At 26.9% G+C, this 72089-nt stretch overlaps 4 protein-coding genes across 6 annotated transcripts in view; 1 reads left to right on the top strand and 3 right to left on the bottom strand.

The window, feature by feature from the left end:
* The window catches only part of LOC135925370 (uncharacterized), a 13673-nt gene extending 8258 nt beyond the window's left edge, over positions 1 to 5415 (bottom strand). The window contains exons 1-7 of one of the 2 annotated variants that reach the window (XM_065460647.1): positions 4970 to 5415; positions 4856 to 4929; positions 4707 to 4812; positions 4471 to 4662; positions 2235 to 2309; positions 1899 to 2191; positions 1671 to 1837 (exon numbers count right to left, since the gene is read on the bottom strand). In XM_065460647.1, the coding sequence (XP_065316719.1) occupies positions 1671 to 1837; positions 1899 to 2191; positions 2235 to 2309; positions 4471 to 4662; positions 4707 to 4812; positions 4856 to 4929; positions 4970 to 5055 (993 nt within the window). In that variant the 5' untranslated portion in view covers positions 5056 to 5415. The remainder of the gene's footprint in view (positions 1 to 1670; positions 1838 to 1898; positions 2192 to 2234; positions 2310 to 4470; positions 4663 to 4706; positions 4813 to 4855; positions 4930 to 4969) is intronic. The other variant, XM_065460650.1, reaches the window with a different exon arrangement.
* A 14721-nt stretch (positions 5416 to 20136) lies between these two features.
* Positions 20137 to 33690, top strand: LOC135924137 (secretagogin-like). The gene is made up of 11 exons (XM_065459184.1): positions 20137 to 20311; positions 24287 to 24360; positions 24838 to 24927; positions 24989 to 25075; positions 25817 to 25870; positions 25917 to 25997; positions 32621 to 32676; positions 32735 to 32774; positions 32848 to 32904; positions 32959 to 33027; positions 33349 to 33690. Exons 1-11 carry the CDS (start codon positions 20137 to 20139, stop codon positions 33481 to 33483), a joined length of 918 nt encoding a protein of 305 aa, XP_065315256.1. The 3' UTR covers positions 33484 to 33690.
* Positions 33691 to 46487: 12797 nt separating this feature from the next.
* LOC135924136 (aquaporin AQPAe.a-like) lies at positions 46488 to 47553 on the bottom strand. Its single transcript, XM_065459183.1, has 6 exons — positions 47329 to 47553; positions 47154 to 47280; positions 47048 to 47108; positions 46784 to 46988; positions 46663 to 46743; positions 46488 to 46598 (listed from the first exon to the last, which is right to left on the bottom strand). The coding sequence occupies exons 1-6, from the start codon at positions 47551 to 47553 to the stop codon at positions 46488 to 46490; spliced, it is 810 nt and encodes a 269-aa protein (XP_065315255.1).
* An 8082-nt stretch (positions 47554 to 55635) lies between these two features.
* On the bottom strand, positions 55636 to 64669 carry LOC135923397 (uncharacterized). 2 transcript variants are annotated; one of them, XM_065458118.1, is made up of 8 exons: positions 64227 to 64667; positions 64090 to 64183; positions 63814 to 64035; positions 63621 to 63769; positions 62553 to 63035; positions 61442 to 61520; positions 57881 to 58039; positions 55636 to 56023 (listed from the first exon to the last, which is right to left on the bottom strand). In XM_065458118.1, exons 1-8 carry the CDS (start codon positions 64650 to 64652, stop codon positions 55929 to 55931), a joined length of 1707 nt encoding a protein of 568 aa, XP_065314190.1. In that variant the 5' UTR covers positions 64653 to 64667; the 3' UTR covers positions 55636 to 55928. The 2 variants fall into 2 exon arrangements, with proteins under 2 accessions (XP_065314190.1, XP_065314191.1); XM_065458119.1 differs by lacking the exon at positions 61442 to 61520 and having other exon boundaries at positions 64227 to 64669.
* Positions 64670 to 72089: the final 7420 nt, after the last annotated feature.

Below are 72089 nucleotides of genomic sequence, written 5' to 3'. Positions count from 1 at the left end.
TTGCATATAATACAAATGACATAATTAAGCTTTTTTTTATTTTCATCATATATAAATGAAAATTTCTTCCATACATCGGATTTTCCATTAAGATTCTCCCTTACTTCATACTCTTTTGTCTTAATCTTTTCACCAATTCTTTTTAATTTTGCATCCATTGAGATAATTTTTTTAATATGGCTGTGTCTAAAATCTAAAAAAAATATTTAAAATGACTTTAATCAATTAGATTTAAATAAACAGAGTTGGGCAGTACTGCGAATACTTGTATCTAAGATACATGATACAAGATCCCTTTATATCTTGTACTCAGTATATTTTGACATTTTTAATAAGATACTAATATCTGTATCTAAGATCCTTAATTCGGAAAAGAATCTTGTATCTTTTTCATTTTCTTGACAAAAGATACAGATTCTTTTTAATATTCATGTTTTAAATTTTACATATCACAGTATACATCTTATTTTCTTTGAGAATCTTGTATTAATTTCCTAATTTTTTTCTGCCATATTTTAAAATATTGACAACCAAAATTAGCTGGAAAATTTACAACTCATATTAAGGTAGATAGATAAAAAAAATAATAATACCAAAACGAAATAAGTTAAGATTATATTTTATATATAAATGTAACTTAGAATATCATTACCAATTTTATATAATATTTTTTAATTTCTAGGATGATTAACATTTATGGTAGTGAAATTTAAATTATAGAAATAAATTCCCCTGAATCAAATCCCAATCTTAAATTTTATATGGAAATTTTTTAAAACAAATGTTAAAAAAGACAATTTATAAGCTAGATAAATAATGAATAAAACTTATCTTTAGTACATAAAATATGTCTTATCTTGTAATTCACGGGAAACACACAATTTAGTGATAAAATAGTTTGGTATCCGGTTGTTAGGTTTATAAAATAATAATTAATAATGACATGACATGTTAATATGATTGACATTTTAATCCTAAAATATGATAAATATTAAATAATATGATTTTATAATTAATATTATAAATTATACTGACTATTTAAGATATTAATATTATTATTTATTTTCGGGTCGGGTCGGGCTACGGACAGCCCGTGCAGTTCTCTAAATATTTGATATGGAAAATAATCGTTCTAAAACGGAACTGGTGAGGCTGGCAATATTAGCTACTTTTCAGAAAAAAAAGAAAGGATTTTAAAAAAATTGAAAAACATGTTCAGGCTATTATTTCAAATTTTAAAAAAATCCAACAATCTATTAAATTTTTTTTGCTAAATAGGTCAAATTTCTTTAATTTTATAAATAAACAAAATCAAGTTTTGGAAATAGTCTAGTCTCCTAAAGTAGTTTCTTGGAGTGAGGGGCTATTTTGCTTATAAAATTTATCAGGAAAGATAAGATGTTTTTTCAAAGATATTACTTTTCCTAAAATAATTTAATTTAATAAATATTTATTTATAGTTATTAAATTAAAAAATAATATTTCTAAAAATAAATCATTTTAAAAATTAAATTTTCTATGATTCATGCAAAATTTCCATTAAAATTCAATCAAGCATGTTTTTGTAATGTCTATCATGGTTCGAAATTCATTCCAACTTCCAATTGGGTGATGGGAATATTCACAGCCCAGGTCAACCTCTAGTCTAAATATATATTTCAAAAAGTAACTTGTGCTTGTAACAATGGATTTGTGTATGCTATATTGGCCAATATTTGGACTATCAGTGTTTTAATATTTGATAAAGGATGTTCATAATTAGAAAGATCTTTCAGTCTATCCAACTCTTTTATTGTTGAAATAGATGGGTCAGCATGATTTAAATCATTTAAAAAGTCTTGAGTTTATTTGTATAATATATTTTTGATGTAGTATAATCCTCAATATTATTTATTTACCTAGTATCCAAACAAATTCTTCAAAAGAATCCCATTTATTAAAATAGTGTTGTGAAGATAGTGAAGCAAAAAATACTAAGTAATTCTTAATATAACAGGATTTGTCTATTGCTGATAAATAATCTTGAATTACAAGTTGAGAATTTCTATTTTTCAATTCTTTAAATTTATTATATTCTTGAGGTAAATATTTCAAGATGCCCATAACAAAACTTGTAGTTAATTTGTCCATTAAATCTTTAGTCATTTCTTGAGAATTCAGCATAGAGATATATAGTTTTATAAAATGATTTCTAAAGAATTTAAATTTAAAATAATATTCAATAATTATATAACTTGATTATGGGTAATAACATTGGGTAAATGATATAAAATTTTGAGTGAGCTAGTATTTTTTGAGCAAAGTCCATTCTATTGTGAAAATAAACAGTCATTATTTTATTCATTTTTAAATGCCATTAATATTATTGATTATATAGTAAAATGAATCATTCTTTTTGCAAAAATTAAAAGGCCATATTTATTCTAAACCTAATTGGGGAAATAAAATATCTATTCTAAAATGAAATAATATAATAAAAATTTAAATATTAGGAGATCATTAGATTAGATATTAGCAAGGTTCAGCCCACGAAAATTTGTGAAGAAGTTTTTTTTAGCTCAGCCTGTGTATAAAATAATATTGCCAATAATAATTTTTTATGAAAGAAGTAGTGTTAATAAATGTCTTAATTTTTAAAAATTGCTATCACAATATTTTAGTCAAAAATGATTAAGCAAGCTTGGAGATTTTGCTAGATGGTAGATAGATTTGGGCATTTATAAACAAAATTTCAAAGTCTGTATTATTTTATTTTATCTAAAATCTTAATTCAAAATTAGACAATTTAACAATACTAGAATCTATTTTGCTTTATAAGATGAGTTAAAAAATGTTTTTTTTTAAATTAAATAAAAAAATGGTAACATACTAAAATTTTTAAAAAAATATTTTTTTTACATGACTAAACTATATGCCCACTATCAAAGAAGCTCAATTCATAAAAATTAACGCAAAATCATATATTTATTACAAGGAATCAAAAAATGTTAATATTATATTTTAATTTTATAACTTATTAAAATTTTGAAAAAACCTTTAATTTCCTTTTTTTTTGACTAAACTACGTGCCCCCTATGCACCATTGGTGAATATTATTTTTAAAAAATGAATACAGAATCAAGTTTAGTTTTTAAGTTTTTCAGAAAATAATATTATTCATTTTTTTGGGGGAAAAAACTAAACTACGGGCCCCCTATCAAAGAAGCTTAATTCATAAAAATGAATGCAGAATCATATATAGCTTATTAAAAGGAATCAAAAAATGTTAATATTATATTTTATAACTTATTAAAATTTTGAAAAAACACTTAATTTCTTTTTTTTTGGACTAAACTACACCACCCCTAAGCACTGTTGGTAAATATTATTTTTAAAAAATGAATATAGAATCAAGTTTAGCTTTTTCATTTTTTTAACGCCCACTATCAAAGAAGCTTAATTCTTAAAAAATTAAAGCTCATATTAGGCTCATTAAAAGGAATCAAAAAATGCTAATATTAAGTTTATAAATTATTTATAACTTATTGGTATTTTGAAAAAACACTTAATTTCTTCTTTTTACAAAATTTCAATAAGTTATAAAAATGTTAAAAATATAATATTAACATTTTTTGATTCCTTTTTATAAGCTATATATGATTCTGTGTTCTTTTTTATGAATTAAGATTCTTTAGTTTAGTCAAAAATATTTTTTTTGATAATTAAAATTTTTTTTAAAAAAAAATAGCATTTTCTCAATCTCCTTGAAAAGCTAAACATAATTCTGTATTATTTTTTTTTAAATAATGTATATTTACTGGGGGTATGTAGTTTGGTCAAAAAGAGAAGAAATTGAGTGTTTTTTTCCAAAATACCAATAATTTATAAACTTAATATTAACATTTTTTGATTCCTTTTAATGAGCCTAATATGACCATGCTTTAAATTTTTATGAATTAATTCTTTGATAGAGGGTGCAGCCAAAAAAAAGTTTTTCCAATAATTAAATTTAAAAAAAAAAATGAATAATACCATCTTCTGAATCTCCTTGAAAAACTAAACATGATTCTGTATTGATATTTTGAAAAATAATGTATATTATTCACTGAGGGCATGTATGGGCACACAGTTTAGTCAAAAAAAAAGTTTTTTCAAAAGCCCACTAGGTTATAAAAAGTTTTAAAATATAATATTAACATTTTATGATTCCTTATGTTTTCATATTTTATAAATTAAGCTTCTTTGATATGGGGCACTAGTCATATAAAAAAATATTTTTTTAAAAATTTTACTAAGTTACCATTTTTTTAAAAAAATTAAGAACATTTTTGAACTCATCTTATAAAGCTAATAAGATTCTATATTGATACGAGGGTGATTTTAGTTATGCCCCCTAAATTTTCTATAATAAATATAATCAATTTACTTAAAGTAAGTTTTTTTTATACTAATTCTTCTTATTTTAAAAGAGGTGAGGAATAAATTTTTTACTGGTAATAAATATCAAAAACTTGATCCTGAGTTTCAATTTGAGTGAAAATATAATTGACATATTCTATTTCACAAATATAATCTGAAGGTGTACTGTCATCTTCCATAAAATTAAAATAGTAATTAAACAAAGCAGCATTCACATATTTACATAGCTTTGAATTTATTTTATCACAATTAGTAATTATATTTCTAAAAACAAAATAATATATATTATAATTTGATAATCTAAATACTTTGATCTCCAGCAAAAATATGATGGAACATTGTTTTCAGTATTTACTATGCAGAAAATATTTGCAAAAAATTGATATAACCTTTGTAAAGCCAAAACATGTTCACCTATTATAAGTATATGAAATAATTTTAAAAAAATATTTAATACTAATTTTTTCATTATTTTCATAGTGATTTATTAATTTTAAATAAATGGACCATATTAATTTTTGATTATTTTTCCTATAATAAATATTTTATAAAATTAATTAAAATAACTTACCATATTCGAGAAGCTTTTTGCCCGTTTTCACAAGCATTTCTCCAAATCTCAACAATATCTGAAATTTCGTTGAAGTTAATATTCATTTTATAATAAAGAGGGTAAAGATTCAATTATTATTGATTCATATATTTTAATGTTTTCCCTATTAATATGTGTTAAAGCAAAGCAAAATAGAAGATCTTGCTTAAAATTAAATAATGTATGTAGCCTTCGATATAGCAAAGTAGAGAGCATTGTGTATTCAACATTATCATTTCCTGCTAGAATAATTGGATCTAAAACTTCTGAGTATTCCGTTGATTTTATTTTTATGATTGTATGTATTTTTGAAAATTCTGTTAATGTAATAATAATCGTATTGTCAAACACATTAATAAGCAAATCTAAAATGGTTTCATTAATATTGTAAGATTTTGTTATATTTTTAAAGGGAAGCATTTTAAACTGCGTAATATCGAAACTGTCAATTACTCTTTTTTTTTCTTTTTAGCTTTCACTTTTTTCTGGTGATAAGCTCCTTCAATATCTCTCCATTTTATGTTATTCATGCTATCTCTTTTATCCAATTTATATTTCTTCATATTGGCTCTAAATTTATGAACCTATTGAAATTTTGGCATACTCTTTTACATTTGATAATCACTTCCAATCTCTTACCTTATTGCTTATATACTTTATAGGCCTTCTCATTGTGTGCCCATACCACCTAAGTCTGTTCACCATTATCTTAGTCTTTATACGCACTACCTCTGAACTTCCTAGTATTCTTGTACTTCGCACCTTATACTTTCTTGATACCCCAGCAATCATCCTCAGCATTCTCATCTCCATAGACTTCTCTAGTCTGATTCTTTGGTTGCCCAGCCATGTTTCCGAACTATATCGAATAGTTGGTTATACTATGGAATTGTAAATTTTTCCCTTCTGGGATTCTTTTGTCAACGAGCACTCCAGATAAAGATCTCCACTTTAATCACCTTTAATTAATTTTACTCTTTATCTCTTTCTCTATTGTGCCATTTGTTTGTATAGAGGAGCACAAATATTTGCAGCTTTCAATTGCCGATATCTGTCATTCATTTATATAAATGTTCTCTGTATCATCTCCTCCTATCACCATATACTCCGTCTTTTCTCTGATTACTTTGAGTCTGTGCTTTTCTAGGATATTTATCCAACCTCACTAATCTTCATTTTATCCTTGGATTCGGCAAGTATCACAATATCTTAAGCAAATATCATATTCCACAGGACTGTTTGCGGTATTGACTGTGATAATACATCTATTACTGTTATAAAGAGAAGTTGGCTGAGAGCCGACCCTTGATGAACTCTCTCGGTTATTGTGAAGCCTACCGAAGTACCAGTTATGCTATGGACCATTGTTGTATAGACCTTATACATATTCTGTATTATTCTTATATATTTTTCGTACTTTATGGTAATTATAATTGATATCTTTGATAGTCTAACGCATTGGGGGGGGGGGGGCAGCAGGGTTGCCAGGTAAAAATTTTCAAATTGCGGGAGAAATTTGGTATTTGCGGGAAAAATATAAAAATTGCGGGAGAAATAAAAAATTTGCTAAAAAAGGCCCGCAAAATCCCGGCCGGATTTATTTAAATTATCCGCCTATTATTTTTTATAATTTTTCAAAATAAAATAACATCTTGATTTATTAAAATATATTAATTTATAAAAAAGAATGTAAACAAGATAAAATTTAATAAAAAAACAAACGATTTTAATTTTACAATGTAAAAATATATTTTATGCGAATGTTCCGCAAAACATCCGCAATTGGAAATCTACCTTGTATGTGTGTATAACATTATAGGGATAGGCGCTTAATTATCACGTTACTCATTTCAATGATAATTATTTTATTTATTATTGTTCAATCACATTATTATAATCATTGCAGGAGAGTGTATCTACATCCATTGCAAAACAAAAATATTCTCCAAAAATAAGAAATAATACAGATGCAACTACGGTTGCAGCAATTGTAATCACTTATCTTGTAGTACAACATTCATAGAGCTACTTATCATTACAATGTTGATAGAATCTTTCCCCATAATATTTAACGACTCCAAGATAAATGAAAACTTTATTTGTAGAACAAAAATGAGCAAGGATATCATCAATGTTTTAAAATCTGAATTTAGGAGGTCAATTCTTGACGATTTGAAAGATGGGTATACATATGCAATTCTAACCGATGCATCTAATAAGGGGAATATTAAAATATTTCTTTTGATCCTTCGCTATTTCAACAAAATTAAGGATTTTTCAAGAAAACTATTAATTTTTTTCCCCTCAAATAGTGAAAAATACAGAGACATAGCTAACCATATAATGGTAAATATAGCAGATTCTGGATTATCAATAAATTACATGTCAACTTTCTGATCTGATAATGCCTTAGTGAATTTGGGAAAAACCAGAGTGTATTTACAAAATTGAGTCAGAGCACAATGTTGGTTGCGATATGTTCCTAATACCCGCCATCTATATATTCTTAAAATTTTATAAACTTTTAAAAATATATTTCTTAAATAAAGATTATAAAAGCTGTCCTAACATTTCGAAAATTTTTTTCAATAATGAATGGCAGATGTGTATTTAGGATTGATTTCACATGTAGGAAATCTACTACATGCTGATAAGGTGCAGTTGCAATCAGAAGAATCTTAACAAAGATTCACAAAATTATGCTGCAGATGTGTTCTTCTTTACAGTTAAAAATTGACAATAAATTTTATGGCGTCATTGATAAAACTATATTAAAATATATTTTAAAAATACCGATAGACATTGATGTCTTGCCTGAGGAGATTGTAATGTTCTCTATTTTTGATTTGCAATGTAAAAAATATATTTATTTTATGCGAATGTATAAATAAGATTTTAAAAATATAAAAAAAATATGGTAAACTAAATAGTTATAATGTTAATTATATTGTATTTGAGATTTAAATAATGGAACTAAACGTTTACCGTCGTTAGTGAGATATTTATAAAATTCATGGCATGACATATTATAAATATGTTTAACCATTAGCTCGGCGTCTAATGTTGTTAAAGCAATCCGATTTCTCTCCTTTTTTCAGGCAGTCCTCATCAGGCTAAAAATGCGCTCGGATGAAGCATTAGAATGAGGTAAGGAGAAGACACTAGCATATTTTTTCCAAGCATAGGGATTTATTGTTATTACAAAAAAATTCAACCCATTTCTCCTCTACTTTTAGACCATCTAGCTTTAAGTATTCTGGCTAATCATAAAAAATAGAGAGAAAAACAATCTCCTCAAACAAGACATCAATGTTTTTCAGTATTTTTAATATATTTATTAAATTACAAAAATCATCAATTGATGGTTTCTGTTCCAAGGTCATATTTATACATTTGTAAATTGAGTAGTTAAAATTTTTGATTGTAAATTTTCTAAAATTGTCTTAATAAAAATATCTGCTTCATTCAAAAATATATTAATTAGAGTATTATTTGATCATTTTAATATAATATTTTTAGCAATAGGGCCATAACATTTATTATCAATTTTTAACTGTAGAGATGAACAGAGCTGTAGCATGATTTTGTGAATCTTTATTAATAAAGAATATTCTGATTACAACTGGATATTAACTGCATAAAATAGATTTCCTACATGTGAAACGAATCCCAAATATGCTTCTGCCATTTCATAATCCAAAAAATATTTCAAAATTTTAGGACAGCTTTTAAAATCTTTATTTAAAAGGTATTTTTTTAAGGGTTTGTAAAATTTTAAAATTCTATCGATGGCAAGTATTAATGATAACCACCTGATAGATACATATCGCAAAAACTCACAACATTCCAAGTCAGACCACTCCACCAACTCTTTTATTTCATTAACTCTTTTAGTTGATGAACTAAATTCGTTAAAACATTTCATCACAAGTATTTCGATATCCATAGATAGTACATTTATTGCCTTCTTGCAAGAATCATGTTGTATATGACATATACAGACAATTGTTATTAATTCATTATTGTGCTGCCTCAATTAGGTAAATACACATTAGTTTTTGCCAAATTTTACAGAGGCATTATCAGCGTAGATAGCTGACATACAATTCATTTATAACCCTGAATCAGCTAGATTTACATTATGTGGTTAGCTACATCGTTGGATTTTTCACTATCCGAGGTATATAATTTAACAGTTTTATTGAAATGTTCTTATTCTAGTTGAAATAGAAAAGGATCAAGGGAAATGTTTTAATATTTTCCTTATTAGATGCTGTTAGAATTGCATATGGATGCTCATCTTTCAAATCGTCTAGAATTGACCTCTAGGATTCAGGTACTAAAACCAAGTAAGGTTTGCACTTATATTAGAGTCATTATATATCATGGGAAAAAGATTCGACCAACATTGTGATGATATAGCTCTTTGAATGTTAAACTACATAATAAGTTTATACGATTTCCGCAGCTGTAGTTGCATCTGTATTATTTATTATTTTTGGAGAATATTTTTGTATTGCAATCGATATTGATATACGATATACTCCCCTATACTGACTTATATGAATGAAATGATGTTGATTTATTATTGGATAAAAATAAAACAGGATAAAAAGAAATTTACAAATTAGACATGTTTTTCGAAATATTAAAAATTTATTTTAAAAATATAAAAATAATCAATTACCGTCTCTCAAAATTATTATTTATATATTAAAAACGTTAAAATACTTTTTAAAAACATTGCGGGAGAAATTAAAAAATTGATTTTTGCGGGAGATTTCCAATTGCGGTAGTTTTGCGGGAGAGAGATGTCTGCGTGTAAACTAAAAAATTGCGGGAGTCTCCCGCTGATGAGGGTAGACATGGAAACCCTGTATATACCTATCAGGTGATTGTCATTATTACCTGCCATCGATAGAATTTTAAAATTTAACAAACCCTTAAAAAAATACTTTTCTAAAATAAAGATCTTAAAAGCTGTCCTAAAATTTTGAAATATTTTTTCGAGTATGAAATGGCAGAAGCATATTTGGGATTCGTTTCACATGTAGGAAATCTACTTCGTGCAGTTAATATTCAGTTGCAATCAGAATATTCTTTATAAAAAAGATTCACAAAATCATGTTACAGCTCTGTTCATCTCTACAGTTAATAATTGATAATAAATTTTATGACGCTATTGTTAAAAATATTATATTAAAATGTACAAATAATACTCTAATTAATACATTTTTAAATGAAGCAGATTTTTTTATTAAGACAATTTTAGAATATTTACCATCAAAATTTGATTTTAATAACTCTATTTACAAATGTATAAATATTATGACCTTAGAACAGAAACCATCAATTGATAGTTTTTATAATTAATAAAAATATTAAAAATACCGAAAGACATCGATTTCTTGTTTGAGGAGATTGTAATTCTCTCTATTTTTTATGATTCGCCAAAATACTTTAAGTTAGATGGTCTAAAAGCAGAGGAAAAATGGGTAGAATATTTTCGTAATAACGATAAATCCCCAATGCTTGGAAAAAATATACGAATATGTCTTCTCCTTACCCCATTCTAATGCCTCATCCGAGCGCATTTTTAGCCTGATGAGGATTGCTTGGAAAAAGGAGAGATTTAACAACATTAGAGGTCGAGCTAATGATTAAACAAATATATAATATGTCATGCCAGGAATTTTAAATATCTCAATAACGACAGTAAACATTTAGTTCTATTATTTAAATCTCACATAAAATATAATAAAGTTTTAGCAATGGCGCCATAAAATTTATTGTCAATTTTTAACTGTAAAGATGAACACATCTGCAGCATAATTTTGTGAATCTTTGTTAAGATTCTTCTGATTGCAACTACACATTAACAGCATGTAGTAGATTTCCTATATGTGAAATCTCTCCTACATATACCTCTGCCATTCATTATTGAAAAAAACTTTCAAAATATTAGGACAGCTTTTATAATCTTTATTTAAGAAATATTTTTTTAAAGGTTTATAAAAACTTAAAATTCCGATGGCGGGTATTAGGAACATATCGCAACCAACATTGTGCTGACTCAATTCTTTAAATACACTCTGTTTTTACCAGATTCACTGAGGCATTATCAGATCAGAAAGCTGACATGCAATTTATTGTTAATTTCGAATCTGCTATATTTACCATTATATGGTTAGCTATGTCTTTGGATTTTTCACTTGAGGTGAAAAAATTTAATAGTGTTTTTGAAACGACATTAATTTTGATGAAATAGCGCAGGAACAAGGGAAATTTTTTAATATTTCCCTTATTAGATATCTGTTAGAATTGCATATGTATGCCCATTTTTCAAATCGTCAAGAATTGACCACTTGGAATTAGGTCCTAAAACATTGATGATAGCCTTGCTCATTTTTGTTCTAAAAGTATAGTTTTCATTTATATTAGAGTCGTTGAATATTATTGGAAAAAGATTCTACCAACATTGTGATGATAAGTATCTCTGTGAATGTACTACAAGATAAGTGATTACAATTGCCGCAACTGTAGTTTCATCTGTATTATTTCTTATTTTTGGAGTACCTTATTATGTATTTAAAGTGATACGTGATAATTAAGCGCCTATCCCTATAATGTTATACAGACACACACACACACGGTAGATTTCCAATTGCGGATGTTTTGCGGGACATTCGCATAAAATATATTTTCAATTGTAAAATCAAAATCGTTTTCATTTTATAAAATTTTATCTTGTTTACATTCTTTTATATTTAAAAAAGATCATTGGTTTTTTTTATAAATTAATATATTATAAATCAAGATGTTATTTTATTTTGAAAAATAGTTACCGACCCGCAATTTTTTTTTTTAGCAATTCTTATATTTCTACCGCAATTTTTATATTTCTCCCGCAATTTGAAAATTTTGACCTGGCAACCCTGGTCACGAGTGCTATAAACATTTCTAAAAAAATCGAACGCATTCGAGTTCAACGTTCATTGACAAAAATCGAATGCGTTCGCGTTCATTTTCAAAAAAGAGGAACGCATTCACGTTCGTTTAAAATTTTAGATAAATTTTTTTTTAAAATATAATTTAATATGTCTTATATTTTTTTAACACATTATATTAGCAATGTTTAAAAAATAATATAGTTTTATTATAATATAATTATAAATGCAATATAATATAGCAAATAAAAGATACTTTTATTATAAAATTTTTTTATTATTAATTCTCAATGACAATTGTTTTTCAAAATTTTCATCTGATAGACAGAAACGCTTGGCAGTTAATACGACATTAACTATATTAAAAACAGGCTCTACAGGGGCAGATGAGGGGATTGTGGTATTATATTTAATAAACAACTCTTCCATAGGCGTAGCCAGGATTTTCCTAGGGGGGGAGGAATTAAAAAATTACTAGGGACTTCCCCCCACAGACCCCATTTTGGGGGTGGCCTTCGGCCCGCTTTTGCTCGGCTACTTTAGTCTATATTTAGTCATAAAATCTTTTTACAAGATAGGAGGGTAATTTTAATAAAAAAATAAGCCTGGAACAAATATGAAATATATTTTTATTAATTTATCTAAAATATAATAAATTACTTGTATATACATTTATATAAAAGCATGGTAATAATTTATTCCAAACAAGTATAAGAAATCATTCGCCCTCTAAACGTTGTAGGTACAACAGAGCTATGAAGGTGATTTTGAATATAAAAAAATACCTTGAGTCAACACGCTCCAACAATCCCAAAATGTTCAGGCAAGTGAAGATTCACTTGATGCATGACGCCGTGCCTAGAATCATACCCTCTAGGAAAGTGCCCTCTGCCAGGATTGATGCAATGACTCGTGAGTTGGACGTCTGAAAGGATAATATCATAGAGCCTCTATCTCATGACAGATGGGCAAGTCCATAGCGACGGCACCACGAGGTTGTGCGCTGATTATAAAGACATAAACCCTGCTCATACCCAATATAAACATTCTGATTGCAAAGTTAGTCAAGGGCAGGAAATTTACTAAAATAGACTTCTTTAGAAGATCATATCATGAACATTAATGGCATATTGTGTGGCAGCAAAACCAGTGGGCAAAGTACCAAATACAATAACCCAGGAAAATGGTCTTGGGAAAAACAGAAATTTTATCAAGGAACCAGTAAGAATAATGATTAAACGTTTTTAGTCCACTCAACATATCCATTAAAACCTAAGCGGGATTCCTTTGGAGGATGGAATGTTACTTTGTCGACTGATTCTTTATTATTTCTTTTATTTTACATTATATTATCTATTAACTTAGTTTCTTTTATTATTTTGTTAACACTTTGATTGATTAATTTAAAATTGATAACGTTGTTGTTATTATTGTTTTATTTATTATATTAAATAAATATCATATATAAAGGGTTGTAAAAAGAAACAAGGAGAGCAAAAAATATGATTCTCAATATGAAATATAACTTTTATTATTTCTTTGTTTAGAGTTGTTGTTTGATATATTCCTACTTGAATTAAATTGTCTCTCAAACAATGATATATCATTGCTATCAAATAAAACATTTATATATCCAGGTCTATTCGCATCTATACTTCATCACATAAATTATATTGAATAAAAATATGTTATTTTATTATAAATGTTTCTTAATATTTAACAAATATATATTTTATGTTTGCTATTGATAAAAAAAGCATTAAAAATCGGTTTTTTGAGAAAAATCACTTTTAATTCAGAGGTGTCGTTAGCCTTTACAATCTCAGGGGGCTCAATTAAAAAATTTTTATGGGGGGCTTAGCCCCCATACCCTCAATTTGTGGGCGGCCGGGTTTTATATTAATATATTATACTTTTTAAAATTTGCTAACTCTAAACAATTACTCCGAATTTCATATTTTGTCATTTATTATATTATGCATATAAAATAAACTAACATAAATAATTAAAACAATACAAGACAAATGCAGAAATAATATTTTTTATGTAGCACCATCTCTATAGTTGGTATATTATATCTTAAAATAATAGTAGTTTGTAATTATATCGAAAATATATTCGTATTAAAAATTTAACTCAAAACTGTTTTTCAAAAAGTAAAAAAAGAAAAGATATCTAATTTATTACATCCATTATGGAATGAATAATAAGATGCTTAATTATAATAATATTTTAAATAAATAGATGGTGTTAAATAGTTGAATGCAAATTGTTACTTATATTTATTATCAAAAGTATTGATTAGGAAAATTTTAAAAATATTAACTGTAATATATTATAAAACTGTCAAATACCTCTGCAAAAGTGGCATTTTACCTAATATTTTATAAATAATTATATATAATTGAGGATTATAAACTATATGTCTACTTACTTTTTATAAATAAATCTCTTATACTTATTTGGATTTGGACCTTGAAAATAATTTTAGAAAGAGACATGATAATTAAATTTAAAAATCATAGTTGATTAGTGATGTATTCGGCTAATTACAATTAAATTTGTTAATTCTCAATTATAAATGATTATATTAATTTAATTAGGGTTATATAATAATTTAAATAATAAAAGTCAATTAAGATTCAACTGTTAATACTAAATTAATATTTAGTGAGTGATATTGATATATTTTTAACACAGAATTTGATCGCAAGCTGACATAGTAAAAATATAATTTATATGTATTAATCTAATCATAATTAAAATAGTATTAATTTAATAAAAATTTAGATAGTCTTATTAATTATTAAATAATAAAATTAAATTAAATCTATATATAACTCAATAGAATTATAAAAGAAATTGTTCAGAGCAATTAAAAAAATTTATTTTTAGTTCAAGGGGATATTAAGGAGTCATTAAAAAAAAATTTTTGCTTCAGGGAGCTATTCCAATTTTTCAGGGGGCTCGAGCCCCTGCGCTTCCCCCCCCCCCCCAGCGACGCCACTGTTTTAATTACACTTGATAAAAAAAATTAACATAAAATATTTATTGAACTTGACAGGTAGTTGGTAATGAAAAATTAAAATATTTTTCAGGAATATCTAAATATATATTAAAATATATTGTCATAGATATCATAGAGAATAAAGTTGTTATTTGAGAAAGGCAAATAAAATGTGACAAGCTTCTTACTTACCTATTTTGATAATAGAAGAATATAAAAACTGCTTTCAAATAAAAATTCCACAAGAATTTTACATGACATAATGCTATTTTATATGTAATAATGATATAAGATTAAGATTAGATTATATATGAAATGCGTTTATAACTATTGAAACTGTACTATCTTAACTTTCTTTGAACAATCATTGATAATAAAAACAGACTTAAGTTATTTAAGATGTAAAAGGGATATTAATTGAAAGTAAATATTTAATATTTTAAAGAAAAATGATACAATCACCTTAAGCTTATATTTTATTTTATGATAATTATATAACTATATGTATTACTTTGTGCAATATATAATATTATTGATCCATAAACTTTATAGATTATAAAAATTTGAATTGCACAAAAGTATATTACATGACTTAGTTACTGCTTTCAAAAAATATATACCCCTTAATATAAATATAGGTAAAAATTAAGTTAAGGATTATAAAAGCATGATTATATATGACACCATGAAAAAATTATTAATATAAAAAGATTTATTTATTGTATTATTTGATAAATTAGGCATAAAGCGCTGATGTAAATTATTTGATATAAATCCTTATATGACATCCGAAACATTTTAATGTTAAAGGATTAACTAGAATTAATGTAATTTTCAAAAAATAAAGCTCAAAGAGTGTGCTATAAATGTAAATGAAGGTATGACATTTGCCCTTCTATTCTGTTGTTAGAAAGGTGTTTAATTTTTATACATTAATTAATAAAATATTACCCAAATGATTTTCTTAAACATTAATTACAAAAGTATAAAATAAAAATTCGTAAGATAAATTTGAGTTTGTTATATAATTCTGCGGTAATATAAATAACAATGAAAAATAAAAAACTACTTCAGTGGCGTAGATACGGGAAGGGGGGAGGTGGTTTGGACCCCCCCCACCCAGAACAAATTTTTTTTACCATGAATATTTATATTTTTCTGATTTTGATGTTTGTGGAAGGATAACTATTGAAATTATTCTGGATAGTATTATTCATGGATGTTACAAAGGTTTAGACATTATTCGTGAAATCTCTAGGCTTGATCAATATATTTTTGGCTAAAATATTGAGTTAGCTGTTTACAAAAATCGGCTCAAATCGAGCCGTTTAACAATACTAATTAAAATGATCAATAATTCTAGGACTTTTAAATTATAAGAAAAACAAATATGATTTTTAAGATAAACCCGGCCTTCGGCCAAAGGATCGAAGGCCCGTTAAAGAGGGGTCTGGGGGGGGCGAAGCCCCCTAGGATTTTATATGTATGGGCCCCCTCTGAGGAAAATTCTTAGCTACGCCACCGATTTTTACTTTTGCACCTTTTTTTTGATAATCATAATATTTAATGAAACTTTGGATAATTAGTAGTATTAAGGACATATTTTATATTATCTTTAATTACTGGCATATTCTATATTTATCTTTAATTATTGATATATTTTATATTGATCTTTATAAAGATATATTTTATTTTTATTTTTATCTTTAATTAATAATTTTATTGTTACAAATATAACAAATTATAAACCAAATACATCATTATGATTTTAATTTAATAGTAGTATTTTTACAAAATTATAAACATCAGAATGTTTTAGTTAAATATTTAATTTTTCAATATCAAGATTTGATATATTCGGAGATCAGGGTGAAATATAAGATATAGTATTTGTAAATTGGATAGAGTCATCACAAATCGGTCATTAAATTGAGTCAATAATCCATAAGTAAAATAAAAACGCTTATATTATAATGATCCTCAATTGAGTCCACGTTAATATCAGAACGATTTTGTCGGTAAAGTCGAGGCTTGTGAATCTCAAAATCATAATAATATAATTTCGCTTTCACCTCAACATTTACATAAATCTCGAGAAAATTCTGATCGATATTATCTTTTGGTCTTCAAAGTTGTAATATAATAATATTCGCGATTCTCATAAAAATATTGCATAAAATTGTTGTGAAATAATTTTTTAATACATTTCAATAAAAAAAATCGGCAATCATATTATATATAATAATGTATCTGCGTAAGATGAAATATGTGTTACGGGTGATACTAATATTTTTTCAAAGACATAAAGAATAGATTCTTCTAGATCCAAAAAATATTGTAACAGCTTGATGTTGAAGACTTCATTATGTCGTGCAGGCGTTTTGCAGTTTTTTTTCCTGCATCATAAGAAGTCTCAGAAAATAATTATATTCAGTAAATTTTGTCTATTTGATATATCTGAACATTTCAACACTCTTGAAATTTTCTATATTAGTAGAAATAAATAAAATAGAATTATTTTTGGTTGATAAAATTTTATTATATTCATCAATGTTAAACGTTTAAAAAATATAAGAAAATAATTTTAAATTTCGTGAGATAAAATATTAATATATATGAAATAAATATTTAAATTATTTACTAATATTTAAAATATAATATAACCTTTTATGTGTAATACTTTGTAAATAACAATTCATAAAGCTCTTTTATATTTCGAGATTTCTCCCTTTTTCCACGCGCCTGAGTCCTTTTATATTTTTTCAATGCTATGAGGGGGGGGGGTCTCTTCTTCTTTTCCCCTACCCCTCCCATTGGATATACCCCTGGCTATAAATATTAGTATATATTTTATTTTTAATAATTTTTTTCTTTTCTTAAAAAAAATCAATTAGCATTTATTAAATGTAATAATTTCAAGCGTATTTCATAAAAAATGATGTTATTGTGCCGGTTATTGCCGCCTTCGATGATGGCGACTCTCTTTATACACCCCCCCCCCCCTATTTAATTATAATTTTATATTCAAATATAAGATTTTCTTATAAAATTAGAATTTACTCTAAAATTAAAAATAAAAAAAGAATTTTTCATTAATAATTTGATCGGATCTCAATATATAAATAAATATAATAATTTCGCCGTATTCAAGAAATTACATCAACGAGATTCGAACCAATGACTTAACGTTCGTTAGTCAAAAGCTCTTTCCAGTCACCCCCCCCCCTCTATATTAAATTTTGTAATATAATTATTCTTATATATGAATATGATAAAGTAATTTAAATATATCAATATTTATCTATTATATTGGAACAGGCTTGAAAACAATTCCAAAATTATTATAGGTTGATCAGGAGAAAATTTTTTTAAAATTATAATGGGTCGGGTTGGGCTTGGAAAATATTTTTTATTGGAAGCTGAAAATTTTTTTTTATTATTATCGGTTGGCCAGGTTTGAGAAAAATTTTTTAAATTTATAATGCGTCGGGCTGGGCTTGGAAAATATTTTTATAAATTATATTGGGCTGGGCTTGGGGAAAATTTTTCAAATTATTATCAGCTTGGACGGTTGGGAATTTTTTTATTATTAACTATGGATCAGACATTGACCTAAAACAAATTTTTTTGCAGGCCTGGGCTCGGCCTGATCAAAAAACCAAAGCCCATATTTTATTCCAGTTCTCAATTACCAAAATTACTATGATATTTTTTTCAAAATTATTATGGACTTGGACCTTGCTTGTGAATTTTTTCAATATTAAATAATAGGCATAGATGATTAGTAATATTTTAACAAATAATATTGATATGGGTATCAAGTAAAAGCTTTAAATATATTTTGGCTCAAAACATAGCATTTACACTTAGTTTTAATGGATTGGACCTGGCCTGAAGGGGGGAGGGGATTATAAAGAATAAAAATTGGATATTATTTTCAAATAACAGGTAACAACTATCATAAGAGAAAGGAGAAAATTCTCATTCCCCGTCATTTTGACGGGTTCAATAATGCTGACTAGTGGGAGCTCTGGTACTCTTAGTCATATATTTTTCATTTTGCCTATCAAGAAGGACGGATCATCAATACATACTTTAAATTAGGAATATCTTTACCTCTTTTTCTCCTAAATTTTAATATTTTTTTAAAATATATTAATAAAATATATTTAGTACCATATAAACAAGCTAATTACCCCTCAAATCCGTCATTCTTGATGGGTTATTAGTTAGTTATTTTATAATCGTATCGAATATTTTTTATCAACGCATCGCAACATATGTTTTTCAAGTTTCATAGCGTCATCATTAAAATGCTTCATATTTATAAATTTACACCTATTTGATGGCTTAATTTTGTAATAAGACTGCGTTGAATAACGCAACGCTTGAACATAACGCGTTCACTATAAATGAGGCCTTATATTCTACTAATCGCTATTCCAATAGTTTTTTAAAAAAATAATTAAACCATAAAATCTAAGAAACATATCACTCCATTATATCGTTCAAAATAGACTATCAACGTCAGGGGCGTCACTAGCCTTTACAATCAGGAGGCTCAAAAAAAAGTTTCAAATTATTTTCAACATTTATTTTTTTATTTTAACTAACATAATCCAAAATTACCTTTTTTTTTAGCTCACATTATCCAAAATTACCTTCTTTTTTTAGTGGCATAAAAAAATTTTTTGACGGGGCTCTTCAAATATTTCAGGGGACTCAAGCCCCTGAGTAATCCCCTCCTAGTTACGCTACTGATCTACGTCATCAATCGATGACAAGCCACAATTAACATATAATATACATTAACCATTCTATAATTATAATCTATTAAAAAAAATTTTTTATATTTTTCTATATTTGGCATCCTTAAATTTTTGACACGTTTCACATTTTTACTATCGTAAAAAGAAACCATTAATAATGGATTTGTTCGTTTTAGGCATATATACGTATTCCCGTGCTAACACTTTTCCTTACTTTATTTTGTTTACAAATGTGAGACATATTACGTAAATAATAATTAAAATTCACTAGATATCACTTTTTTTTGGTATTGAAAATTACAAAAAATAATCAATACTCATTACAACTAGTAGATGAATTTTTTTTTGTGTTTTTATATCATCGAATTTTACCAAATATAATTTATTTTAAAATAGGATAAATCAATTTCGATTTTTTTTAAAATGGATCATATTTCAAAATCTAAATTCAACAAAAATTTTATATTTCGTCCTTTCAAAAAAACGTTTTATAAAAGATCAAATATAAACCCAATATTGATTGGTAAGCTCAGAAGTCTATGTAATTCTTTAACTGCGGCCGAATTTACGCAATGTTGGAAAAACTATGATAAAGATAGTAATAAATATATATTACAAATATCATTTATAAATTGATATAAAAAGATGTATAATTTACAAAATGATAGTTAAGAAAGGCAAGCGGGTTAGAATTTATAAAAGTGGAAAATAAATATTTTTAAAAAAATTCCACAATATTATGGAATATTAAATGTTTTAAAACAAAAGTATTGTAAAAATATCATTTTTTAAATTTGAATACCAGCAGATTCTTAAATTTAGCCCGCTTAGAAATTCTTCTGGTTTGAGAAAAGCGTTTTTTGAACAACTAAATATTGTAAAAAGGAAGAGTTTTTACAAGGGATCCAAACCAAACCTGAAACGAGCTGTTAAACTTATCTTAACCGTTATTCATCAAACTGATGAACCGGTAAAATTTTTGTCATCCGAACCTGAACTGAATTCCTTTAGTCGGTCTGTGAAGCGGTTTGAACCTATTGATATTTTAAATGTTTTGAAGTTATCAATCTAATTTTATTGATACATATCAATAAATTATAAGATTCTTTTTTATGTTGCTTGGCGGTGCTAGCTATTAAAGTTAGAGTATAGAAGTATTCTCACGTAGTGATGCACAATAGCTCCATTTGAGACGATTTTTAAAAATGGCTAACTCAAATATTTTACCCAGAAAAATATTGCCTAGGCTTCGAGATTTCGCTAATAGATGTACAAACCTTTGTGCCATCTATGACAAAAATCCTTAAACTTGCGAAATATTTTTTTTGATAAAATAATGAGTTAGCCGTTTTCAAAAATCGGCTCAAATGAAGCAATTTTGTATCACTATTCTTATGTATAAATCTTATTCGTTTTCATTATAAAAATAATTTGACTGATGAGAATCTTTAAAATATTTTAATTTTACAGTTCAATATTAATAGTTAAAATAATTTAATTTCTTATGATATATAATTAGCATTTTTATTTAAATTTTACCACTAATAAGACGGCTGGAGGAAATATTTCCCCTGGAAAAAAAATCCCAGAAAATAATTCCCCGAAAAAAAAATAAAATACCACCCCCGCCAAAAAATATCTGCATCGGGCGTATTTTCAAGCCCGGCTTACTACAAATTTTTTTAAAAAAATTTGTCCACCCTGATTCTGAATGAATTTATTTTATTTGTCTCGAAATTCCCGATCCGAATAAAAATTAGTCCGCCCGGCCTGAATTTATTTGAACAAAGTAAAATTTAATTTTTTTAATTCTAAAAATAAATACTATAAATGAAAAATATTAGCACCCTCAAGCGATTTTAAAAATATTTATTACTTTACAAAAATTAATGATATCATATCATATTTAAGAATATAGGCTCAGTCCGGCCAGAATTTTTTAAAGAAATATTATGCCCGATCCAACCCGAACCAAAATTATTTTTAAAAAATAGGGCTTGAGCCCGTTCGGGCCGGAGGCGGGATATTGAGGGCCTGAATTTACAGATCTTTAATGGATATTTTGGTCAAAAAATTATTTTGAAATTATAAAATATTTATTGTTTTAAATTTCAAAAATTTTTTGAGGGTAATCCTTGAAGATTTTTCTTAACCCTGGAATACTACATATTTGTAAATATTGATGGTGTGGTAAATGTCAAAATTTGTATATTTAGGCGCTCTTGCAAATAATAATTTTTTTTTACCTATTATTTATTTTTATTAAAAAAATATTTTCTCATGAAAATTTTTTTTTATCATCATTATCTGAATTAGGAATAGAGCACTTTGTTGGTAAAAATTAGGGAATGATAAGTCAAAACATAATTATTTTTTATATCACTTTGAGATCCTCTATAAGATTATATCAGAAATATCCAGGTAAAAATCTATCGGAGGAAAGGGAGAATCTTACCGAGTCTATTTTTACTATTTGCAAGTTTTGTTCATCAAAATTGAGGCGTATGATGACAGCAATCTACGTACACTGCAAAAAACGCATCTGTTAGATGCATCAAGCACCCTGGCATGAATGCTATTTTTATAATTAAATTTTATTCTACATGAACATATTTGTACTCAATGATGTTATATGATTATTTTACAATAAAAATTTGTCGAAGGCTCAATTGGTTCTAAAATTATTCAAAATTTTATATCGTCATAAATTTTACTATAGATTAGTAAAAAGTGACTCGTTCGTAGGATTAGTAGTGCAGAGTTAAAGAAGAAGGATTTCATCAAATTATCTAAAAATTAAATATATTTTTTAAAAGATCTTTTATATATAAGTAAATCTTTTGTAATTTTTATGCATAAAAAATCTTTCAAACTGAAATCACAATTCTTTTTTAAAAAATATTTGCACAAAGATTTTTAAAATTTTTTCAAATTCAATCTAGTTTTAAATTTAACAAATCATTTAAACACTTTTAAGAAAAACATTTTCGCAAAACTTTTATAGCGATATTATAGCGAATTGATTCTATATCGAAACAGTCGCGAATCCACATTAGCGAATACTACGTGAAAACTATATCGCAATTTTTTTACAGCAAAACTCACTGCGAACTCTTTAGAGCTAATATAACAGATAAACTTTTATCGTGAATAGGTAACAGCAAAGATTTTATAGCGAAGAACATAAACTATTTTACGAATCATATATAACGAATTTATTAACGTGACATCAATATCGGGAAGCAAAAGTAATACCGCGATTTGCTAATAGTGACTATTGTCTTAAAATCAATAGTACTAAGAATCTGAGTATTAGTTGTTTTATATCTGATCATCCAAAAATAATTCCGGACATTCAGTATTTTTTCTAAGAATTTATTCTCAAAGTCTAGTAATTTTGTCCATTTCAATTTTAATTCCGAGCTATTAAATAGGTCAATTTTAATATATAAGACTCGATAAATTAAGTGGTAGCTTTGATACTTCTATAATTTAGCAACGATAGCATAAAAAGTAGTCAAATAGATTTGTGACATTCTTGGAAAGATAATGTTATCATAATATGTGGAGTGATAACCACGAGAAAACGATTACAATAGATTATTTTTACAAAGCTCAGATAAATTTAAGGATAACTATTTTTTTTGAACGGGAATTGAGAATATGAGGAGTAAATTTATGTTAAATGAAATCATTAATATTTTTCAGCTGATTGAAAAAATGTTTGGCCTATCATTTTAGAAGGCAATTGTGAAAAACCTCATTTAAAATCTCCCAATTTGATATTTCATATATTTTCTAATATATTACTAAAAACTTCTTGGAAATTATTAATAATTTCAAAAATAAAATATCGACTTCGACATATTAATTTAAAAATAAAATACTCCGAATTCCTATCTAAAAATATCATTTATAAATTATATTTCCCAAAAATTCCAAGAAATAAATTAATTTGTTAAACAGGTTAATAAGAAAAACATAATATTTATATGATATAAAATTTTAGAGTATTTGATTATTTTTAATTTTTAGAAGGAAATTCTACCAGTGCATAAAGGAGGGGATGCCAGAAAAATAATTTAATGATATAATTATATATGTTTAGGATAGGAGCAAGTTATAAATTAATTAAAATTAGGAGTATTCGGCTTAAGCCGATCTGACCTGTCAAGTATATACTTTCGATCAATTATACTTTTGAATATGTTTTCGATCAATTATACTTTCGATCAAATATATTTTCGGTCAATTGACTGAATGGTTAATTGACAGGCTTTTTAACTCTAATTATATATAATTATAGAATTTTTTAAAAAAAGTGAGCCCCTCTTGAACCTGGTCAACTGAAAAGCCCAGTGAAGCCCTTGTTTTCCTGGGTTTAAGTTTTTAATTATATTAAGTATATAAACTAATAAATAAACTCTAAAATGCTTTTAATACTTATAAATATTCTATAACTATGTATTTCAAATTGTAAAAGCTATCTCCTGTCAAATAAATCATTTTTTTTTATTATTTAAAATAGTAATAAAATAAATCATTTGGATATTATTTTTGTATTTTGAAACAGATAATGGATTTTTGGAAGGTGAACAAATTAATAGTTTTTTGCTCAATATTTTGGACAGCGTCCTTAAGGAACAAGTATTTAGATGATAATAAATATATTTTTGCAAGCCACTTTTAGATTGATTGTTGTTTTTATTCTTATAGGATAGGAGAATCTAAAATAAAATAATTAATATTTTGACCTTTGCTGTGGACTCAAACTAGGGTTCAGAAATTTGAAACTGTTTGATTTTGATAACATAGGCCAAACAGAGACTGGTTGGACAATTTACTAAACCCGGGATATTTTCAGACCGAGCGGGTTCGGACCCCTTTCAGAAAATCAGTCATTATTAAATTTCTGTTATCAACATTTTGCTAAATAGAATCTAAAAGTCCTGAATCCTCTTTGGATTCACAGGTTTAGATTTAACCATACTGGCTTTCGCTAGGGGGTCAAAAGTGATTCAATATAAACGTGCCTAAAATATTCTCTATTTGATAAAGAAAAAAATTGACCACCTCCAAAACATGGTATTTTATCATTCAAAACTAATCTTTTCATTTTTAAAGAAAACTTCCAAGAGTGATTTTCAAAATTTAAGAGAAGAGTTTTTGCGACAATACGACTCTAACAATAACAGTAAAATTGAATTGTGCGAGGTATATTTTTGTAATCATATTAATATGTAAAATTTTCTTTATAAATTTCTTAAAATGATAGATGGCCGAAATTATAATATCCGAGGAAAATTTCTTATCGATATTTCGCAGAAACGAATCATCCCTCAACGGATACGATTTTATGAAAGTTTTATTTTAATAAATCAATACTATAAAAACAATGCAATAATAATTGATGGAATTTAATTTTTTTTAAAAAAAATTTGCAAAAATGATATGATACTCTAATGGTCAACTAATTATAGAGCAAATAAAATATTTGAATGATTAAGAGTTTTATTTGAGCAAGTAATTAGTTCAAACTGATATATAATTCCAATAATTTAGCAATTATATTAAGGTAATTTGCATCGGGCGGGTTTTAACTCGAACCCCGCCCCCTATGACTTTTTTAAATTCACCCACCCGCTCGCCTAATGTTTATATTTTAATGGTTGGTTAAGATTTATTTTATTTTTATATATTTTTATTACTTAAACTTATAAAAAATGCAATAGTGAAATAAATAATAATGATTTTTAATAAATAAAAGTCTGTTCTGCTCATTTTGCCAGAAAAATATTTAAAATCGCCCATTCATTATTTCAAAAATATTTTTTAACCTGCCCACTCAGCTGCCTAATATTTTTTAACCCGCCCTTTCAGCTGCCTAATGTTTAGAATTTAAAAAAACTAAAACTCACCCATTGCAGACCTCTAGTAATATTCACAACCCTGACGTTTAGGAAGGGATTAAGAGTTTATATTAAGATATTAACACACCGTTTTCGAAATCGAAGGCCATCTTTTATTTTATGTTTTATGTGGTTTTTTTTACCAAAAGTTCAAAATATTGTTTTGTTTGAATTATAACATTATACTAAATTAGATTTGGATAAAACATGCCGGTTATAAAAATACGATGTCATTAAACGAAATTCAGGTTGAATGTTTAAAATACTATTTTTACTAATTTATAAATATTTTAGGGATTTTTGTTAGATCTTTATCAGATAAATAACAATGACAACATTCTAATAGGAAAGATTGAAGAATATGCTAAGCTATTCGTAAAAATTCATTTAAAGAATTTTATACCTGAATTTATTTTTCTCACTTGTAAAATCTATAAGGAATCAACTAATTTTTATTACTATGCTAGTTAAATCCTTAAAACAAGAAGATTTTGATTTAACATGGAAAAAAGTTTTTTTCAAATTTGATTTTCTAGGTCATAACTCACAAACAGGGTTGCCAAGTCAAAATTTTCGAATTGCGGGAGAAATTTGGTATTTTGCGGGAGAAATATGAAAATTGCGGTAGAAATAAAAAATTTGCTAAAAAGGCCCGCAAAATTCCGGCCGTGCCGGGATTTTAAATTGACTTAATTATCTGCCTATTATTTTATATAATTATTTATGTAAATACAAATTCGGTAACTATTTTTCAAAATAAAATAACTCTTGATTTATTTTAATATATTAATTTATAAAAAAGAATTAAACAAGATAAAATTTTATAAAAAAACAAACGATTTTAATTTTGCAATGTAAAAAATATATTTTATACGAATGTCCCGCGAAACATCGCAATTGGAAGGGGCTAAATTATCACGTATCACGTTTAAATATATAATAAGGTAATATTGTACTCATTTCAATGATAATTATTTTATTTATTATTGTTCAATCACATTATCATAATCAGTGCAGGAGAGTGTATCTACATGCATTGCAAAACAAAAATATTCACCAAAAATAAGAAATAATACAGATGCAACTACGGTTGCAGCAATTGTATTACTTATCTTGTAGTACAACATTCACAGAGCTACTTATCATTACAATGTAGGTAGAATCTTTCCCCATAATATTTAACGACTTCAAGATAAATGAAAACTTTACTTGTAGAAAAAAAATGAGCAAGGATATCATCAATGTTTTAGAACCTGAATTCATGAGGTCAATTCTTGATGATTTGAAAGATGGAAATACATATGCAATTCTAACAGATGCATCTAATAAGGGTAATATTAAAATATTTTTTTTGATCCTTCGCTATTTCAACAAAATTAAGGACGTTTCAAGAAAACTATTAAATTTTTTCCCCCTCAAATAGTGAAAAATCTAAAGACATAGCTAACCATATAATGGTAAATATAGCAGATTCGAAATTATCAATAAATTACATGTCAACTTTATGATCTGATAATGCCTCAGTGAATTTGGAAAAAACCAGAGTGTTTTACAGAATTGAGTCAGCACAATGATGGTTGCGATATGTTCCTAATACCCGCCATCTATAGAATTTAAAATTTTATAAACCTTTAAAATTTTATAAACCTTTAAATATTTCTTAAATAAAGATTATAAAAGCTGTCCTAACATTTTGGAAATTTTTTTCAGTAATGAATGGCAGAGGTATATTTAGGAATGATTTCACATGTAAGAAATCTACTACATACTGTTAATGTGCAGTTGCAATCAGAATTAACAAAGATTCACAAAATTATGCTGCAGATGTGTTAATCTTTACAGTTAAAAATTTACAATAAATTTTATGGCGCCATTGCTAAAACTATATTAAAATGTTCAAATATTTTAAAAATACCGATCGACATTGATGTCTTGTTTGAGGATATTGTAAATTTTTGATTACAATGTAAAAAATATATTTATTTTATGCGAATGTATAAATAAAAAATATGGAAAATTAAATATAATATTAATTATATATTATTTGAGATTTAAATAATGGAACTACACGTTTACCGTCGTTATTGAGATATTTATAAAATTCCTGGCATCTAATGTTGTTAAAGCAATCCTTTTCCCAGGCAGTCCTCATCAGGCTAAAAATGCGCTCGGATGAGGCATTAGAATGAGGTAAAGAAGACATACTCGCAATTTTTTCCCAAGCATGGGGATTTATTGTTATTACGAAAAAATTCTACACGTTTCTCCTATGCTTTTAGACAATCTAACTTTAAGTATTCTGGCGAATCATAAAAAATAGAGAGAATTACAATCTCCTCAACAAGACATCAGTCTTTCGGTATTTTTAATATATTTATAAAATTACAAAAACCATCAATTGACGGTTTCTGTTCCAAGGTCATCATATTTATACATTTGTAAATAGAGTTATTAAAATCAAATTTTAATCGTAAATATTCTAAAATTGTCTTATTAAAAATATCTGCTTCATTTAAAAATGTAATAATTAGAGTATTATTTGAACATTTAATATTTTTAACAAAAGCGTCATAATATTTATTATCAATTTTTAACTGTAGAGATGAACAGAGCTGTAGCATGATTTTGTGAATCTTTATTAATAAAAAATATTCTGATTGCAACTGAATATTAACTTCATGAAGTAGATTTCCTACATGTGAAACTAATCCCAAATATGCTTCTGCTATTTCATACTTGAAAAAATTTTTCAAAATTTTAGGACAGCTTTTAAAATCTTTATTTAAAAAGTATTTTTATAAGGGTTTGTAAAATTTTAAAATTCTATCTATGGCAGGTATTAACGATAAGCACCTGATAGGTACATATCGCAACAACTCATACCATTCCAAGTCAGACCACTCTACCAACTCTTTTAATTCATAAACTATAATAGTTGATGAATTAAATTCGTTAAAACATCTCATCATAATTATGTCGACATCCACAGATAGTACATTCATTGCCTTCTTGCAAGAATCATGTAGTATATGGCATATACAGTCAATTGGTATTAATTCATTATTGTGCGGCCTCAATTCGGTTAATACACTTTGGTTTTTGCCAAAATTTACAGAGGCATTATCAGCGCAGAAAGCTGACATGCAATTCATTGATAACCCTGAATCAGCTTATTTACATTATGTGGTTAGCTACATCGTTGGATTTTTCACTATCCGAGGAAAAAAATTTAACAGTTTTATTGAAATGTTCTTATTCTTGTTGAAATAGCGAAAGATCATTCCCTTATTAGATGCATCTGTCTCTTTCAAATCGTCTAGAATTGACCTCTAGGATTCAGGTACTAAAACACTTGTGATAGCCTTGCTCATTTTTGTTAGGTTTGTACTTATATTTGAGTCGTTAAATATCATGGGAAAAAGATTCGACCCACATTGTGATGATATAGCTCTGTGAATGTTGAACTACATGATAGGTGTATACGATTTCCGCAACTGTAATTGCATATGTATTATTTATTATTTTTGAAGAATATTTTTGTATTGCAATCGATATTGATACACTCCTTTGTACTGATGAATGAAATGATGTTGATTTATTATTGGATAAAAATAAAACAGGATAGAAAGAAATTTGCAAACTAGACATGTTTTTCGAATAAATATTTAAAATTTATTTTAAAAATATAAAAATAATCAATTACTGTCTCTCAAATTTATTATTTTTTATTAAAAACGTTAAAAACATTTTAAAAAAATTGCGGGAGAAATTAAAAAATTGATTTTTGCGGGAGATTTCCAATTGCGGTAGTTTTGCGGGAGAGAGATGTCTGCGTGTAAACTAAAAAATTGCGGGAGTCTCCCGCTGATGGAGGGAGACATGGCTACTCTGCTCACAAATCGTGATTCTTGTTAAAGGGAATGTAATTTTTATTGTAATAGCATATATTTTTTGCATAGGAGTAATATATTGGACAAGCACATTTTATTTTTAAATGGCCATTACATTTTTTAAAATTACACTTTCAAAATTGCAATTTACAAAAAAACTATAAAAGATTGATATAATTTTGTAAAGTTTGTATTATATATATCATACCCAGCTTAGTCATGAAAGAACTGAACTTTAATTTTTATTAAGAAGAAAGAGAAGTGCATTACAAAAATAAGGTCGCTAGCCCCCCCCCCCTCCTGAAAAAGCAAATGGTGTTACTATTATGAAAAGTAATCAATTAAAGTAACGTGTTACTTTATATGTTTATCGTTACTTTATATTTTAATCATTATTAATTTGTAAGTGTTTATTAGATTTAATATTTATTTAAATAAATTATATAAATAAAAAAAACAAATATGAAACCGAATTTCGAAAACGAATTATAAGCTTATATCACATTTCATTCTTCTTTCATCTATTATTTTTATTGGTCCTGGATAATTTAAATTATATAAGAGAGTGGTGCTATGGGGACAATATTAATAGTAAATTATCATCTTAATAAATTAGGCCTTCAACCTCTCATTCAAATCTTTAATTACCCGGGCTTCAACCGGATTTCTTCTATGAAAAATTATGATTTGATATTATTGATTTTCACTTAGTTATTTATTTTTGGTGTATTAAAATACATTATCTTTATGATATCTCCGTTAAAGTTGGACAATTGGAAGCATTAATTCTAATATCTATACCAATGATTGATACTTTGTTTTGAATGCTTTAACCAGTGTAAAAATTATTTATAACAAAATCTTGGCTAACCTACGATTAAAAGCAACTGAAAATATTTAATAAAACTTTATCAATGTTTAGTGTTAGTATAACAAAATCTCTAACCTAAGATTAAAAAGCAACTGAAAATATTTATTCAAATTTTATAGAAATTTAGTGTTTGTGCATTATATTTTTTTAAACCTTTTGGTAAATAGTAAAAAAAGTTATTTAAAACAAGAAAAAAATGCTAAAATTGGCATCATACTAGATGGATATTATAGGAGAACATCTGGATTTCGCTAATATTTAGTAGTTCTAAATATCTTGTTTGTGAAAATATAAAATTTAATGTCTTATGTTGTAATTTTTAAACCAAATTACAAAGCCGAAGGATATTCAAATCTACTCAAGAAAAAATAATTAAATTTCGAATGCATATTCAAATTAAAGAAAGTTCAAGATTTTTTTCAGTTTGTTTGTAAAACATTATGTAAATGATTATAGAAAAGTATATATATTCGAGGATATTTGTATAGTGAGAGATCATGATTTTACGAACTTAATTATAATTTTTAATTTTAATTTTTTTATATTATTTTAATTTTTTTTAATTAATTTAGTTTGATTATATTTTTATCATATTATTTAATAAAGATTTAGTATACTTGTTAATTCTTTAATTTTGCCAGCCACAAAAGAAGGTAACCGAATTACAAGCCAGATAAAAATGATCATATGACACAGTGGCGTAGCTACGGGGGTGGTTTTCTGGTTTGGACCCCTCCCAGAGAAAAAATTTATTTTTAGATTATACGTTCAAAAGACTTAAGTGGTGACTTTATATCAAATAAATACCAATAATATTTATATTTTTCTTTTTGATGTTTGTGGAAGGATATTTTATTACTATTGAAATTATCTGGATAGTATTATTATAAAGTCATTGAGAATAATCTACTAAATTATAAAACAAATTATTGATGCATTTAAAAAATATATTTATTATATATTATCGAAGATATGGTTATGATTTGTAAGATAAACCCGGCCGAAGGCCGGGCAAAGGGCCGAAGGCCCGTTAAAGGGGGTCTGGGGACGGAGCCCCCCAAGCTTTTATATGTATGGACCTCCTCTAAGGAAAATTCCTAGCTACGCCACTGATATGACACCTTAAGCCGTCAAACTTCCGGAAGCATTAACTCTAAAATCTATTCAATAATTAGTGGGTTTTAAGTACATCATCGGGATTTACCACATTTGGTGGATAGTTTTCAAGGGATATAAGCCCTGAATATCTAGGTGAGTCAATATCTTCAATAGATTTTTCCGGTCGATAAACAAAAACCAGTTATAAGTGAGATAAAAAATAACGGTGCCGACTGACTTAAATTTCGTATTTTAGATTGCTATTCAAAAATCAATTACGTCTAAATACATCAAAGTTTCCTATTCCCCGATTCAAAAATATTTTTGAATCGAGCTTAGTTTTGAAAATATGCTATGGATCTGACTCATATTAATATGTAAAGCATAAATATAAAACTCTTAAAAGCGAAGTTTAAGCCAATTTGTAATGATTAAAGAATATACATTTTAATAATATTTAATCCATTTGGCAAACAGTATAAATAAATACAAAAGTTTAGCAAATTGAGAAAATTGCTCATATAATATCAAGATGGAATGAAGAATCTAAAAGCACCTAAGCAATTATAATTAATAAATAAAATATCTAAAAACAATTACTATCATCATTATAATAATCAAATTTTTACCATATTTCTAAATATGAGACTAGATGGCTGTAGCTTTGCTACTCTTATAATTTAGTACCGGTAGCATAAAAAATTAGTCCAATAGTGTGGCATCTTTAGAAAATGTGGTACCAAAATAAGATGGATTGGTTAAAGTAAAGAAATCAATTAAAATAACTGAAATTTATCCTCAAGCGCTAAGATTGAGATATGATTTAGTGAAAAATATTAATACGAAATGCGCTTTTACAATTCAAAATAGAAAAGGTTAAACACCAATCCCATATGAATCATAGCGTCTCTGGGAAGAGTCGCCTTTTTTTAAAAAAAATCTAATAATTTAATATAAAATTTTTTTAATCTGTATTATTCGTAGATTTTCTTTCTTTTTAAGATCTTTTTACGCACTTTTTTTAAATACAAGAAGAATTTTCCTATAATGTTTTATATAATTAGATAATTAAAGAGAAGGCTTTATCAATTTAAAGGAATTGTTATTTAAAATTTACCGCCTTTATAATGCATATTTAGATAATTTTACTTGACAAAGATCAAGATGGATCATTGAGCTTCGGGGAACTATCAAGGTACTTATTTATTAATTGCTAATCTTTTGACTTATTTTTATTTCTAATATATATACAGACTATTGTTAAAGGATGAGAACCATTTGATTAAAATAAAAGTTAGATTTAATACTTTAAAAAAAATAGTAACCAAACTTCTTTTTATAATACTTCTATTTATGAATACGTAAGAATACATCTATGCTCAGTTGCAGGGACTTCAATAATTTGTTTAACAATTACGATAAAGTATTTATTACCAAAAAATATATTATTTAATTAGTATTATATTGATTTAAATAGGATATGGATGGGACAATCTCTGGGAACGAATTATTAAATTTTACCCATGATATTCTACAAAATACCAATGTATATTCTATTATAATACTAAACTTAATGTTAACTGTGTGTGCTGTAAAAGTAAGAACTTAAAAGTATAGAATAGCATATCTAAGATTATTGATTTGAAAATAATATAATAACTCTTAGAGTCCTGCATCCCTATTTTTTTTTGAAAGTCCGGCTCTTATCCAGTCTGAACGATGTTTTTATTAGAAATAAGTTATATCCGATTTAAAATACAGCTTGAGTAAGTATGCATTGTTACTAAATATTATGCTTAAGTGCCATTAATAATATTTTTATAATAATTATAACTATTTATATCTAAAAATATATTTGTAATGCTAGGAAAATGAGGCTCTCGAGAACCCAAATGAATTTGAAAAATTTTATAGATTGTTGCTAAAATTATGCGACAAAAATAAAGATGGACAATTTCAGAAAGAAGAAGTGGCCCTATGGTTAGGTGTAGAAAACAAATGAAAATTATTTTATTACACTAACACATATCCAAGAAAAGTATATAATTCCGGTGGTAATATCTAAAATGCCCTTTATTGAGAACCCGAAGCTTATATTCACACATTTATTTGATATATTCTTGATTACATTTTAATTCAATAAATTTTTATTATAAATATGTATTTTATATTATATAGCACTCCACAGTTTACACTAGGCTTATTTAAAAGCGAATCGAATAAAAACGAATACATTTTAAAATAAATTTAACGATAAATTATACAATATCTAGTATAATTAGGGACAACGACTGATGAATTCATTAACCTTGATAATTGATTAAAAAAAATGCTCCCAAAAAAGGGGCCATTTTGAAACATTATGAATATAGATAATGATAAGGTTACTTGTACGTTGAAATCATTGCAAGAGCAATTTAAACTGTAAAGGAAGAGCACAATCTTATCAATCATTTAAATAAGTTTTAAAATTTTTTTTTAATAATTATTTTATTCATCCGAAATCATCAGCTTTTTGTTTGTTTTTAATTTGAACTTTAAATAAAACTTTTTATAAATATCATATACCATTTAGGACTATAAACTCTTAAATATTATGTAAATGATCTTGATTCATCAGTTAAGTTAATATCCTCCAGCATTCTTAAATTACATATGCATAATAAATATCGAAAAATATTTATAATATATTTTTTTTATCTGATATTTGGGCCAGCTCAACTCAGATTCCCTTTTTATGGCTAACAGCCTATTTTATTGATGAGAATTTTAAACAACATGATAATAAAATAAAAGTTTTAAAAGAAATTCTATTTTCGCATGAATTCTTTTTCCACAGAAAACAAATTATTTGAATAATTCAAATACAATACAAATACTAGATTTTATTATTACAAATATGGATAGTAAATTATTTGTTTCGTAGCGAATCGAATAGAAATAAGGCACTATTTTCGTATTCGTTTTTACATAGACCCCAAGGGAGACCAGGGCTAGTCGGGGCAATTTTTGTCAACATAACTCTGAAAATGAAGATCATATAAGATCTTGCAAGATACTACTGTTGTTAAACGGCTCGTTTTGAGCCGATTTTTAAAAACGGCTAACTCAATATTTTAGGCAGAAAAATATTGCCTAAGCCTAGAGATTTCGCTAATAGATGTCCAAACCATTGTTACTTCTACAAACAAAATCTTCAGGCTTGCGTAATATTATTCTAGATGAAATATTGAGTTAGCCGTTTTTAAAAATCGGCTCAAAACGAGCCATTTAACAACATTACAAGATACTAATAGATACCTTAGACACCTACCTATAAATATACACTGCTATAATTTTTAAATATTTAATAATTCTTTCTCCAAATAAGGTTTAGTATAAGTAATTTTTTGAACCTAGTAGCCCCAAACCCATGGTTAGTCGGATCGAGGTATTAGGCTTCCTATGAGACACAAAAATAATTTTCATTATATTTTCATATATGCTTTATTTATATAATATTATTTACAATTATAACAAATAAAATAGTAACCTTTTTTGGCACAGGACCCGTTAGTCGGATCGAGGTATTAGGCTTCCTATGAGACACAAAAATAATTTTCATTATATTTTCATATATGCTTTATTTATATAATATTATTTACAATTATAACAAATAAAATAGTAACCTTTTTTGGCACAGGACCCATGAGCCCAACCTTCACATACTCTGCATTGAATCCAAATAATAATAATCATGTTATATATTAAATTTATAAAATATTATATTTTTATAGATATTACTTTTCTTGTCATTTTCATACAATTTTATTGCTTCTCCGTAATCCTTTATGGTGAAAATTTTCCTATTTGGAATTTTTATATATAAAAGAATGCCATAATAATTTTATAAAAATTTAATGATCGAGCTCCGACAAGCTAAGATTCTATTAACTCCTATATTACTAATATGATCTTAACATATATTTAAGCCTTGTATAGCAATCTGAAACTTTCCTAAATATTAAAATATAGTTTTAAATTTCATATATTGTCTATTTTGCCATGTTTAAACTTTTATTTATTTTTAATACAACCCAATAATGTAAAGTAAAAAATATTGTAATTTTCACGTCCGTCAAAAACATGTCATAAAATTAAAATTTTAAATACTAAATATATATTATTTTCTTCCCAAATATGGATACAAATACAAAAATATAAATTATAAACATTACTGGTTTTAAAATAAAATAGGCTGAACCGACAAGCCCTTTGCGCTGAATAGCCCTGGTCTCTTCTACTTCGTACTACAACTTATATCATATACGATCATCATAAAATGAATATTATAAAATATTTTATAAAAACACAAATATCTTTGTTTAGAGAGCTTATAGTTTTTTTAATCATTTTTAAAAAAAATTCATTATACTTACCAAAGATATGATTTTTGAGCGCTGTTCTAATAAGGTTAGTAGGGACGTCACTAACCTTTGGACTCTAAGGGGGCTCAAAATTATTTTTAAAAATTATTTTAGCTATTATCCAACTTTTTTTATTATCAAAATTAGATTTGGTATAAATAAATTCAAAATTTTGAGGGGGCTCTTCAAATTTTTCAGGGGGGTTGGTTAGATAATTTTTCTGGAATAAACATTGTTATTATATTTAAGGTTATACTAAGTGCTGTCCTCCCTAATAAGGTTAGATTGAATAAACTTAAGAATATAATTTGGTTTATGTATACTCCCTTCAATATGTCTCACTACTCAATCAAGATTTGTTCATGAAAGATGGGGGAGTATTATTAGACGGCTTAGTTAAATTAAATATTGACCAATGAATATGATCGGTTGGATTATTAACAAATACTACAATTTTTTTAAATATTTGATATTAAAATTTCCAATACTTTATATTTGTCTTTAAAAATATCTTGAAAAAATTAAAAACGTGAGAAAAAGTATGATTATTTTAATATTTTCCCAATGTTTCCCAAAATCGTGAGAAAAGCGTGAAGTGTGAGAAAACGTGATTGAGTAGAAAATTTGGTATGAAATCGCGAGAATCATGGTTATATCGTGACATCTGGCAACCCTGCTTCCAATTAAATTGAGATTTCACATAAATGCCCTGTATGTATCAATGGCATCGCTAACTTTATCAATGCGGGGACTCAATTTTTGAATATTTTAAAAAATTTGCAAAATAAAGTAATTCCATTTTAAATTAGCAAATAAGAATTCAAAACATCTCATGATGGAGGAACTCCAAAGTTTATATTAGGCTTGAGCCCCCCTACCCCCCCTCTGACGACACAAATGCTTAAAAATAGAATATCATATAATTCACATGATTAAATATTAATACAATTCAAATGGCTTTAAATAGTTTGTTGAAATTTAAAGTTTAGAATGTCAGTATCTGTAAGGCTCACTTAGTTTAGTTTTAAAATATTTATTTGAACGAAATAATTTAAATGAATATATATTAAACATAGAATTCGCTCATTTAATATATTTTATTGCAATAATTCGCTAGATATTTGAACCAAGAGAGGAAAAAACAAAATGTAATTAATAGTTTTATATGACATTTATTATTGCAACAATTCTTTCAATATTTGATACAAGAGATATAACTATAGTTAATAGTTTTATTGCCATTCATAAACCTGTAAGCGTTGGGTTGTAGGGATCAAAAACAACATAAAAAAAGAGGGAAGCCATGAGTCGAAAAAAGGAACAACCAAATAAATCAATATTTTTAAATAGATATAATAAGAGATTTAAAAGTTATAATATCTAATGAATATAAAATACCTAATGATTTCTCAAATAAAATATAACTAAAGCTAGACTAGATGCAATGTTAGAACTACTTGCACCAGGAAGCTAAATTAATATATATTTTATGCAAATATTATATAAACTACAAAATGGAGGACACTATATAATAAACCATGTCTTCTAGATTTGAACCCAGAATTTTATTATCCCCTTACTTTCAAAGCCTTTAATTCAACTCGAAGTAGGCCTGTATTGAGCTAGCGCAAGGGCTTCGCAATTTATTTTCAAGATATAGGGCCAAGCTGGGGTATTGCTTAAAAAAATATATAAAACAGGGTGGATCCGAATTCGGGTTCAGAAATTTAAAATTGCTTGGATGGAAATTTTGAGAACACAGACCAAACAGAAACCGATTCATGGGCTACCTATCGAACCCAGGGTAATATCCACTCAGGGCAAATTCGGACCTTTCTGTTATTAAAATTCCGCTAAATAGAGTTTAAAATTATTTTTACTATTGACTGTTTATTTCTGAAATTGTTGAATTTCCCTTCCGATATTCTTTGGGATCACGGTCAAAGATACATAGTATTTATTAAATTCAACCAACTGGGATGGGGTTTGCATGGTAGCATGATATAAAGGACCTAATTTAATTAATTTACTTCATTTTACAAAAAAAAATAATCAATTTCTTTCAACAAATGTTATTTAACATCCGTAATTCACCAAAATACTATAAAAAGTGCCAAAATGCAAAATTGTAATTTTCTAATCAACGAACTTATAAAGTCAACATTACTATATAAAAATTTTTTTTTATAACTGGTATATTAAATGATGTCAAGTAACACATGGGTAAATCAACAAGATATCACCGATTTATATTAATTTAAATACCAAATCATATTACACTTTTAAATTCTCTGACTGAGAAAAAACATAATTTTATTATACTTTCAATAAATAATGTGTAATTACCACTGTGAATAAGCATTTTATGAAATAAGGCTATTTCAATAAATAATATGCGAATTCTATACATTCAGTAACTGTGAGTAATAATTTAAATTGACTAATCACATACGTTTACATTCATAGTCAAATTAATAAGTCAAACTCTTTTAAAGACCCCCTATGGTCACATAGATTTATACACTGATTTACGCAATAATTTTTGGATAAATTTAGTTGACACAAACCCATTCATCTACCAAATATCTATTATATATATTGCTTTTCATATTTAGTACTATTTACACACTTATTATTATTCTCGTCTCTTAATATGGTCATTGTAACGAATCCCAATGATTCCATCCTGGAACGCTATGTGATTCAATTTTGTACCCACATACTATTATATAACCCTTTTCCCATTTTTTCTTTATTGTCGAATAAACGGGCCCATATAATTTTGTCCCACTGGAAATTTTATATTTACTCTTCCACATGGTGATATAATAGCAATGCCTTTTTGTTTTAAAAAATCCATGGGCACTCTGGTCTTTCGACCCAAAAACAATTCAGCTGGCGTAAAACCTTCATAATTCCTGGAATTATAATATAAATGGGCCATCCAAACATCATTTTTTTCTTGGTCTTTTTAATCCAATATTTTACTATGGCTACCATTTTCTCAGCCTGGTCATTAGAGCTAGGATGATATGGTGGAGCCAGCATATTCTTTATTTGTAACGGAATACAGAATGTCAAAAATTTTCACCTATAAAAGTTGGACCCACATCAGCCGTCGATAATAGTGTATTTTTTAGCCCACCTATTCCTATGGAACATAATACAGATATTTTTTTCCCTTGGAGGGAGGTAACTTAACAGAATGCCTTTTTCCAATATGGAACATAATACAGATATTTTTTTCCCTTGGAGGGAGGTAACTTAACGGAATGCCTTTTTCCAATGTGTGCCCATCCATGGTGTGATATAATATAAGTATTAAACTCAGTCTAATCAATGAAATACCTAATTTCAAAAGAAATATTTTTCATTTTAATACCATATTCTTTGAGAATCTGAGGGGCGTTTCTTCTAACAGGCTCATTTTCAACCTTTTTCCGACTCCATCCTATTGATTTTATACATTTAGATATTGTCGCCTGTAGTATTATTAAATAATGTAGTTTTTACGACTTGCAACTTGGCTCGTAGTCGTAAAAAACGGCTCCGACTCAAGCCGATCAAGGAGCCGCATGAGCCGACTCGATTAGTCGGTTCGCTTAGTCAGCTCGTTTAGCCGGCTCACTTAGTCGTCTTGCTGGGTAGGCTTAATATTTTTTAGTTTTTTATTTAAGCTGCGTCCAAAATCTTAAAAATATAAATAAATAAATTTTGATGAAAAAAATAACGTAAGCTATTTTTAATGTAAAAATAAAATAGTGTCCAATTTCATTTTCGGTATTTATAAAAAAAAAAAATTCGAATAAAAATTTATTCAAAATTTATTTATTTGTGAATTTATAAAAAAATTAGTAGGTACAATTTTTAATGCTGTTAATTTTTATAAATTTATTAATCCAAACGATTATAGCCTTTTATATTAATATATTTTTTAGTGTCAGAATATAATTTTATGGAAAGTATAAAAGTGCACAACCTTTGGTGCAAAAATGACTTAAAAATTAGATATTCTATAGAAAATAGAAAAATTTGGGATGAAATATGATCAAGTGAAAAAGAAATTTTTAGCTGTAAAGGCTAAATTTAATAAATTATATTCTTTCACCCAACAAAATCTGATAAAAATAAAAAATTATAATTTAATTTAAAAGGTACTGGAAAATAAGGATCTACTATATGTTGAACAATATATATGGTTAAAAGAAAATATTGATGATATTACCTAAAATTCTGAGTCAAGTTTTAAATTGACACAGACAAATGTAAAATATTAAAAGACAAAAATATAAAATAGTTTTTTATTTTAGAAATCTGAAAATTGACATCTAGTAACAGTATTATTTTATATTTGTATATAAAATTAATATATTTTAATAGGCTGCATCATACCTTAATGAAATTGCTAACCCACTTAATGATATAAACTCGATGATACTATAATTTCTGTATATTATATTATATTACTATTATTTGATATTTATTATTGAATAATAGCTAGATCAAGATAATGCCAACAAAGAAAAAATACCTTATAGTTATTAATAAAAATAATGCACTTTTAAAGATATTATATTATTTCTATTACAATTTTATTATATAAATCAAATATAATTATTTATATATATTTTATGCAAAATAAAAGTTATTATTGGTCTTTGTTTTTTATGATACAATTATTTACAACATATATGTATTTATTAAGTATATAAATAAAATTTAAATATAACCATTATCAAATAATAGGTTCTTACAAAGTTTAGTAACTGAAAGGTAATATAAAATAATAAATACAATTAAATATTTTCATATCTTGTAATAAATAACTAATAGAATCATATCAAGCACTTTGAATATTTTTATTTTTATTTTTTTAAAACTGTGTCCAAATTTTGTTATTAATTTGCGAAAATTTTAAAATTTTAATAATTTTTTCAAAACATTTTGGACGCAGCCTTATAAGAAATTATGTGATATATTTTTTTTTCACATGTATTTTGTAAAAGACTCTATTCGAGTCGATTTTTATAAACTCTACCATTATAACTTTTGAACTATTTCTATTAGTTTTTTAATCGATTTTTTATATAAATTATAAATTAATCAAAGGTTAAAGATAAAATTCTCTACAATTCATAAGAAAGGTATTCAAAACATGCTGAAATTCATTTCCGGTAAAATCAAATTTTTTAATTAAAAAAAACTCGCTCAAAAATTGTTAAACATATTCTCACTTTTTTTTGCTATATACTATGAATATATCAGATGGTAGAAAAAATTTTTTAAATAAAAAGTCTTGCTAAATAACTGTTTAAATTTGGCAAAAATTTTGGTTGGAACGGTGCCCAAATTAGAGGTTTAATTGTACTTAAAAAATATTTAAAATTTCTGAGCGATTTAATACATCTTTTAAGAAATCAAATAAAAAAATTGTGAGAAAAAAAAAATTTTTATTTAGAAAAATCGTCTGATTTTCAGAAAAAATCTATGAACATCAACAAAAATTCTTAGCTCTATATATTTTTCTTGAGCAAATATGGGAAAAAATTCTTAGCGGTTCATTTTTTATTTTTAAGCGAAATAATATTCACAATTTTAGGAAATAATTTTACTTATTTATTTATATCAGAGATATTAAATCTTTGTATTTATTTTTAAATTTGTAAATTAGGTATGTTTGTATGTGCATTAAAATTAAACATAAGTTTCTTTATGTTATGAAATTTTGGTAAAGTTTTTTTATTAAAAACATGCTTTTCTCTCTCTTAACCCAGAATCTTTATCTTTTTACTCAATAAACCGATATTCATTACAGATCGAATCCATGCAAATAATAAGTCTTCCTGGTTCACATTTATTTCTCCAAGATATACATTATAAAAGATGTAATTTACAAATGATAGATTTTTTGAAATGCATTTAATCTCAAAAATAAGAATAGATTTTTTAAAATGCATTTAATATCAAAAATATTCTAGGAAATATATAGAACTAAAGGGGTGATAACTTAAAATAAAAAGCAACTGTTTTATATTTTTCTTAAAACATTTACGTTTATTCATAAGACAAACATGGGAGATTCTTAAAACTAAATCGCACTATGTTTGCCAATATAAATATTTTCATTTTTATTTTAATTTTAAATAATCACTATATATATATATACTTTTAAATAATTGTATAATATCCAATTTTTTAAATCGATGTATTCTAGTGTTGAACGAAGTTCGTTTTTTTTAAAAAAATGATGAAAGGGGTTTTTTAAAAAAAAATGATGAAAGGCGTTTCTTTTATTTTTGACGAACTTTGAGTGAACGCATTCCTTTTTTTTTGATAAACGCGTTCGAATTTAACGTTCGTTCAATTTTAAAAACACTTTTTATTTTTATTTATTTGAAAAATTTAATATTAATCAGAATTTTTTAAGAAAAATGTCCTATATTTTTTAATCAGCTGTTCCTTTTTCATATTTCAATTTTTTTAATAAAGAGCTAGATTCTTTTAAAATAAATTTTCCTTTATTATAACCTATTTTTAAATCTTTATTCTAGACCAAATAAAATTCTTTCTAACGTCACCTGGCCTAAATATAATGGAATGAAAAACAAACTAGCACATCTCTTAAAGTTAGAAGTGGTTAAAGTAGACATTATAGATAATCAAGGAACCCACTATCCAGCGAATAACACTGAAAACTTTAACGACTATAAAATAATTTGCTCGGGAAGCACAATCTGGTCGGATAACATTCCTAATAAATAAACTAATACATAAATTTATCATCCAATTCGTACCCATATCTGAAAAATGAGGTCTTCTCTATTTAAACACAAATTTTAGACCGATAATAATAGCAAATTTCTATGCCCCACCAATTAGAAATGAAAGATTAGGCTTCATCTACATAATGATAAATACGATCCACTCCCTACCGTGCAGATATAATATATTAGTTCTATGCGATCTAAACCTGAAAATTGGTAAAGAAGCAGAATATGTTAGCAGTAATGTCATCGGGTATGCTACCATAACAGCAACCGAATAGCGAGGATAGCAAGAAACTTCTTGATTTCTGCAGAAACAAGAATTTTAATATCGAAAATATCTTTCGTGAGGGCTGGGCAGAAATCCCAAATTTCACCAGTGGTTTGATGGCGTTAAAGCAACAACTAATATAAACCTGTCGGATCATAGAATGATTATAGCTAATATTACTATAATGAATATATGTGGCTATTATAACAGAATTAGACAAAACTTGACTGGACTTAGTACAAATCATTTGAAAACAAATTTATACGTAAACTCAGTAAATTACAAATGCCGAAAGATTTAATAATTTTTTATTAAGCATGATATTGGAAAAAAGCTAACTTCTTAAACATAACTATGCACGGAAACGTAGAAGAATATTGGAAACTATTTAAAAATGATCTTGCAGAATCATATGATGGTTTGCCAAATGTAAGTCTTTTTTCAAGGAAAGAATGAATGCCTTGTGAGACATTAGAAAAAATAAATCAACTAAAAATGAAGAATGGCTTGAATAGCGACTTATGGAAAACATACAGAGATTCTTGCGGAGTGACAGACAGATTTACATATCAAAAAAAGCCATTGATATCGATAAAGCTATGAAAGAATATAGGAATAACGCCTATAAAAATTAAAATATCGATGTAAACCTTGGTAGTTTTAGAAAACCCCCCTCTATAGTTTTAGGAAACGAAAAAGCAATCATTGACCAGGACGAACAAATGGCATTATGTTGATTGATGGTCTTCGACTCACGGAAAGCAACCATACCAACAAACATAAATACAAACCTCGTCCCACCCTCGTCTCGTTTCTCCATAAATAAAATATAAAATGTAGTAAAAAAAAACTACCAAAAAACAAAGCTCCGGGGTTGGATAATATCACATCTATATACCTAAAATGATGACAATATCTTCCTTCCTACTAACCCTCTTCTATAAAATATGGGAGAACAGAAATACTCCAGTGGAATGGAACAAATTTTCCTATGTAATTTCCCTCAAAGACCCACAAAAATTCACTTATTACCTAACCGTAGCCCTCACCCTGTCTCAAAGATTTCTATGGTCCTCTTAAAAAATAAATCATATCATCCATACCATACTTCATCTTTTCCCCAAATACATATGCGCGTACAGATCAACAAAAACATACTAGAACAATATTAACCCTGAAAATTATTATTCAGAAATTTTGCAAATACAAAATGCCCTCCTACTTCACATTCGTGGATTTTAGTAGAGCTTTGGATAATGTTAATCATGAAGCTTTATGCGAAACGCTGAGAGCGCATTTTTAGTATAGCTAATGATGCATTCCGTTTTAACTGCCAAGCGTTCCTGTCTATCAGATGAAAATTACAATTGTTATTAAAAATTAATAAGATTTTTTTATAAATATAATTATCTTTTTATTCGCTATATTATATTGCATTTATAATTATATTATCAAAATAAAACTATATTATTTTTTAACATGGCTAATATATTGTGTTAAAAAATATAAGACATTTATTTTTATTAAATTAAATTTAAAAAAAATTATCATAAAATTTTGAACGAACGTGAACGCGTTCCTTTTTTTTAAGATGAACGTTAACGCGTTCGATTTTTAAAAAAATGTTTACAGCATTAATGTATTCACCTAAAGTATTCAATGAAATTTCTCTTTTCTTTTTGATCGCTGCTTTGTGTTATGCTGATATCAAGGGAATGCAGACTAGGTAAAAAAAATCGATTTGGTTAAAGGTTATGGAAGAAATTACTCCATCAAATGGCAAAAGTATCCCAAATCTGAAAAATATTATGTGGCAATTTATCAAATAAAAAAATTTGGAACCTTCCGCAATAATAAAATATTATGTAACCATTATAGTTATTTTTTAATACTAAAGATGATATGTTTGCAGACTATGGCCAATGAAACTCAAATAAATGTCAAAATACCTAAAGATGGAAAATTTAAAGTACAAATTTTCCTATATATACGGCACATATTGTTCACTTATTGCTATGGCAAAAACTTTAACATAAGTATGTCCTTTTAGATTTATATATAATCATTAAATTATACATTTCACGTTAGCAGTCGCAGAATAACTTGATAATTATTATAGAATATATTATTGGTTCCATTGTAGAGGATTCTCCTTTAATTAATTTTTAACTATATAGTTTTAAATTTGAAATATGAAGCATTAAATAAAATATTTATAAAGAAGCATCTAAAGTAATTAATAAGTTAAAAGAATATTTACAAAAGAAAGAAATTTAGTTTCATATCTACTATTAAAAATTTTTTTTTTCCTTAATTCATGAAATAGCTATAATTTATTTTAACGATTAATGTAAGATATAAGATGGTATGATATTGAAAGAACTAAATTTTGATAGGATCAAAGTATCACTTGATTATATGTTTAAATTTAAAAATGGTCATTTTAAAGAAAGTCTTTAGCCTAGTAGGATGAGTGCGTGTGTCTCAATCCGAAAATTCTAATTTCGATCTCTAAGAATCATGTATTTTTTCTGAAGCTAACTTGGTGGTTCAATAATTGTGGGTTGATATGTAGTAGATCGGACTTGACCATTTTATTTCATTAATAAATATTAAAAAATAAATAGATCTTATTACATTTTATAAAAAATGGTCGTTGTTTAATAATTGCTATATGTTGACAGTGTTATATGTAACATAACCCTTTTTTAATGTAGATTATAAATGATGAATCACTCAATAAAAATGAATTTAGGACGATATAAAAGGAATCTTGCCATCTTCTTAGAGACAATATTGTTTATTTAGATAAATTTTGCAAAATATACTTATCAATAATATTTCAAAATCTAAATGTATTTGGACAGATCATGTTTATATTGTCATGTTCATGTCCCGTTTCCTGTTTTATAATATACGCTTTATACTTCTCTATATTACCAATTATTTTTAAAACTTATAGGTTATGTTTTTTTTGGCAATTTTCTATATATACAATTTTTTTTTTCGAAATCACCCATTTAAATTGAGATTTCATATAAAAGCTCTAAATCAGTGGTGTTGCTATCTTTATCTATTTAAGGGGACTCACATTTTAGAAATTTCCAAAATTAGTAAAAAAAAGAAGCTCTATCTAAAATTAGTGTAAAATAAAAATTCAAAATATTTCACGGGGGCTGTAAAAGGTTTTCAGTAGGCTTGAACCCATCTGCATCCCCGTAGGCTATCATATAATTCATAAAATTAAATAATAATCAATTGGCTTAAAATAGTTTATTGAAATAAAAAAGGTGTCAGTATCAGCTTTGTTTTAAAGCATTTTTGAACAAAATATTAAATTTTAGATATATAAAAAAACTACAACGTTGAGAATGTTTACTATTTTATTGCTAGGTGTTAGACATTGTAATCTCCTAATTAATACATTTTATTCCAACAGTTCGTTATATATTTGAACCAAGAAAGAAAAAAAAAAGAAACAGTAGTTAATAGTTTAATTGACATTTATTCTTGCGAAAATTCGTTAGCTATGTGAACCAAGAGAAAGAACAAAGTGTATAGTTAATTAATTGCCATTCATAATCCTGTAAGCGTTAATTGGGTTGTAGGGATCAAAAATAACGTAATAAAAGAGGGAAGCCATAGCGGAACCGAAAAATGGACCAACCCAATAAATCTATTTTTTTTAATGAATATAATAAGAGATTTAAAAGTTATAATATCTAATGAATATAAAATACCCAATGATTTCTCCAATAAAATATAACTAAAGCTGGACCTAAGGATCTTGCAGGGTTAAAACTTGCACCAGAAAAGGTAAGCTAAATGAAAATGTATTTCATATAATTATTGTCTACTAACTCCCGCAAAATGGAGGGCACTATAGGTTAAACCAAGGCTTATAGATTTGCACCCAGGAATTTCCGATTTCGCATCAAGAGTTGACAAAGCCATAAAGACCAATATAAAGGTTAGAGCCGATTCGAACCCAAAACCATGTTTAGGCAATAATGCAGCGTTCATCATGTTGACTCCCAAATTTTTACGAATATCATGCGGCACACAACTAATTACAAATTAACAACATTATAAAAATTTATATACAATATTAAATTAAAGACGAACGCGAAAAGCAATAAGGCTCCACAAGTTGATCCAGTGCATTGAGCTATTACATATATGAAGCCTGCGAAAAAGTCGATATATCGTATAATATATAATTATAATAAACCTCTGAAGACAGTAATCTTTCGAGTAATCAAAAAACTAAAAGACAAAATTGGATTCAAATGCCCCCCACTTATAGGACCAAATGAATATATTAAAGCTGTGTATATAAAGCCAGCCGATAATGATATCTATATGTTTTTAAAGAAATTATATGACATGTATGTAAAAGCTAAAACCTTAACAATATCGGTTTCAATCGGTTCCCAGCTTATCCAAGTAGCGCATAATACGAAAGTTAGCATCATTGTACCAACGCATTCTCCTAAAGCTCCTCTCCAAAATCCGGGATTGCATAGCTCGGTTTTAAATGAAGGTAACATAAAAAATCTGGGTCCGTTTTCCGCGGCTATGTGCCCTTTTTGTTGTGAAAATTTGATGTCCGAAATATTTATATTTGACATTAGATATTTGGATAATTCGAATTTTTTGTTTTCAAAATAAAACTTGAGTAATGTGTTAAATTGATTAGCTATTTTTTTTAACGTAAATTTAACTCCAGGGGAAAAGGTTAATAAAAAGAACAACAATTATATTTGAATACATTAATCTTTTTAAATTCGGTCAATGATAATAGTTTAAAAACATTAAATTTTTTCTTATAAGGTTTTGCATTATAATGAGATTTTTAGGTGATGCAAATTAAATTGATACTTTTATTTTCTTTCTTTCTTTGGGACAAAATTATTTGAAATTAGCGATATTTTAATGTCAAACAAAATAATAATGTAAAAAAATATGTATTTTTTATATCAATAGATTTACAAAAGTTTTAAATTTTTAGTCTATTATTTGAAAGTGGGTTGCTTGATTGTAATCCAAAACAAGATCTGGTGTCAACTATAATATTAACTATTTTTATTGTCTCTTAATGCTATAATAAACAATTAATATTAAGTCATTTATAATTTGTATAAAAAATCTATTGAAGAACTAATATAAATTATATTAAGTTCAAGTTCATGGCAAAATGGTCTAAAATTCATAAAGTAGGTAAACCAAAAATGATGGAATACGTTTTCGGTAAAATCAGATTTTTAAATTATAAAAAAAGGCGATAAAAAAATGAATTAAATTTGAAAAAATAATACATTGCCGAAAAAAACACATTTTCTTATAACCAGAGACCAGTAGGCTTATTTTAATTATTTTAAATATACCCAGGCCGGTCCTAAAAATTTTTACTTTATATACCTGAGCTGGGCCTAAATTTTTTTTGAAAAATCACCTGTCCGGGTAGTATATTTTAAAACCGAATATTTTAAATCGCCATTATTAGCTATAAATATTTAAAATAAATGTAGTATATTTTTAAGAAATCAGGGCAGGGCTGAAGAATTTTAATCCGAGCCGGGCATCATAGTTAGATTATAGGTGGTGTTTATTTCACAATTTGAGGAATAGTTCTTAACAGACAGGGCGACTAGACTAACATAAAAACTAATAGACAAATTTCCTATCCACCTCCTTCAAAAAATACAAATTTAGCTTATCCAAATAATATTTTGGAGAGGTCATTTTCAAAAAAAATTCATAATTTCTATATAAGCCGTAGCCTTTCAGATCGCCCCTATTAATTGATAAATTCAATTACCCACCAAAGACGTGTTTATTTAAAATATGCATGATTATTTCAATTTAAAAATTTAAATAATTTTGATAAAAGATTTTTTTAAATTATAGGACACAGTAATCTTCAGAATTTTAATATAATCTAACATATTGATCTTTGTATAATTTTGAAAAATGAGCAACATTTTTATATTTAGTTATATTTTGATAAATGTGATATCGAGTGAATAAATATTTTAGCTCATTTGATAAATTTTCACAATAGAATCCTAATTTAGGTTTATTCAAATCTTAGATAAGAGTAGAATAAAAATTGTATCTGTATCTAGATACATTTAAAATTGTATCTGTATCAAGATAACTTTTTAGAACTGTATCAAATTTTTAGACGATTTATCTGTAACTGTATCTGGATCCATTTAAAAGTATCTTTTAACAACTCTTATATATACATATATTATATATATAAACTATCAGTATAATATTAGCTAGTTTGTTGTTTAGACTTAAAGCTACCTATTATTGGCATCCTCAACCATTTTCATAAATGTTATAAATCGAAATCATAGGTTTGAGGATATAGCGAGATCGGCTTCATTAATTCCAAAATCTATTTATGAAATCTTAAATTAGCTTTTTAAATTTGGATAATTATTTAAACTTCTTACGTTTTGGCAAAAAAGACTTACTATCAATTATATATTACAGTTAAATCACGTAAACAGTCATATTCGATTATTATACCAGTATATAAATTTAAAATAATTCAAAAGTTCAGGATTTAATTATCATAAATTTATAGGATAGGGATTACCAACACATGGAATACATTTTTGGCAAAATTAGACTACTAAAATAAAAATAATGCTTTGAAGAAATAAATGCGTTTATCAACTTTAACATTTATTTAGCCCCAATATATAAATATTTCCGAAAATCTATTCCAACACTTATGCGATTTGACTAAGACAATACATATAGTCTGATTACGCAATTTGATTGACTGTTAAATAGTATATATTAGAAGCCTTAAAAATCTATTTTTTGGCCATAGCCCGTCCCAAATTTTTAAAAATGTATGGAATAAATCTCAAATTCAAAATATTTATCTTATTCTCTATTTAAATGTTTTATACACATTAAATTTAAATATTCAGCAATAACTTTGATAATTTAATAAATGTTTATTATTCTATTTATTACAAAATATCATACAAAAATAAATATTTCCTTTTACCTTCTAATTATTTTTAAAATCTTTTAATATTTTTAAATTATTTTATAATTGTGTTGTGATATCCAATCAGGCAAAAAAGAAATAATAGGAAGGAAATATAACATTAATATTTTTCGGTATTGCAGAACTTTAAGGATATATATAAACACTTATTAGTTAATCGCTATTAAACGGCCTTCTTCATATCTTTGCTAGGATCTATCATCATTTTGTTTTGGCGATCTTTTGTATCCCTTGTAACTTTTTTGGCCTGTAGTTATTTTAACTTTTCAATCTGCCAAAGATTCGAGAATTTAGTCGCCCAAATAAATTTCCGAGATCAAGATTAAAGCGTGAATCACATTGGCGTACGCAGCGTGGGGGGGGGGGCAGGAGGACAAATCCCCCCCCCCCCAAGCCAAAAAATGCAGATGCCGGATATATTTTTCAAAAATATTATTGTTTATATTAATTTATATTTGTTAATATTTATTCGTATGTCATATAAAATATATATTTAATTACATTTATTATTACATTTATCTACTAAGTTATTTTATCAATTAAATTCGATTTCAAGTTTTCCGGCGTAATATTTACTTATTATTTTTAAATTTTTAGTGGCGTAATATTTATCTACCATTTTCAAATTTCTAGTCAAATAATAATTATTTCTGAAACTTCTTGTCCAACAGGGAAAAAGAAATTGCAAGTCTAACGAGATAGAGTCTCTGCCATCAAGCAGTAACAGCTTTTAAGGAGTTAGAAGAGCCAATTATTTGCTATTACTGAAATATCACAATGACCTGAAAGAAATATTTCCTCAGAAGCAAGAAAATTATTGGATACAATGCTTATTCCAAATTTTATTTCTCATTAGAATGTATTATTTAATTATACAACTATTTTAAGTATTACTTTTTAAAAACATGACATTGACTTGATTAAGAAGATGAGAATAGCGGAGAGCATTTTATCAGAACTCAAGGAAATTAGGGCTAATGTTGATGAAGAATTTCATATTTTATTGTTGAGTCAAAAGCAGAGCTATACGTGTTTAATATTTGTCTCCCTCGACTTGTAGCAAGGCCAGCTCATCGTTAAAACATTAATATAGGATCAGTAGAAGAGTATATCTTAAATACAGATACATTTATAACCCAAATAAATGAATTTTTAATTCATCATGCAGCACTTACTAATCTGCAAATAACTTTCACAAAAGCCTTGCCAATCTTTTTCAGATGGTGATAGAAAAAAAATATTTGTTAGATTTTTATTATGTATATGTTAAAGTATCTTATGATACCTTACTAGCTGAATAACTATGTTTATAAGATTAACTATGGTTGATATAGTCCCAGTATTAAAAGGGTTTATAAACTCTTCCCATTAGTAAAATAATAGGAGTACATTCTCTTTTTTAAGAAGAATAACAGAGGCCCGAATAAGTACCATTTACAGGGCACGGCCCGGATTTTTTTTAAAGATTTTTTACGGCCCGGCCTAGGTTTTTTTAAAAATTTTTTTAGGCCCGACTCGGCTTTTTTTAAAAAAATTTCAGGCCCGACCCGGATTTTTTTAAAATAAATTATATTTATTTTTGATTTTTATAGCTAATAAAAACGATTTCAAATATAGGCTGTTTTAAAAAATACAGTCCGGATTGGGTGTTTTTTATAAATAAATTATATTTATTTTTGATTTTTATAGCTAATAATAACGATTTCAAATATAGGCTGTTTTAAAAAATACAGCCCGGCCTAGGTGTTTTTTAAAAAAAATTTAGGCCCGGCTTGGGTGTTTTTTTAAAAAAATTTCGGGCCCTACTGTCCGGCCCGGGGGCCGGACCTGCAGGTCTCTGAAAAACATACCAAGAAGTACAACATCTGAAAGTAGATTGAAAGGTTTGGATCTTTTGAATATTCATAAGCATTTGACAAGCAAGGATGAGATAATTGAAAAATTAGCTTAATCACAACGAAGATTGGATTTCACATTGTAAATGTATAACATACAAAATGCAAATATTCCTAAGAAACTTTTTGTGTAAAGACTCAAAAAAAATCAAATTTATATTTTGGGTCATTTAAGTGATTCTTTACATATAATTTTTTTATAATTCACATTAATTTAAATAGTGTCTTAGAAATAGTTATTAGTCCTAATAAATTTATGCTTGATATTTTTATAAAACAATAATATTTCTTAAAAAAATTTATTATCCCCCCCCCCCCAGACCAAATTCCTGCGTACGCGCCTGGTGAATCAAATAAATAGATTAAATATGTGGTTCTAGTTGGAAATATTAAAACCCTCAGAAACCTCTCGTTTAATCAGATCTTATATAGATAAATGCTATATGCATATTTTCTGTGCCAGATTTTTCAATTATATTTTTTAATTGTAGTTCATATTTTGAAAAACAATCGTTTAATGAATCAAAAAAAATTTTCCCGGAAGAATTTGTTGTTTTCGTCAGTACAAAGGGTCTTTATATTATTTCCCCGTTATAAATATATCGTAAACAATTGGTAGATTGATCATTGACATTAATATATTGTGCTAAATCTCTTAGGTCGTGTCCTGGGTTGTCATATTTCTAAACAGTAATCTGTTTGGCCGGCTATATAACTTCCTTTAAAGAGCCTAAAAAGAAAGATGCTATTTAGATTTATATAAAAAGGGTTAAGCAACTCTGTGGAAAAAATATAAATAACAAATAATATTATTTAATGTATATACTTATAAAACAAACCAAAATAGGGCGTCCTAGTCTGTTTAGCCTGGGTTAGAAATAAATTTCATAAATAAGACAAACCAGAACAGAGCCTTAATACTTAATTTACTCTTAATTATATTTCTATTGTATGTAGAACTGCACAATAACTTTATCAACATTAAGATAAAAGAGCCTATATGTTCATTTTTAGAAAGTTTTTAGAACCGCGATATGAGAAGTATTGCTAAGCGATATCACACCGGATTTATTATAGGAATTTGGCTCATAGCATTTCTCAACACTTAAATGTGTACTTAATTTCGTATTTTACGCATTGGGATGGAGAACGATGTTGCGCTATCTTCGCGACTGCTATAAACGTGGTATAACTTTGTTTTTTAGGTTCATTTTAAATAGTTCTTTAGAAAATCTTTGTATATTTAATAATGTTTAGGTATTATTTCAATGAAATTGTTTTTATTTAATTTGCAAAATTTTTAAACCGTTTAGTTGGAATCTCATTATCAGTAATATAGGTTTGGCTTGTCTAAAAAATTATATCTCAATTACATGTTTTAAATTATTGTTATTGTAATTTCCCTACTTCTTTCTGTAATTATTTTTCCCACTAATGGAATTATTGTTTGATCCTCTAAGATAGGCTTAACCAACTGAATATGTATTATCGAGTTTTCATTATTTTGATTTATACTGCATAATATAACATGTCGAATATTGATGTAGCCTGCTGTGGAAATGCTTTGACACGATGCGAATGTCTAAATTGAGAGTACAAGGTTGGTGCTCTATTATTTTTTATATTAATTGTAACCAGTCCATTCTTTAGATTATTTTTATAATACAATTTCGATGTATTATTCGTAATTAATTGACTGTATAGGATTCGTTCAAAAATATTTCAGAAATATTAGTCTTTGTAATTTAAAATTTACAACTGTATGTGGGTAATTTAGAAAGATATTAAATTATAAGAGAATTTCTTAAAGAATAAAAGATTTAATTGTATTATTATCAGATTGATGAAGGGGTTGATATTTATTAAATAGATGATGTAGTTACAGATTGTGAGGTTGATGATACTGTTTTTGTAATAAATGAAGACATTGTAGATGTAGCTGCTTAAATGAGTGAATTTGATTTAACTAATATAATAAAAAATTATAAATTAGTATGACGCCATTTTATTTTATTTCATCGGACTCTTTTTTTTTGGCAACTTTTAAACTGATTTTTATATATATTAGCAAGACCTTTCTAGCAGATTGCTTACTTGGTCCTATAGCTAGTCAGCCCCTGCGAGGAATATTTTAGTTATAAATATTTATTTTTTAAAAGATCCTATTAAAAATTCAATATAATTAAGTACAATTTATTTATTCAAAATTTACTTCGCATGAATTACCAATGTAATATAATGTCGAATTAAAATGTGTTCTAGATTCTTTTGTAATAGTAAATAAGTAAATTTTGAAAATGGTGACACCTTATATTTGTGAAAAGAGAAAGAGCAAAATGATTACTCCTGCTTCTAAACAACCTGAATTAAAAGATTTCTTTAATTTGTGTTTACAAAATTTTTGGAACGTGTCTGGAGATATTCCCACGGATATTATGATCCACGTTGATTGTATGCATAGATTTGAAGCTCATAAATTTGTACTTGCCTCAAAATCTGGGTATTTTAGGTATAATTTCTTATTCCAGTCATTATGTATAATATATAAAATGCTTTAGACATATATTTTGTCCAGTGGGACAAGATCTATTATTAATGATGCCAGATTTGCCAGAATCATATTGGAGAAATCAGCACCCATCTGGTATGAACGAGATTCTTTTACCACAAAATGTAGCCTTATGCTCCGACGCCTTCCGTCAATTATTAGAATTCATGTACTCGTACGCTATAAATATAGACAAAGATCACGCTTTAGATATATGGGTCGTATCACATATAATTGATATGCCTTACATTAAAAATGAATGCGAAAAGATAGCTGGCTATGAGATATCGTTAAGGGGGAAGGAATTTATTCGAAAAAGCCTAGAAAATCCACGAGTCAGGGGCCGAGAGGAAGAAAGTTTTAGGAGGTTAAGTCAAAGCATCCAACCAACGCTCGGTTGCAATCTATTGACTATTGCTACGACAGGGCAACCAAGAGCTTCAGTCGGAGGAAGTTTTTAAAAATTTATTTTTATAGTAGTAATATAACCAATTTTTTTAAACTAGTACACTTAATTTAATACCTTGTACTAAAGATTTACAGACATACCAGTTCTCAGGCGGTCGGGTTCTTAGAACATTTGGTCGGTATTTAGTTCGACTTTCAAAAAAAAATGATTTAAGGCAGAGCTAAAAGATCTCTGCCGATGATTTTATTTAATTCACCTTTTAAATTTATTATATGTTAAAACTTATGATGTTAATTTTTCATATTTCAATTTAAGGGAAGTCACGTTACGAACCACCATTGCATCCTACTGAAGCATCAATATTAGAAACTCCAGAGTTAAGGGCAAGTGAAGGAGACAAAAGAATTTCGGAAAAAAAGGAAATTCCATAATTTATTTCTAAAGGATAGGGAAAGAAGATTTTAAGCCTAAAGCATTTCAAAATAGTAAGAATTGATTATGTATACCAAATATAACTAAACGCTTGTATGCAATAATAAAAAATAATAATTTTAAAGTCTATTATATTAGATATTCTTAGGCAAATCATAACGTATATATTGTAAAAAAAATAATATCCTTTAATAATATATTCATTTTTTTCCTATTTTTTTTATTTATGTTTTTCTATTTCTTTCTTATGCCCACAAATGATATATATTTTTAATAATTTTCTCATCTCAACCAAGATAAAACATATTTCCAAAAAAACATTTTATTTTATAATTATATTAAATAAATGAAGAATTCGTAAATTATTATAAATAATTATAATTTGCTTAGTGCGAAACGAGTAATGCGAAATAAGATACATCGAAAAAAATTATATTAAAAAAAATCATTAAGTTGGTTTGTTTTATCAATTTTATAGAGGCAAAATAATAATTTAAGGAATAAAATTAGCCGAGGTGTTATCGAAATTTTATAATTTTAAATACCTTGTCTATCGCGTGAATACTTTTAAGCTATTAGGACCAGATGATTAAGAAGAGAGTAATAGAATTTAAATACAAACTAATACCTTATTGTTTCTAATGAAAGACTTTTTTTAAGGGTAATAGGTATAATCATGAAGGCTATAAAAGATTCTTTTTTAATTGATCTAGGTATTCTTGTTGTGAGGCAGCTAAGGCTTTTGCTATATCTTTATCGTTCTCCCATACGTTTAAACCTATGTCGAATTTTATTTAAAAAAGAAAATATTTAAGGTTGTGTTCAAAATATCAAAAAATTAAATCCACAAGCTTTTGAAACATTAACAAAAAAGAAGAAATAAGCTTTTTTTAATATAAAAAAACATGTCCAAAATATAAATCTATAAAAATTTTAATATGAGGGTTATAATTTGTAAGGGATCGACATTTGATCATTTCTATTTTCAATTGTAAAGGTTGCAACGAAGTATATAAAAATACAACATATATTGTGTACATCGCTATGAATTCGTGCCAACTGGGAATGTAAGGCAACCCCTCATTCACAGCAGAGAATACAAAAATACAGCGTATTTTGTATAACTCGCTACAAATTCAAATTAACTATGAATGGGTGGTAAGGCGTGTTGTTTATTTATTTCGCTAATACCTGGTTTTTGTTTATTGTCTGGAAAAACTGATTAATGAATTAATAAGTACTTATCAGTCATTACATGGACTCACCAAAATATTTTCGTTTCCATAATGTTTGTTTTCACATGATGCCAATCTTGACAGTTTAATCTTATTTTGCCAGTAACGCTTTAATGCTTCCAGAATTTTGGTTGATTTCACACTTGAGGTGCTATGTGGATATTATGTGGCTTTTTGTGGGTAAGAAAATGGATTGAAGAATTAATAAAAACTAGACAGGTACTAAACATTATTGAAAACCAGATATTTAGTTCTACTTTATTTTCCATTCTATCATGTTGTCAATTTCGGCAATTTTTTTAAATTTGTTTTTATCTTTGGATTAAAATAATATATAATTATCATGAAACATTGATAGTTTTCTTCAGACTAAATTGTTTCATTCGCTTTTTAATCGTAAGGTTAGCCAAAATTGTGTTACCAATAATTTTTTCCTTTATACTAGCTACTATTAATGTTGTTAAACGGCTCGTTTTGAGCCGATTTTTCAAACGGCTAACTCAATGTTATAACCAGAAATATATTGCTTAAGCCTCGAGATTTTGATAATATATGTTTAAATCTTTGTTCCTTCTATGAGCAAAATCTTCAGGCTTTGTAATATTTTTCTATGAAATATTAAGTTAGCTGTTTTCAAAAATTGGCTCGAAATGACCCGTTTAACAACACTAGCTTCTATACTCGTTAAAGTACCTCTCTTGATAAAGCATCGGCTGGTAGGGCCTTTGAAGATAGGAGGGCTTGTTTAAGTCTGACAAACTCGACTCCTCATTATTTATATATCATAATTATTCACTATGTGATACTATTAATAATGATATAGATATATATTTATATGCTCATAATATTATGCATATTATTTTAAAGTAACCGCAACAATTTTTAAATTCGATTGTATTTAAACTTTTTTAATATTTAAACTGAATAAAAAAGTATATGTTTCCAATTTAAATAAAATGCAACTTAATATAAGATTATATTATAGCAGTAAAAATTTTTATTTAAGGTAATACACAATTTTTAAATGTATTTTGGATATTATAATATTGACGCTCATCAGGTTCGGGTCGGGTTGAAAAAATAAATTTCGGGCTCAGTTGGGCTGCAAAAAAATCTCCTTGCCGACCTCTACGTATGCCTAAATAAAAAAAATTACGTCTTTTCTATGATAAGGGCTCGATTTGAGAAGATTTTTAAAACGGCTAACTGAATATTTTGGCAGGAAAAATATTAGGCAAGCTTAATGATTTTGCTCACAGATAGCACGAAGGCTTGGACATCTATGTGAAATCTCGATGTTTAAGCTATATTTTCCCGGGTAGAATATTAAATTAGCCGTTTAACAACACTAATACCTAGTTTTCATCACAAAAGTGATTATTTAGATACTGTTAAATTACCTAAAATGTCGGGTGGAAGATTGGCTATAATGGAATTGGTTTCGTCTTCGTCCAAGTAGTAATCGGAATAGGATACGGATTGGGTGTGATCATCGGATTGTTTATCGTGACTGAGAGGTTGAGACGAAGTGGAGGGCAACGAATCTGTTTTTTGTACAACTTTTATTTTTATTTTTATAAATTATAATAAACAACTGTGTTCGCCGTTGTTTCCTTAGTGTATAATTGGCATTTATAGACGTTCGCCCATGAATTCGAGAAGATATTATTTTATATTTTATTCGCATGATTATTTTATGAATTCTATTTTTATCAGTTTTATATCGTATCATTTTGAGTGTAGTTTTATGTATTATGTGGATGTTTGTAGAAATAAAGAATGTTATTTAGAATATAAAAAGTATCTAAACATTTTTATCTAATATTTAAAAAAAAACAGGGCATAGGGGAGAGAGAAATGGGGGGAGGGGTGTATTAGTTTAAAATAATATTTAAGAAAATTGGAAAATCTTCCAAGATGAATTTCTTTCTCCCATCATGGTTACAAGTCATGAAATAAAAGATTATTCGATAATAATTCATATCATAATATCTTCTTTTTTTATAAATTAAATGAGAAACCTGGACATTCAGACAAATAAAACGTATAATGAGAATATTATTTATTAATGGCAAATTGAAAGAAAATCACGCAATCTCATTTTTCCTCATCATAAAATTTGATTGTCTATAAATAATCCATTCTTATTTCCAAATTTAATTATAAAAATTGTTTTTATATAAAAATGAAAACAGGTACAAATCAATGACTTTCGTTTAAAATAGCATCGTGAGAGAAGCTTTAAATCAATCATAAACATTAGTTCAAGGTTAGGCAAATTTTTAGAAAATTGTATTCGAATATATTTGGAAATTTTGAATCTAAGATACAAGATACTTAAAAATTTCAATAAGATAAGATACTATTTTTATAAAATATCCGATAATATATTTGGGTAGAAAATGGACTAATTTGTTATATAAAATAGTAAATATATTAACGAAACAATTTAGCATTTAGATCGCATTATTTTTTAATATTATCAATTTTGTCTCTTAGTAATATTTGATTTGTGAACTAAATAATCGTTCAACAGGCATTTTTACTTCCACACTATTTCTAAAAATTAATTAAGGCTTCGTTTTTCAACAAATTTTGATGTTTTTTTATATGGCATCGTCAGTCCACCGATTTTTAAAAATATGGGTGAGAGAAAGTGGCTAAAAATGCTGTTTTCAAACCATTATCAAATTCATAAATATTTTAAAATCTTCTATAAAGATTTTGCAATTGCAATGGTTAAGTTGGAAAAAGTTTGAACTTTTTTGAACAACATTTATTAAACTGATTCCCCATAATGGCAGTTCATTTCTTGTATTATGTCAATGGCCATGGCCAAAGATCATTATTGCAATATTCTTCTAAATATTTATTTCAATATCCTCTAGTTTTAGAAAATTTAATTTTTCGCATAATTTCGTTAGTTCATTTTTAAATTTTAATCAACTATTTAAGCTATCAAGCATACTATTCCATCTTGTAGAGCATAGGATAACTAATTGTTTTCCTAAAACTGCTTTATTCACCTCTGCAGTCGTCTATTACTAGCAGGCCTATTCAAAACAAATCGAAAATAGTAAATTATTCGTTTTTTCAAATGAGAATAAAGAATTATTCGATTTGATTCGATGAATTATTAGAACAATTAATTTATTTGACTAATTAGTTGTATTCATATCAAATTATTAGAATAATTTGATCAAATATTTAAATAATTATTTAAATGAACATTTGAATATATAAATATTTTTTATAAAATTTAATCATTTATTATATTGATAACTTATCAATCTAATGGGTTGTGTGATTAACAAGGTATACATAAACTGCCTGCAAAAGGATTTTCTTAATTGGAACTAATTTGCGCTCATAAATCTCATTCTTATAAAGAAGAAACAATAAGTAAAACTTTTTTCCTTAAAAATTGGTTTGGCATTATAAATTAAATTATTATGGATTTTAATTTCGCTAATAGCTTGATCGCATTTTCTTTATTATGAGATTATTAAAATAATTTCTTCTGTTTCAAATTGGGTCCGAAATAAAAAAATATTAAGAATCTGGCAATATATTTTGGTATGAATTATTTTATAATATTTTTAAAAACGAATTTTTCGAATCGAATAATGCACTTCTATATTCGTATTCGTTTTTGAATAGGCTTAATTACTAGCAAAATGTACTAGGATATGGAACTAGTAAATATCATATTTGAAAACCCAAAAGTCATAATCTTTAGGGAAGTCTCCCAAATTATAAAAAAAGTTTATTAGCAATCATCAAGTGATCCTGTAGTTGTTTAGTCTACATAGAGGCCTATTTTTGAGAAAAATGAGAGAGCCTTTTTTTAAAAATAAATATATGGTTTATTTTTTTCAGTGATTTCTTTTATTTAAATTGTATTCCATTAAAATTCCTTTGAATAAAAATTTGTAAATCGCAAAATTATTATATATAATAAAAAAAAATTTATTGCGAAATAATAAGTTATATAAATTAATTATAAGGTAATTGCAATGGAACTAAATATTTCTAAAATGTAACAGTAACTTTACTTTAAAAAGTAGTAGCTAATATGAAAACTATTTACCTTTTAAAGATATAACTTGTAATTGTTACTAACTAATTACTTATAAAATGTAACGGTAACGAGCTACTTTACTCGTAATTAAAACTAATTACATTTTAAACATTGTAACAAGTTACTTTTTAAAAGTAACGTTTAAAGCTAATAACGATATATGGTAATTAGGACTGATTTGGCTAGAGTTAGTCGATATGAGATGGCTAGGATTTTATTAATATACAAGCCATAACGTCATCTCTTATATTTTCCCTTATAATAAATTTATATATATAAAAAAATAAAAATTGTTTGTGAAAAAGAAAACCAGTGTATTAATTCTTGATAAATAATAAAGTTTACCTACATTTATATTTTATGCATGTCAAATCTGCCCCAAAATATTTTCACCGTACTTAGTGTATAACAAATATTCATTAGGCCCTGCATAAACAGTTCTGTTTCTGAGTGGGATCAACAGATAAACTCGAACTTATATTTTTAAATTAAAGCAGATGGACCAGGCCACCAAAAAGAGGCCCGATGATGTGCTTATATAATGCGTATGGTGTATTCTTATAGTTTTGTTAAAAAAAATGAATGAAAAATTATCTAAGAGTTAGAAAACCTATATTTTTTTAAAACTTGAATTTAATCATATTAAGATGAAATCAAATGAGAAGAAAAAAATGCATGAAAAAATCATAATTTAATAGGAAATTAGTGAGGTCGCCTGGGAAAATCAAACTCGTGCTCAGGACGCCTAAATTTAATTTGAGCGCACAAAAATATTTTTTTGTATTTAAGCAAAATGTTTCTTTAAAAACAGCAAAAAGGAGGACTAAAAAGGTGGCGAACGTCACAAGAAATCAAATTCATACTAAATAAAATTGCGTACCATCAATAGAATAAAATTGTTTATTTAATTCTTCGTCAATGAGTGAAGTAGTCAATGTTTTATTCATTGTTTCGAGTATCTTGATAAAATTTTAAAAATAATTATGTAAAAAAAAATCTTTTTCTCGAGTACACATTGTAATGAAATACATTAAGTAAAAATAAATTTATTGCTTATACATGGAACTTGGGGGAAGAATGGAAAAGCTTAAAATTTGAGAGGAACACATTGACCTTCATGGACCTAATCAAACTTTTCTAGGCCTGTAGTAAAAGATTTTTAGGCCTAGGTCCAGTCTAGCCCATATTTAATATTAAAAAAAATTCCCAAACCTGGCCCCAGAAGTTAGCAAATGTTTTAAATTAGCTAAATTTAAATTAAAAATTTTAGGTCTAAGCCCAGCCCAAATTGATTTTAAAAAAATTTCAAGAACCCAGGCCCAGCATGCTAAAAAATATAATATTAGACCACTATGGGCCATGGGCTGGCTCTGACCATTAGGTCTCTGGAAGAACATAAGTATTTCAAAAAAACTGTTTTGGAGCATGCCAGAAATTTCATATTAAATTATTATTATATTAAGTAGTTTAGAAGTAGAATATCAGAATCCTACCACTATTATTATTATATTTTTAGTGTCTTTTGAAAAAAAATAACGAAAGTTTAAACATTATGTCTTTACATTTTACATGAAAAACTATTATCAGAACAGTTCCAAAAAATGATGATCATTGAAACATATTTGAACTTTTAAAAGAAGGGGATACTTAGTCCTTATAATATTATATATAACTTACAGTTTTACTTGATCATGCAACACTTGCTTAAATTACATTTTTATTTTTAAATATTTAGGGTGATTCAAGCAAGAAATTCTCTAATTACTCCTATCAGTGGCCTTTATTTCTTCAAGCTTATCATGCTACCAATTATTTTAATTAAAAAGGCCAAATTCAAATAGGGAAGATCCAAACATAGTCTAGTATATCTCTGTATTCAGGATAATAATAATCAGGTTCTAGTAATTAATTCATTGTGAGAAAAAATTCTAATCTTAACTCCAAAAAGAGTGCTTTTTAACACAAAAAATTTAAAAATAAATTGTTTTAACTTCTTGATTGGTATATGAATGACCAGAAGATACAGAAGCTGAAGAGGTTGATAATGAATCTTCTTTATCTCTGTGATGAACAAAAATATCATCATTCACAGCTATATTATGGGAAGAGATATCTACTTTATCAGATTTGTCTAATTTATCAAGATTTTCCAATTTTTTCCCATTTTCCATGACTGTTTCCCCCTTTAGGCCCTCTTTATGGTTATCTGCCACTAAAGTCATTGTGTTATTATGAAATTGATTTAGAGCTTTGGAACTCAATTTTTTAAGTTCTGTGATACTATGGTGATGAAAGGGAGCCCGGCCAGTGTCCTTAAGCCATTGCAAGTATGATTCCCGGGCTACTTGTTCTTCAATGATTTGATTTGTTGCTTCCCAATCCGTGGCTGCTATTTTATCCTTGAGCATGGCCTCTTCAATTTGGAGAGCTTCTGAGGCTCTGAAACCATCTAGAAGTAAATTTTGGTCAGCAGCCTTTTCATTAAAATAGTGAATATAATAAAAGAAAAGGAGACAGATAAGATCATCTAAGGTAATAATAGTGATAAAATTATTAGAAACTAAAATTTGTTCAAATTTAGTAAGGTTCTATGCATTCCTGCAAAAAGATATCTTTGTGAAAGCTCTACAGTAATTATTATAGGATAAGACTGGGTGCATCAACAATTAGATGTATATATGTAGAAGCTATAATGACCTGATGTGGCCTAATGTTAGTAAAAGATAAGAGTTAGATTAAAAATATTTTTCATTATAAAAAATTTGATAGGCAATTTTCTGCCTTAATTCATAATCATTGTAATTCACTGCAGTTTTGAGCCCCTAGTGATTAAATTTACATTTTTAGCCTAAAACTATGATGATGGAAATGGAATCTAAACACTTATACCTCAAGATATTTATTTTGGCATGCCTTTATAGTTGAACAAATTTAAATGATTATAAAACACAATTCACAAAAATATCCTTCTGTAGTAATCAACATTTTTTGTAATTTAAATAAAAATGGTATATTTCCCCTCCTTTAAAATATAAAAATTAATTAAAATTTTTTTTTACTCCTGGAATATGTAAAGGAAATCCAAGACCAACTCCAATAGTAGCTTTAAATGGATCTATAATTGAGTTGTAATGTGAATTTTTGTGATAGCTTAATCTTATAGGCTCATTTGTGGATTCATTATAACCATGAAAAATATTGATTGGCTCTAAAATGAAATATTAATATATATTAAATACATAAAAAATAAACCTAAACAATATTCATAAACTTCCATAGGCCTATTATACATTTCAGCCATTGCTTGAATCTCCAAATGATTACCATGACTGTTATCTTTACTTTTGCGGGTGATATATTTGTCAAAGTTTTCAGTGATAAATTGTGAATAATAATCTCCATTTTTCAACATATAATCCATACAGTGCTTTCTTATAATACCATGCATCTCTTGATCTCCATAAACTTGATCCGCTAAAAATATGAACAGGGTGGTAAAATTATTATCAGCTATTTATAATTATTTACCAACAGCCCTAAATAAGCATGCTCCATCTTCACTCATTTTTTTAATTTTATAACCTTTTTCCTCTTCCAAACTCTTTTCAAACAAGCGTTCCATCTATATATTATAAATAGTCAAAATATTTTTTAATATATAAAACCTCCTTTAATTTTTCTGGGTCTATTATAACATTTGGATGATCATATTCATCTCCACTGTTATACTCTGAAATATCTTCTAAATTTTGGTTAGAATTTTTATTTATCTTATTATTCTTATGCTTTCTGTTAATTCTATTTGGCGATTTTTTAACTTTACGTTTGTTTATTTGGAGACCATCATTTGATGTTGAATTTTCTAAACTTGTGCTCGGGATATTCTCTTCAATATAAGAATTAGGAGATGTTGAAGATATATAACCTCGAGACCTAGCAATAATATTTCTGTTTTCTTGATGTTGTATGTGAGTGGGCAAATAATGCGAATGAATTATATGAGATGATGTGTTAATGTGGCTATTATCTTGATTTCTATTTTCTATTTCTTTCGATTCCTTACTAACTTTTTTAATTGGTAAAATAGTCATAATGATATTCTTTATCCAATCATAAGCAAAATTTGTAGAGTAATCTTTTATTAGAAAAAATCCCGTATTTTTTTTATTCTAACTGTCGGTTGTCTGAACCTTTCTATTAAGAGACTGACTGGCTATTTAACATATTGTAGTAATTCTGTTGTAAATAAATATGAATTTAATTCAATAGATTATTAGGTATACTGGCTGCTAATCTTAGTGAGAAATTTTCTATGAAGGCAAAAGTTACAGTTTTTATAGGCCCGTAAGGAAGAAATTCAGAATTTCATATAAGCCGGTTGATAAAGTAAATTTTTATTTTATTTTTACTATTGTGGCTATATTTATATTTAATTTTTATCTTAAAAATATATCATTTTACTTTTAAATATGATTATAGTAAATGTCATTATCTGAGAATGTGTCATCGAATTACATTTATATTTCGTCTATAAATTTTAATGGCAGACCAATGGTGGCAGACTTCAGTGTTCTCACTTTTAAAGGTAATGATATATTGCGTTGAAAGTTCTTGAATTTTTATATGGTTACTAAAGTTCAAAAATTATCTATTTATAAAAATAATTGTTGTTTCAAATGCAGTGACTTAGCTATTATAAACATTGATCGAGAAATCTACAAGCTTCGGATGGATTCAAATTCAGAAAGGGTTGGGTTTCTCTGAAGCTCACCTAAATGGTTTTGGGATCAAAAGCGACGATATGATCATGAGTCTTATTGTATTTTAATAAAATTTGGATGATGTTTAGCGTATTTATTATACAACGCCACCGCCTTTATCCGGCTTTTAAATGCATATAAATTAATACTTTTGTACCTACAGTACAGACCAAAGAAAAATATACTAGAACCAATTTTAGCACTAAAAATAATAATGCAAAAATGTTGGAAATATAAAATTCCCGCCTACTTCACTTTCGACGATTTCAGCAGAGCTTTTGATAATGTAAATCATGATGCTTTATGGAAGACGCTGCTGGAATGCGGGATTGAATCAAATATAATTAACATATTAAAAACCCATTACACGAATCTTACCGGTTGTATCAAAATCAATAATAAGACATCCCCCCTTTTAAGATTAAGAAAGGTGTTAAACAAGGATGTGTACTTTCACCTCTTCTGTTTAATCTCATAATGTATAAAATTATAAATAGAGTCTCGGAAGCCGCGAGTTTAATGGATCTAAGCTCAAACGCAAAGTTACATCTAGAAAATAGGATAATATCATATGCGGATGACATCGCTGTTGTGTCTTTAAACATCAAAGAAACGGAAAATCTGTTATACCTATTAGAAAATTTAAGTCTAAAAATGGGTTTGAAAATATTTTTAACAAAACAGTCATTCTTCCTTCCCCTAGTTCAGCCCAAAATCCAAATATCATAATCGATGGTAATATTATTAAGATAGTAGATAACATTAAATACTTAGGCATATTGTTTGACAACAAGGGCTGCTGTAAAGAAGAGATGAAAATAAGAATACAAAAGGCAAAAGGGGCTTTTTACAAGTATATGAAAATATGGAAAACAAAGGAGATCTCTGTTTACACCAGACTTAGAATTTTTAATTCTACAATTATCCCCATTGCTTTTTGGGGGTGACTTATGGGAATTTATTAACAGAAAATAGGAGACTCCAATCCTTAATAAATAATTGTCTTAGAATCATAAATGGTTTTTTTTATCCGAAGGTTATATCAAATAATAATTTATGAAAAACATCTAAACATACTCCGATATACATCACCCTGAGAAAGCGCCGCATTCAATTTTTGGCTCATATCATAAGAAATTCGGATCAAAATTTAGTTCATGATGCTATTACATGGCTTTACACCTATAATAAAAAAGAATATACAAAATATAAATCTCTCTGGTACTATAAGACTACTAAAGATGTAATGAAGTTAAATCTAAATATGAAACAATTCATTAAATTAAACAATTGTTAAAAGTCTATTAAAAAACTTTTCAGAATAAAAGAAAAATATTTCAAATGAAATATCACCTGTGAATAAAATTTCAATCGTCAATTTTTTCAAATCATAATATGTGACGTTTCTAAATCGGGACAAATAGCAAACTTAATCGGTAGCTACTTTATTTTATTTCTTTTATAAAAACTTTAAACTTAAAATCAGCCACAACTCACCTTTAAAGTAATTAACTTAAACTGCAGTTCTTGGGCATAGGCTCTTTTTTTACACCTCTCCTTTTGGTTTTTTTAAGCCTATGGACGTCTGCGACATTTTTCGAAATGTTGAGCGTACAAGTACTTGCGGCTTGCACACAAACGTGTAGAGGGCTCTTCATATTTTTAACTTATACCCAAATTAACTTTTATTCCAATTAAATGGAAATGTGAAAAACCTAGCGTAGCTCTGTTGTTACTCAACGTCAGAGGGAATATGCGCTATATATCCAGGATTTCCATGTCTCCCCCCATCAGCGGGAGACTCCCGCAATTTTTTAGTTTACACGCAGACATCTCTCTCCCGCAAAACTACCGCAATTGGAAATCTCCAGCAAAAATCTACCGCAATTTTTTTTTTCTCCTGCAATTTTTTTTTTTTAGTATTTTAAAGTTCTTAATATATAAATAATAATTTTGAGAGACATTAATTGATTATTTTTATATTTTTTAAATAAATTTTAAATATTTATTCGAAAAACATGTCTAGTTTGTAAATTTCTTTCTATTCTATTTTATTTTTATCCAATAATAATTCAACATCATTTCATTCATATAAGTCAGTACAGGGGAGTATATCAATATCGATTGCAATACAAATATATTCTCAAAAATAATAAATAATACAGATGCAACTACATTTGCGGAAATTGTATACATCTATCATGTAGTTCAACATTCACATAGCTATATCATCACAATGTGGGTCTAATCTTTTTCTCATGATATTTAACGACTCCAATATAAGTGCAAACCTTACTTGTGGCAGAACAAAAATGAGCAAGGCTATCACAAGTGATTTAGTATCTGAATCCTAGAGGTCAATTCTAGACGATTTGAAAGATGGGAATCCATATGAAATTCTAATAGATACATCTAATAAGGGAAATATTAAAACATTTCCCTCTATCCTTCGCTATTTCAACAAGAATAAGAACATTTCAATAAAACTGTTAAAATTTTTTCCTCGGATAGTGAAAAATCAAACTATGTAGCTAGCCACATAATGGTAAATATAGCTGATTCTGATTTATCAATGATTTGCATATCAGCTTTCTACGCTGATAATGCCTCTGTAAATTTTGGCAAAAACAAAAGTTACCGAATTGAGGCAGCACAATAAGGAATTAATACCAATTGGCTGTATATGCCATATACTACATAATTCTTGCAAGAAGGCAATGAATGCTATCTGTGGATGTCGAAATAATTGTGATGAAATGTTTTAACGAATTTAGTTCATCAACTAAAAGAGTTAATGAATTAAAAGAGTTGGTGAAGTGGTCTGACTTGGAATGGTGTGAGTTGTTGCGATATATACTTATCAGGTGGTTGTCATCAAACCATCGATAGAATTTTAAAATTAACCCTTAAAAAAATACTTCTTAAATAGAGTTTTTAAAAGCTGTCCTAAAATTTTTAAATTTTTTTTTGAGTATGAAATGGCAGACGCATATTTGGGATTCGTTTCACATGTAGGAAATCTACTTCATGCAGTTAATATTTAGTTGCAATCAGAATATTCATTTTTAAAAAAGATTCACAAAATCATGCTACAGCTCTGTTCATCTCTACAGTTAAAATTTGATAATAAATTTTATGGCGCTATTGCTAAAAATATTATATTAAAATGTTCAAATAATACTCTAATTAATACATTTTTAAATGAAGCAGATATTTTTATTAAGACAATTTTTGAATATTTACAATCAAAATTTGATTTTAATAACTCTATTTATAAATGTATAAATATTATGACCTTGGAACAGAAACCAATTTAATAAATATATTTAAAATACCGAAAGACATTGATGTCTTGTTTGAGGAGATTGTAATTCTCTCTATTTTTTATGATTCACCAAAATAAAGTTAGATGATCTAAATGTAGAGGAGAAATGAGTAAAAAATTTTTGTAATAACGATAAATCCCTATGCTTGGAAAAAATATGCGAGTATGTCTTCTCCTTACCTCATTCTAATACCTCATCTGAGCGCATTTTTAGCCTGATGAAGACTGTCTGGAAAAAGGAGAGAAATAGGATTGCTTTAGCAGGCCGAGCTAATGGTTAAACAAATATCCAGGAATTTTATAATTATCTCAATAACGACGGTAAACATTTAGTTCTATTATTTAAATCTCAAATAAAATAGTATAAGTTTTAGCAATGGCGCCATAAAATTTATTGTCAATTTTTAACTGTAAAGATGAACACATCTGCAGCATAATTTTGTGAATCTTTAAGATTCTTCTGAATGCAACTACACATTAACAGCATTAGATTTCCTACATGTGAAACCATTCCTAAATATACCTCTGCCATTCATTTATTAAAAAAATTTCCAAAATGTTAGGACAGCTTTTATAATCTTTATTTAGAAATATTTTTTTAAAGGTTTAAAAAATTTTAAAATTCTATCGATGGCGGGTATTAGGGACATATCGCAATCAACATTGTGCTGACTCAATTCTGTAAATACACTCTGTTTTTACCAAATTCACTGAGGCATTATCAGATCAGAAAGCTGACAAGCAATTTATTGATAGTCTCGAATCTGCTATATTTACCATTATATGGTTAGCTATGTTTTTGGATTTTTCACTATTTGAGGGGAAAAAATTTAATAGTTTTATTGAAACGACCTTTATTTTGTTGAAATAGCGGAGGATCAAGGGAAATATTTTAATATTTCCCTTATTAGATGCATCTGTTAGAATTGCATATGTATGCCCATCTTTCAAATCGTCAAGAATTTACCTCCTGGATTTAGGTTCTAAAACATTGATGATAGTCTTGCTCATTTTTGTTCTACAAGTATAGTTTTCATTTATATCAGAGTCGTTAAATATTTTGGGAAAAAGATTCTACCAACATTGTGATGATAAGTATGTCTGTCAATGTTGTACTGCAAGATAAGTCATTACAATTGCCGCAACTGTAGTTGCATCTGTATTATTTCCTATTTTGTACCTTTTATGGGGATCCCGTCTTTACAGAGAATCTTTTATAGAGAATGCAAATATAGAGAAACTTTAATAGAGAAAACAATTGTGGATGTCGTTTATAAAGAATATCATTTATAGAGAATGATTTTATAGAGAATTTATTTTATAGAGAAACTTTTTAAGAGGAAACAATTATAGAGAATGTCGTTTATAGAGAATCTCATTTATAGAGAATGATTTTATAGAGAATCTCGTTTATAGAGAATTTTTATAGAGAATTTATTTTATAGAGAAACTTTTAAAGAGAAAACAATTATATAGAATGTCGTTTATAGAGAATGATTTTATAGAGAATTTATTTTATAGAGAAACTTTTATATAGAGAAAACAATTATACTTGAATGTCGTTTATGGAGAATCTCGTTTATAGAGAATAATTTTATAGAGAATATTTTACAGAGAATTGTTTTACAGAGAATTATTTTATAGAGAATTTACAGAGAATTGTTTTAGAGAGAATTATTTTATAGAGAAGGATTTTATAAAGAATTATTTTATACTGAAGAATTTTATAGAGAATGATTTTATAGAAAATGAATTAAGTATTATTTTAGAAATAAATTTTCTCAAAAAACAAGCCAGATGCCGGTATATAAATTCTCGGAACCCTTGAATAAAAAAAGGGAAAAATAATCTTAAAAAAATTATTCACGTTCCTGATTTGTATTGCTTATGAATAATTATGATAATATTTTTGAGTTTCCTGTTGTTATTTTTTTTAAATACGCTGAACAATTAGAAGTAGTAATGCTAAAATTATGAAAATGTTTCCTTCTTTATCAGTTTCTATTAGTGCTTTGCTTTAACAGTAAAGAAGCCATTAAAAAAACTATTAGCAACAAAGCCAGCCTTACGCCAATTGTTTTAGAAAATTTTGTCAATATTTAGTTGCTTTGTGCTAATCTGCTTGGCCCAGACCCGATTTTTTAAAAATATATTATATATTTTTAATTTGCCTAGATAATAATGGTGATTTAAAATATTTGGTTTTAAAATATATGGCCCGGCCCGAGTTTTTTAAAAAAAAGCTGATTTTGACCCGGCCCATGTATTTAAAAAAATAAAATTTTAGGCTCGGCCCGGGTATATTTAAAAAAATTAAAATACAGCCCTGGTTTAAGGTCGGGCCTGTAGGTCTCTGATTTATAGTGGGCTTTTATAATTTCCCTAATAAATCTGATTTTACCAATTCCGAAGAGAATCTACCCTGGGAATTTCATACGATTGCGCCAAAATTTTTTTGTATTTAATAATTTTATTTTGTTCTATTTTTTCATTTTAAATCATAAATTGAGCGCGTTTTATTAAATTTTAAATCTGATTTTGCCGAAAATGCATTTTAATATGTGTAGAATACCCACCCTATAAATTTCAGAAGATCTTATATTGAATTTCTGAAGAAATTTTAATTTACATTAAAATTTATAAGTAGTGTTAGTAGCCTTAAAATCAGCTAAACATAATTTGGCTTAACCGAAAAATCGCCTAAAACTAATTAGACAAAATGTAGGGACTGGGAGCTAGGCTAATTGCCCGTCAGCATTACGCATCACTAAGCCTAGCCTTTATTAAAATTATTTAATATATTTATTATGTAACGATATATGACGGGCGATTAACCGAGCTCCTTAGCCGATGCCTTATTTTTGAATAATTTTCGCCTATTTTTATGCTTAGCCTAATTATGTTTAGCCGATTTTTTAACCTAAAAACTTGGCTAACCGTTTTGGAATTGCCTAAAATTAACCGATTGCGCAACATTAATGGTGGGTATTCTACACTTATTAAGGTGCATTTCTGGCAAAATCAGATCATTAAATTTAATAAAACGCACTATTTCTGTCAAAATCGTCATAGTTCCGAAAATAATTGAATCTGAATTTACAAAATACAAAATGATAGTTCAAACCCTTACCTAAAAATTATACATTGACAAAATTTAAAATAATACACATTTTTCTCTAAATTGATTTTAGTAAAATGAATATTTCTTACTAAAAGCCTAAACTCCTTAACAGTGTAGAGAAAGATGAATCAAAAAGTTTAAAATATTTTTTATAGGTTTTTTGCACTTGTTAAACATTCCGAAGATCAGACTTTTAATATTTATAAGAAATTTTTTATTTACATATAGGGATTATATTTATTTACCAATTTGTTTAAATATGGTTGGTTCACAGACAAACTTGTATTTCATCATATGATTATAAGAAGTTTTGTATCATGGT

The sequence above is a fragment of the Gordionus sp. m RMFG-2023 genome, chromosome 2, assembly GCF_954871325.1.
Source record: "Gordionus sp. m RMFG-2023 chromosome 2, tfGorSpeb1-WG-v2, whole genome shotgun sequence".
Lineage (NCBI taxonomy): Eukaryota > Metazoa > Nematomorpha > Gordioida > Chordodea > Parachordodidae > Gordionus > Gordionus sp. m RMFG-2023.
Note: the sequence above shows the minus strand (reverse complement) of the source record. Positions and strands in the feature narration are given on the sequence as shown.

Bases quoted from the DNA above. Each gene is read 5' to 3' on its own strand.
- LOC135923397 (XM_065458118.1), bottom strand. From the start codon at position 64,652: ATGACTATTTTACCAATTAAAAAAGTTAGTAAGGAATCGAAAGAAATA. The intron at 64,184-64,226 runs GTTTTATATATT...TATAATATATAG, and splicing joins ACCCAGAAAAATTAAAGGAG to ATGGAACGCTTGTTTGAAAA. The intron at 64,036-64,089 runs GTAAATAATTAT...TCATATTTTTAG, and splicing joins ATGCTTATTTAGGGCTGTTG to CGGATCAAGTTTATGGAGAT.
- LOC135924137 (XM_065459184.1), top strand. From the start codon at position 20,137: ATGGATCATATTTCAAAATCTAAATTCAACAAAAATTTTATATTTCGT. The intron at 24,361-24,837 runs GTATTTAGATGA...TCATTTTTAAAG, and splicing joins ACAGCGTCCTTAAGGAACAA to AAAACTTCCAAGAGTGATTT. The intron at 25,076-25,816 runs GTTTTATTTTAA...ATACTAAATTAG, and splicing joins ACGGATACGATTTTATGAAA to ATTTGGATAAAACATGCCGG.
- LOC135924136 (XM_065459183.1), bottom strand. From the start codon at position 47,553: ATGTCAAATATAAATATTTCGGACATCAAATTTTCACAACAAAAAGGG. The intron at 47,109-47,153 runs GTTTATTATAAT...ACTTTTTCGCAG, and splicing joins AAAGATTACTGTCTTCAGAG to GCTTCATATATGTAATAGCT. The intron at 46,744-46,783 runs GTTAGTAGACAA...ATTTTCATTTAG, and splicing joins GTGCCCTCCATTTTGCGGGA to CTTACCTTTTCTGGTGCAAG.